Source organism: Panicum virgatum, chromosome 6K, assembly GCF_016808335.1.
Source record: "Panicum virgatum strain AP13 chromosome 6K, P.virgatum_v5, whole genome shotgun sequence".
NCBI classification, from domain to species: Eukaryota; Viridiplantae; Streptophyta; class Magnoliopsida; order Poales; family Poaceae; genus Panicum; species Panicum virgatum.
The window spans coordinates 4521043-4591687 of record NC_053141.1 but is presented as its reverse complement, the minus strand read 5'-3'; the positions used below and the strand labels follow the sequence as shown (position 1 = coordinate 4591687).

Below are 70645 nucleotides of genomic sequence, written 5' to 3'. Positions count from 1 at the left end.
CCCTCCCAGCGGCTGGACCCTCAAAGAAGAAGCATAAAACGGTCGAAAGAATATTAACCTACGAGAAAACCGCTGAGAAGTTGAAAGAGGAGACTGCTCGATATATAAAAGAACAATTGAAGCCTAAAGTCCCCCCGCCGAGGGAAAAGGTACCTCTAGAACTAGGGAAAAACCTTCTCGCAAACCTAGACAACCCACCAAAACCGAAAAGCTTATCCTCGGACTATGATCGTACTCTGACAAAAGCACACAAGGTGAGAAATCTGAAGAAAAAATGTGGCAATACCATTCCTCAGCTTGACACACAACAAAAAGGACTCGAGCCCCTCCGGGTGCCAGGGTTGCCACTCCTACACCCGACGGACGTACAACTCCAGGCGGCCGCGATATTTCTTTCTGAAACTAGATTAACGCTAGAGGAGGCATTGGGGCAAGTGGAGGCAGAAATCCCAGTCGCTCCCATTCTTACTCCATTCCAGCATGGAAAACCTTTTATCACTGAGGAAGATGAGAAAAGTCTAGGCACGCAGATGTTCAATTTGCATAGATGATACCTGCGAATGTCGAATGACGAAGGGAAAATATTTGGAGTCAAGTATCGTGACCATGATTTCTTCCGCGGGGAGGACGACTTCTGGGTGTACTTTGAAAATTTATATCACATTTACCATCGACAAGCCCTCGACGTCTCTATCATCACCATTTGAGTTTTGTAAGTATCACTTACCTCTACATTAATACTTTTGGTTAACAAGAACATAATTATATGTGTGCATTATAAAATTTCTATTGTATCATTTAGACAAGAGACCCAAAGAAGCTGAAAATATGGATGACACCATCAGATCGGCTTCATGTCTCCTTTGCTAGTCAACCAGAAAGTGCTCAACGAAAATTACAAGGAAACGTGCCAAAACATATATGATTCGTTGACTAGGCAAAATTACAAATCCTATATATTCATACCATACAACTTTGGGTAAGTCTTGGTCGACTCAATCCTCTGTTATATTACTAAATAAATACTAAGTCGTCTAATGCATGTATGTATATATCCTATCTATATCTGCAGTTATCATTGGATTTTACTCATACATTCCGTAGAGACCGGCAATCTTATAGTCTTTGACTCAATGAGAAATCCAAAGTCCGCAATCCAACATATCCTAGACCCCTTGAACAGGTAAGTTCAGTTTGCACAATCAAATCTTTTTTCTGTTAATAACAATTCCTGAATATCAAACTTAACTTTGAGCGCAGGGTTTAGAAAAAATTTGTGAAAAATAACAAAGGACGTGGTCAATGGAGGCCCGAACTGAACGTTAACATGGATTATCCGGTATGTTGATTCATAAAGATTTGTCTAGTTAAGTATATAATCCCAAATTGTTCTAAATTGAGTAATTTATTTATTTCTCCTTAAGTGTGCGAGACAACAATAAGGAACTGATTGGTGCGGATACTACGTATGCGACTACTTGCACATCATGACTCCATGCGGGAAGGCTACCGATGAAGACACGAGAGTACGTCCAAATCGTTCACTAGTACATTTTCATAATTGTACTAACGCACATGATGTTAATCCTTTTTTTCCTAAATGATAGATGTCTCAAATGGGGATGAATGTTACTCTACTGATCGGATCAACGCCGTGTTCGAGCAGCTCGCCGGATTCATTTTGAACGAGATCTTGGATCCTAGAGGCGAGTTCTACCACGACGGTCACATCCATAGAGGACTTCCATCGACCTCCTGAGGGGACCAGTAGTTGGACTGCAAACATGACTTGTACATTTGTAAATATTTTTAAACGTTATGCCTTGATGTTTGTAAATTTGTAAATATATTAGTTCATCTAATTAGCTTAATTATATGCTCGCATTTCACTTTTAGTTAGTTTCAAATATTCTCTGAAAACGAACACGAACGACCAATGAACGTATAGTACTGTAGAGCTTGAGTGCGTTTAGCAATTATAAAAGAATAAACAGTAATAAATATAACAACCAAAACTGAATTTGAGAAAAAAAAGGTCATTGGTACCGGTTGGAAAGACCAACCGGTACCAAAGGAGCTGCCACCTTGCGTCAGCGTAGCAGCCTCTTTGGTACCGGTTGGTGTTTCCAACCGGTACCAACAGAAGCCTAAGGCACCGGTTGAAAAATCCGGTGTCTTAAGGCGAGACCATTGGTCGCGGTTGCGGGGCACCGGTTGGGAAACCGGTTCCTTTGGCCCTTCTCAGCCGGTGCTGAAGGCCTGTTTTCTAGTAGTGATCATTATCACAGCATGGGTTCAGCGCGGCCCGTTCATTTTTCTTTTATTGGCAGCCTATTAGTGATTTTAGTATGTTATTTAGCCTAAACTTATTCTGCTAGCCCACATTACAACGTGCTACCGGCATGGTGCAGATCTGACACGTACATTAGGTTTTGTGCAAATAAAGATTTGAAGTAAAGACATCTGTATCTTCCAAACCATACCTAAATCAAATTCCGATTTTACCACTGGTATTCTTATATCAAGAGCTTTCAAACAAGACCGGACTTAACCATATTTGAATGAAATATTTTAGAACCTTTTTTTGAGATATAGAATAATTTTATTTTATACAACTGTAACAATTGTTCTAGACCCACAATTGAATTATTCTAACTAGAACAATTGTTCCACATCCCCAATTAATTAGTTTGTGAACTTTTCATTTTGTCCGGTTTTAGCTTTTAATATGGTGATGTAAGTGTTTGCTATGCGGTCTCAATCTATACTTTGTCAGCTGTAGCCTCTCTCAGCTGTGAGAGGTCAAAGCTGGATATTTCTTAATCTAAAAAAAGTTTTAAAAATAATGATAAATGGATACTGTGACTACCCTAATAAAAGACTGGGGGTGCCTGACTGCTTTCAGTATTAACGACACGGATGAACTCGCAAGGATTAGTGATTTTGTATTGGTGCTTGTGTATTAATTCTTTGTTTAAATGTAGATAATGCCAGAGAAATACTTAAAACTATGCTGCTTGACAAAAGATATTGTTTAGTAATCTTATTAAATTGGTAGCGAGCATTAACTTCGTATATACTATAGCAGATGGCCTACATTTATGGGTAGCTAGAAAAGAGATTTTATTTTAGGAATCATATCAACGCGAAATAAAAAACCTGGCTTATTTGTTGCATTCTAATAAATACTTGCTATATCTCCCCACATATTTTTACAATTCATCTACCAATCGGAGAAACACAAATATCCTATTTATAGGCCCCTCAACGCTAGTTTCAACAGTACATCACACAAGTCCCAAAAAAAGGAAAAAAAAAAGAAAAAACACCCACCATTTCGATTGAGAGCAGCCATGAACATGGTCGCTGCTGCAGTGGTAGTCGTCTCTCTCGCCGCGTTGCTCGCAGCCGGCGAAGCCTGCAACAATGTGCCGTCCATGACCTCGTACGACGCGTGCCTCACGCTGTCCAACAAGACGGAGCGGTGGCACGCGCTCTGCCGGGAGACGCTGTCGAACGCGCCGGCCACCGCCGAGCTCACCGTCTACGCGCTCGTCGCGGCGAGGCTGGCCAGGCAGAGGTACAGGAACTCCGTGGCGGAGATGGACCAGATGCTGGGGGCCGGGAAGCTCCCCGCCGGCGAGAAAGCGGCGGTCGACCACTGCAAGGCGAAGTACGGCGAGGCTGGCCCCCTGATGGGCGGCGTCGCGGACCAGCTGTTCGCCTGTGACTTCTCGCGCGTCAGGCAGGAGTACATCGACGCGCAGGTCGCCGTCGGGTCCTGCCAGGACGGGCTGTGGGCGTACCGCGGCTCGCCGGTGGTGGACATGGTCACGGCAGATTTTGATCTGACCATGGTCTCGTATTTGCTGGGGGCCTTGATTGTTGGCAGGTAGTAGATCGAGAGCAAATGATCAAGGGATTATGATTTTTGTTATTAATTCTGAGTGGTATTGTGGTCGTCGTTGCTCCTGATCAGTTTTGAAATCAAAAGATTTATGTGATATGGATATCTATACTTCATTTTAAATTTTGTTTAATATTTAATTTTGAATGATATGTGGACCTATTTAAATTATTGTTGGAGGACATATCTCTAACTTTTAGATGTAAGCTATCAACTATCTCTAATGTTTGGAGTATAGATGGCCCAATGGGCCATTCCTGATGGACCGCATAGGGCACGACACTAAAAACACGACACGAACACGGCCCGATACGGTAGCCATAGTGCCAGTAGAAATCCTATACATCTTCCAGAAGATGAGAAAGTCATTGAACTTTCAGTGTTTGAGATCCGTGCGGTACAATCGAGCGGATAAGATTCAAGCAATGGAGTGTAGCACTGTGCGCATGTCTGGCTTGGGAGTGTGCATGGCTGCATGTTGGTGGGTGGACGTGGAGATTCCATTTAGATTCAAAACTTTGATTATATTTTTCTTTCAAACCGTAAATACGTTTTGGATTCCGTTTGAACCATGATGTTATTTGGAATTTATGCAACAAAACAAGATCACATATGCATATATTTTAATTAATTTTTTTTCTAAAAAAATCAACATTCAAAGTATACTATTGCAACATCTGAGTATACATATTCAACATTTTGGACATACACTTTCAACATTTTCATATAAAATGTTTAACTAGTTTATAAGAAATGTTGTATTAAGTTTGAGTGAATGTTGAATATTGTATTTTAAAATATTGACTGCGGTAGTTTGGTGAAAGTGTTAATTATTGATGCAGCTTGAAGAGAGAAAAAAAAATGAAAGGACGCGCTAGCACCACCTGCACCGTCGAGTGACGACATGCAAGCTGCACATCGCTTGCACAATTCGACAACAGAGAGAAGCACCGGCGCGCGGCCCACTGCTGCTGGGGAGACAGGCAGCCGGGTGTGAGTCTCTGATGGGCCGGCCGCGTGACACCTTTGTAATTGGGCTTTATAGATATATTTGTTATCCATCTTCCGGAAGGGGGATAGGAAGCCCCTAGTGCCAGTGCTAGTACAGCACGACCGTAGCGTAGTGTGCGGGTTGCGTGCCGACACGGGCGCGACACGACTAACGAGCCGACATGGGTGCTGCCACGGGCCCAGCCCTCATCTATACTCTTCACATTTCTCAAACCCTAGATTTTCTCCCTTCATTCCTAGCCGCCAGCCCCCAAGTCCCGTCACCATCTCAGCCTCTCCTCCTCTCTCGCGTTGTCACGCATAGCCCCCCCCCCCCCCCCCCCGCGCACCTCCCCGTCCACTTTCTGGCCGGTTTCCTACTCTCCTCACGTTTTGCCGGCTCCCGCCTCCGGCCGCCATGGCCTTCTCCGCGCATCATTGTCTTGGCTGCCGCCGCTCCGTGACTTTCGCCGCCCCGTCGCCCCATCGTAGTCTTCCCCGCCCCTTGCCTCGGCTACCGAGGCTACGGCCTCCTCTACGCTCGCGACTGCGACGGCAATGGCGACAGCACGACGCGGCGGCGACTGCTGGGCGGCAGGCCGACACGGCATGCCGGGTTACTCGTGCCGGCTGGCCAGAACGGCACGACTAAACTCTAGTCGTGTCGTGCCTGGCTACAATTTAGTGCCAAGTCGTGTCCTGTCCGAGCATGTTAGTATTGTACCATGTCATGCGGTCCGTTTGGCCATCTATAATTTGGAGTAGGCCTATTGGTGCATTGGATGATTTTCAAGTGCCAACTCCGCGTGTTCCTAATAAAAAATTAAATTTTGAGGAACCTTGTATAAGTCCCATATGCATTATAAAAATTTGTCAGCAGTACTAAATAAATATATCCTCATAAGACTCTGAATTTTCTCTCGAAAACTATGTGTATGCACTTTGCACATGTTTTAGGGCAAAATCAAATGATAAGAAGACTAATAAAAGATTTCACTCATGTTCCCACAGGCTATTACTAAGGAGTAAGCACTATAAATTGGCCTAAATTGGCTGTAGACATTCACGAGTGAACGTTCAAGGCTGGAATTTTCTAATCTAAAAAAAACAGTTGCCTATGAATGTTGACACTCACCCATTTTTTTAGGGTGCAAATTATAAAAACTTCAATCTGAGTCATGCATGATCAACTGGTTGAGCACCCCGAGTTGGAGCTGCCTGATAAATTAGCCTTTTGGCCTTGTCAACCAGGTCGCGCATAGGTAAGCTCTCCGCGACCACTCCTTCACCATCGAGGAAGACCCTGTACTTTCCCAACCTGGATGGTCCTTTAACCATGTCTAGGGCGCCCTTCGCTCCCTTCTCCCTAAATATTTCTATGTACCCAGGCCAGCTTTGCTATAATATCAATCGCCGGCTCCCATAGCTCTGGTTGGCGGTCCTCCAAGTCCAAGATACGTTCGAGGCTGTTCAGGAACAAGGGGTTCTCTGACAACTCATGGCGAAACCTCATGCCAATTTTGCCACCTTTGACAGCAAGCCTCCTCACAAACTTCAAAGCAGAATCATACACCATCATTTTGTGCTGTATTTCGCTTTCACCACTGATTTTCTCGTCGGTGAGGTAGATGATAAGCCCTATGATCTTGGTGATGATGTTTGTACCATCTTTGGCGCGCAATTTCTGCGCAGTTATCAGGATCACAGGTAAGCTTCTCAAGCATGGACAAGCCCAGCAAGGAAAAGTGTATTCGCCTTCTGAAAATAAATTTTTCGATCAACTGACGTTCAATGTTGCTCCCTCCATTATCTTCAGATAAATTGTTCAGCATGGAGTCTTGTCTGTTCTCAGCATCAAGGAGCGAAGATACCATCTTCAGCATGCCAGCAGGAAACTCAGAAACTTTGAGGCTGCCACTGATCTCGTTGGTGATTGTAGCAGCTAGCAGCCTGATTGCAACTGTAGTGGAGCCAAGCATGTCAATCAAGCTGGGCACTGCTTTCTTGGAGCCGTAAATGATTTCTGTGTTGAGCTCCTTTTTAGACTCGGAGTCCCATCGTTCCAGGAAGTTGTGAAGAACGTGAAGCCCAACAAGTTGTTGCATTTCACTTGAGGTGTTGCCAAGGGACTCAATGGCGAAGCTGGTGAGGCTGGGCGTGTGTTTCTCCGAAGGAAAAAGACCCCTTTCCGTGCGTGCCTGGTAGGCTTGACGGTGGTACAGGTTGACAGCTTTTGGTCCCCACTCTTGTTTGAATTCTAAGTCACGGACAAGCGATCTGCGAAGGAGAAGGGAGATGAGCCCGCAGATGGTTGCCAGGATATAGGATGATCCTTGGCATAGCTCCATGATGAAGAAGATTACTATGGATGGAACCAAGTTTGGGCTAGCATCCGGTGGCAATGGGCGATAGTCATGGTGGTGGTGGTGGTGACCTAGCAGGCTGCGCGAAGGCGCAGAACCGATAGCAGAACCTGCAGGAATGCCACCGGGATCTGCAGGTTGGCAATCAGCACCGCTGCTATCACCGAGAACAACATGTAGAATGATATTTTGAGGGGGATGCCTGGCAATGGGAATATGACGCCTCCAAAAGAAGAGTATGGGCAGGACTGTTTCAAGGATCTGCAAGAGGAGGGCACAGGAGCTGCTATTGTTTTCTTCCGACGATGTCTCTGAAAAGATATCATCCTGTCCCCAATTCTCATGGTTGCTTAGTGCTAGTAGCACTGCAGCGACTGATATGCTGAAATACCTGTAGTAAGAAGCTAATTCTGCTTGGAAGAAGGGCAAACATGCCAACCCTGAGGCTATACTGACTTTGAAACAAAGTAGTGGTACGGGTTTCCTCATAAATGGTATACGGGACATGATCGAAGCGGCCACCAGTGCGAGGACGATTGTCCCGTATGTCCAAGCAAGAAACAAGCCCGTAAATTTTAGGTTGGAAACCGCATCCTTGGATCTCTTGGCAAATTTGTGTGGTGATATTTTGTAAAATCCATAAAAGCCTCCACAAACAGCAGCAGCCAGAAAAAAAAGAAGAGGGTAATGTAACCAAACCAGCCCTGACGTAGTCGCGCCAGCAACTTTTTTTTTTCGCGACCGTACCTGGGCACGTTTTTCATTAAGAAGAGAAGAGAAGTGTTACAAAAGAGTCGGTTATAGAACCACAACCGACTGCAGAAAAACCCACAAAGACGATTACACGACCCCTATTGAGCGACCCGGAAGCCTACCTAATTTACAAAGCACCGACTCGAGGCATCTGAACTTTGCTTGAAACCAATCAGTAATCTCATCGTACACCCTCGTAAGTACATCATCGACTGTACGCACTCGTCGATCGAAGGTCCTGTCATTCCTCTCTTTCCAAAGCATCCAAGAAGTGAGAATTACCAGGCTATCGAAACAACGGCGGTTGGCCTTAGACAATTGTTTCCTCGCTGTGGACCACCAGGAAACAAAGAAAGTGGACTGGGCGTTCGGCGCCAAAGACAGCCAATCCAATCTACGCAGCAAGCGAAACCAAACTTCTCTCGTAAATGGACAAGCAATTAGCAGGTGATCCACTGTCTCCGACATTTGTGCACACAACGCACAGGAATCGTCATCCTGTAACCCATGCTTTTTTCTTCGAGCTGCTGTCCAACAGCGGTCATGGATCACCAACCAGATGAAAAAATTGCATTTTCCTAGGTCGCGCCAGCAACTGGCTGATAATAACCAGTAATACCACCTTTAGGATGCTTGCAGCTATTTGCGGCCGAAACTCTAGTGGGGTGAATGATGCGCGGACTGTCCGCGGGTATGGTGACGTGGCAGTGAATTCGATGTGCCCGAGGTGAACCGTGGTCGGCCACGTGGCAAGGTCGTGGACCGTCCGCCGTATAGGGGCGGACTGTCCGCCACTACCAAAACAGTGGATTAGTCTAAGGTTTAATTCTCTTCTTAATTGCGAGCTAATTATGCTTAATGCTTTAAAATGCACATGATGACATGTTTAACTAGTTAATCAACATAGGGCTGTTACACATATGTAGCCAGAGTCAGCAGTGAGTCACTTGAAACACAAACAAAGTTATATATATAGAAATATATATCCATATATATGCTATTCTACATCTTAAGTGTAGCAGTTTATTGTACATCTATAGTTAAGCATAATTACTGAACAATTTTTCGGTAGTTTAGCAACCGCGAGCTATTACTTCAGTAATTTAATAAATTTATTATATATATGTATATATACAGAGAGAGATAGAGCTCTACGTAGGACGCACCTGGAGGCTTCCATGAAAATCATGACGGTAGAAAACCAGAAATCTGTGCGGCTTAATTAGTGAACTGAACCCGCCAAGCAAGACAACGGTAGCCCAAACGAAGGCCAGAGTGCCGACAGCGTTGCCCGCCAACTCCAGGAAGGCAACGCAAAACACGATCTGATTCAGCCTTCTCAGCTTCCTCCTCACCATGTCGGCGCTGCTCTCCCTTCTTCTTCTCTGCTGGACCTCCTCACTGCGGCTCTCCCTCAGCGGCACCTCGTCACCGGAAGCAGCGTCAGCCTGCGCGGTGGGCTCCACTACTGTGATGGAGAACTCTTCGCCACTGATGGCAGGTGTCGTCGCCATTGTTTGCCTTCTCGGCCTGCAGCGCGAGTAAAACCTAACTGTACAGCTATTATTTATTGTTAGTATTGATCTCCACCGGGCCAGTCCAACGACTGGGCCAACCTTGACTCGCGTCCTGATCGGGGACGCCCAGCCCAATATGAGGCTGGTGGGCCCCCGTCGCGCAGCCCTATAAAGTGGAGGTGAGATTAGAGGACCGAGAGACGAGGTTCGCCGCGGCTACGGTTCCCCACCGTCCTAACCCTAGTCTGATCGAGAGGGAGGGGCTGACCACGATGGGAAGGTGCCACCAGCGCCAGCCACTGCACTGCGACCACGTCGTCCACGACTCCGCCGCCGGAGCTTCAGGCTTGTCGTCGACCCTGGACGACCCCTCCTTCAAGAATCACCAAGTAATCCCCTCTGTTCTACTCCTAGAGGTCCTAAAGACTCCAACATTTATCAGCACCAGCTAGCTAGCATCTTCCGGGGCTAGCGACAACTAGAGCAGGTTCTTAATTCCAATCAAAGTAAGCATCACGAAAGCATTATAACCGCGTCCTACAAAAAAAAAAGTATAGCCATGCCTATGCCTTGTAACTGTACCAAACCATCGAAAAAGCGTTTAAAATGCATGCATGCTTGCTTTAGACATTTGGTGAACGACGGGGGAAATTAAAATCAAAGCAAAGCAAAATTAGTAGGAGGGTTTTTGCTCCAAATCAACTGTAACAATTTACAGGGGCCAAGTTAGAATGACTTTTAGTTTAGTTTGGGTTTATATAATATTTTCCCTCACTAGGGGTAAAAATATCTTCAGAGTAGTATTCTATGAATTTCCACAAAACTAAATGAGTAGCATTTCAAGGATTGATTACATACCTACCCGCAAAAAAAAAAAGGATTGATTACATACCACTCTTAGCTAGTTTAATTTAGGTGGTTTTCATTAATTTTATATTGCTCATTGGCGTCAGACTATTAACAAGGTACAACTTGAAAGACGCGGTACGCCTTCTAAAAACCCCATACATAAATCTTTGTCCAGGCTAGACAAGGATTCTCAGCCAACGAACGAAGCTACCTTGAAGAACGGCTGTTTGTTTGGACTTGCTTGGATGTGTGTGAATACTTGTATTGAGGACACACACACACACATATATTCGTGTGAAATGGGTAGTGGACAATTTGAAACAATTTTCAACGGTCAATTAAACTAAGAGGGGTGACTTTTTTTTGGGTGTGGAGGGGGGGAGGGAGTTGGGAACGTGGTTTTCCCTCACTGGACAAAATCGTATTGGAGTATTTATAAACGATAATGCCAGGGATAGGGCGTCCGATCCGTCGAACACCCCAATCCACTCATCCATTGCCTCACCCCCCCTCTCTATTGCATGCACCTGCTCCCTCCCTCATCCCGGCATCTTCCTCCTCTACCCCAGCAGCTTCTTCCCCCACCCGGTTGTCGGTGTTTTACCGGCGGATTCTCCGAGGTATACCCCGAGGAAAGTGGTTGAAGGCAGGAACTCGCCGAGATCAGAACGCGATGGTGCAAGGAACATAAAGATTTAGACAGGTTCGGGCCGCCGGAGCGTAATACCCTACGTCCTGTGTGGTGGTTTGTATTGCCTTAGGTATTGTTCGATGTTTTGGAGGGGTCCCTATCCGCCCTTATATAATCCGGGGGAGGCATGTTTACATGGAAAGTCCTAGCTGAGCATTAGCAGAGTTCTACTCTGAGTAGGTCGGGTAGTTTCTTGTACTCCAGCTAGTTCTACTGTTGTACGAGTAGTTACAATAGAGGTAAGACGTATCCGTGTGCTATTTCTTACTCTAGAATATTCCATGCCCGTGAACAGTCTTGCTGCCCCGGATCTGACACCGGTGGCGGTGCCTCACCCACCACAGCGTCCTCCTCCACTGCTCCTCCATCGGATCCGCCGCCATCGAGCTCCTCGTCCACTGTCCTCATGCTCCTTGAAAGAGGCTGAAGAGGTTGCGCGGGGGCGCGGCTGGAGGCAGAGCAGCCGTTGCGGCAGCGGCTCGCAGGCGCGCAAGCTGGAGCAGCACAGCTCGCAGCAGGAGGAGACAGCGCGTGAGCGGCGCCAGATGCGATGACGGCGCATGAGTGTATGAGGCGCAGGTGCTCGGGACCAGCTACCCGGCGGCGCAAACCAGGTGTAGGCGTGGCTTCGGCGGCGGCAGGCCAGTGAGGCGCATGGGGGCGCTCCCCTGGCAGCGAGCTCCCCGACTCGCCATCCTCCTCCTCCACCACCCGTGCAGCGCTCCTCTTTTGCTAGGGTTGTTACGTGTTGCAAGCGTATGCTTCAAGTGTTTCAAATGTGTTTCAGAGGAATTTAACAAATGTTTCATGTGATGTCGCAATAGGTACATCAATTATGTTGTTGCACTAGAGATTTTTTTAATGTTGCAAGTGCTATAGATGTGCTAGGTGTTGCAGATAAATGCATTTTTGTGTTGTTTGCGTGATTGGTTTTCTGAGATATTTTACTGATGGAACAATTGACTTTTGATGTTTCATCTGTTGATTTCTCATGTTGCACTTGGTTATGTTGCAAGCAACATCAGTCAATGTTACAGCAGGATTTTTTTTTTTTTTTTTTGCTCTGGTGGTACCATCCGATGCTAGCACCCTAGATTGGACGTCCGGACACTAGTAGCTCGGATTTATAAATTCTCACACTTAGTGGTGGCAGTGTCCTGAATTCTATATTATTGCTCATTAATTGGTCTAAGACTAGATAGTGAGCATATGTTTATTATTAGAGGATACAGAAAATGTTATAGAGAACGAAGAAAATATTGTTTCTTCATGGCCAGCCACAACTTAGACACCTTATAAGACAAAAACCACAGCTTGATTGAACTATAGATTTGTCCAAGCTGGGCAAGAACCCTCAGCCAACCAAGCTACCTGTAAGGATCACCGGGGTGTCCGACCCTAGAGGGGGAGGGGGTGAATAGGGTCGCTAATCGCTTTCTATCCTAGGGCTCAATCTATTTGCATAAGATAAACCTAATACGTCCTACACATGCTAGTTATAACTAAGGTTTATCTATGCTACTCTCTACTGACCCCTAAAAGACTTGCAACCTATAGCCAATCCTAATCAAACTAACTAGAAAAGTAGAGGCACGCAAGATAGAGAAAATGCGGAAACATAATACGGTAAGTAAAGAGGTAAGGGAGAGAATATGCAAACTCCCGTGAAGACACCAAGACACATGATTTAACATGGTTCGGTTAGGACACCAAGTCCCTCCCTACGTCCACGGCCACTTGTCCAACACGAACAAGTGTGATGCCGAGTCTCTTCGCTTGATCACCGTCTTGCGTTCGCCACCAAGGCTCCCGGCAAGCAAAGGCTAAGTGACCCCAAGTCACCAAGACAAGGCCACCGCCACCGTCTCTCTCGAAGCGTCACCAACGGCACCGTCTTCACTATTGGAGCTTCTCACCAAGAGGGGTCTCCTTCCCCGCACAAAGTGTCGTTGCCTCTCCACACCAAGTCGGAGGGTCACACGACGAGTACACAAGATGCTTGCCGCAGCAAGACTTTCACTCAAGCTAGTTCTCTCAAGAACTAAGCCTAATCAAGCACTAAGCACTTTCACAAGTGTGCTTAAGCCTATATGATGTACAATGAAGCTCTATGGTGGTTGGAGGTGTTCTTCAAGTGTAGTAAGCTTTCAGCAACTCCAGCAACTTCAAATGACCCGGCCTTGGGGGTATATATAGCCCACACACCCCAAAAGAGCCATTGGGAAAGGCTGACAAAATTCCTTAACGCCGGTTAAACCGACGCTCCAGTTTTGTCAACACCGGTTCAACCGGTGGATGCTATTTCCCAGCAACTAGCCGTTACTGCTCCAACGGCTACTTGATCAATTGCACCGACGCTCTTGAAATCTTCGTCGGTTTAACCGGTGAGTGCAAGTTCAGAAACCCCCCGAAAAATGGAGTCTCTGGACAACTGCACCGACGCTCACTTTTTCTTTATCGTCGGTTTAACCGGTGCCTCTGGGTCTGTCTTCACTTCAAGTCATTGCACCGACGCGTTGTCTTCAGGCATCGTCAGTTCATCCGACACAAAACCCTAGCCTCAGCTTCTGGGTTTATTGCACCGACGCCTTCACTCTGCTCCTCGTCGGTTCATTCGGTGTACTCTCCTGATTTGGCCTTTTCTGAGTCCATTGCACCGGTGAGTACAATTTGCCAGTCGTCGGTTCAACCGGTGATAGTAAATTGTCTCCGTTCTGATCTTTTTGACTTGGTTTCTTCAGGGTCTTTGATCTTTTCATCCCTTGGACCTATAAACCTGATAATGATCATCTTAACACATATATTAGTCCAAGTGTTGTGTGTGTCATCAATCGCCTAAACATTATATTGAAATATGGCATGAGAGGCCATTTTCGCTACACTACCTCGTCATTGTCAAAGCTGACTCTTTGTCTGAACTTACATGGATTGGATGCGAATACTTGCAGTTAGACGTTTATGCCTATGTGTCTGAACTGGTTAGCAGACGTGTGAAAACGCCAGGACATTCAATGATGATCCATTGGATTGCATGTTTGGGGCATATGAACCCTCCGTACCTAGAAGGAAGGTAAGATAGAGACCTAGTAGAGTAAATATAGTTGTAAGAGCATCTTACAACTAGATATGATGTTTGTAAGAGCATAAGTTTCTTATATTTTCTTCCTAAAATTTGAAGTTTGTTAACTCCCCAAATATATATGGAGAGAGAGAAAAGTGTCTATCTCCAACAGTTCCTCATTTTTCTCCCCAACAATCAAAAAGTGTGGATCCACAGTGCCACTGCTCCCCCGATCCCATCCCCTGTCGCCGAGGGAGCAGGAATAAGCAGCGGCCGCTGGAGCTGCCGCTCCCCGCGAGCCTAGTGCCGTCGTCCTGACCAAGCCCAGCTGCAGCCGGAGCCACCAGCTCCTCGTCCTCCTGCTAATAATGCTCTGCTCCTACTCCGGACGGCGCCCCACGCTAGCTGTCCCATTTGTGCACCAGTGATATATCATCAATGAAGAATGAGCACCCCTTGCTAGCTGTCCCGTTTGTGGAAGGCGCCACAGATCGAATATTGGTATCCCACCGGTGCTAGCCCGGGCAGGCTATTTCTTTGCCGTTTGATCCTTCATTCTCTATCAAGATTCTTGCGACTACCACCTCGTCCTTTTTTTAATATATCTTGTGCCCGGCAGCCGGCACTCTGCCTCAGGTTTTTGCCTCACCCAATCGCTCCAGGTAGTTTCTTCTAGCCGTCATTCCTGTTATCCTTTCTTCCTCATATCACCGCTCCCATCGTTCTTCCTCGGCTCCCCGCTCGACCGTCCCTTCCCGGCTCGGGTCCCCTGGCGGGAAAGAACGAGTCCGGTGGATCCTCTTCATCCTTGCCGGCGCCATGTGTTTGCGCGCAACCCCTCAATGTGGGATTTTAGTGGTGGGGCAGGATTTTCTTTGCCACCATGGCTTTCGTGCGCTTAAGCGGCCTGCCGGGACCCAAAGGAACACGGGGCACAATTTCTTCATCTGTGCAAATTCCGATTCCGGCCGGTCAGGACCCCGATTATTTTGCCACATACCTCAAGTGGTCACTGGTCATGGAACTTTCACCGGATAAAATCCAACGAAATCAAGAACAAAAGCAAAAAAAAGATCCCAAAGTATTTTTTTGTGAATAAATGAGAGGAGATAGCAAATATAAGCAAATCCAGCAATAAATGTAATTTTGAATTTTGATTCCCATTTTGTTGTATATTAAAAATTATATTGATTACATTAAATGCGCAGGAAGTTATTTAATCCATATCTAACCATTTATGGCATATATCAAGAAAAGATATTTGCTTGATGATAGTGTCTTTCTAAGGAAAATATTTTGCTCCTTATTTTCTTTATTCTTTTTATAGGCCCATTTTTTATTAGGACCCGACTAACTTACAGCCGGCTGTAAAAATATAGTTCCATACAGCCTTACTACTTTTGGAAAGAAACACAAAACTGCGTCCTTCCTATTTTGTCTCACCCGGCTGCCCCCCGCCATCCCTCAGCCCACTAGCCTTGGGCGGCCCATTTTACTCGTCCCTTGTTGCGTGCTCTACTAAATAACCCAGTAGCCGCCGTCGGTACATACAGATTAACAGATGCACAGAACTAAAAAATGCCTATCGCTAGAGGAAGGCGACGGCAATAAGAAACAAGATTGCTCGGCGCAAATTTGTAGCAAATACACGCAAGGACGCAATTCAGAAGTGAACTGAGAAAGGTACGTTATTGACAGATTGTAGCAGTCAAAGAAAAGGTCTGTTGAGGGCATTAGTCTGCACAACATAGATTGGGTTTTTGAGGGTTCTAGCCAAGATCTGAATTGCCTACTCTCTCTCCAGTTTGCTTAATGCACCAAAAGTTCCTGCAGATCCAAAATAGGGTGTAGATAATTGTCATGAACACTGGTAAAAAAAGATGGTTGCATCTCCAATAATCACCGACCATCCGTTTGCACTTCTCAGATACACCTTGTTGTATGCTGCAAAAAAAGGATGTTGAAAAAGGAAATTTTAGCTTTGTGATAGAAAATTGTTTGATAAAATTATCTACTATGCCTTTTTATAATCACATTTTTGCTTGCTGCTTGTCCATTTATCCATAAAAAATGTGTTTCCAGGTACCATGGATTTGAATGAGTTCCCCCCAGAATTGGATTATGATTTTCTAGATGAAAGCATTGCAAATCCTTCCTACTATACTCAGGCACCCTTATGTGATGCGAGTTTGCGGGGCAGTGAGCATAACAATGCTGGCAATGATCTTTACAACCAGAATGACAGTGACAATCAAAATGCTGATGCTTGTTCTCTTAACAACCCAGAAGATGCTGCTACTCCTGATCAACTTGTGTTGGGTGTTACAGAAGAAGTGGAAGAGGATATTTGGTTAACGCCACCAGTGCCTTATGGAGGGCAGACATTTTCCAGTAAGCAGGAAGCTAGGGAGTTTTACAATTCTTATGTAAAAAGGATTGGCTTTTCTATTCGTACTAGTTGTACACGCCTACCAGGTGTGACAAGAGAGCAGAACAAGGTGCAGTTTGTTTGCAACAGAGAAGGGCGTGGCAGAAAACCAAAAGAGGATCAGGCAGCTGCTGAGTCTGATGATAGCAATTTTGATGATGATTGAGAACCTGATGATGGCAATGATAATGCAGAAAAGAAGAAGAAGCTGGACGGTGGTACAAAGAGAAAGAGGGAGAAGATGTTACATACAGACTGCAAAGATAGGATGGTTGTCAAGTTAATTGCTGATAAGTGGCATGTAATTTTCTTTGCACCAGATCACAATCATGATCTTGTTCATAAGCCATCGCTCAAAAAGTTCCTAAGGTCTCACAAGGGGATACCTAAACCGGACAAAGATTTCATTGCATTGCTCCACGGATGCAACTTAAGTTCTGGTCGGATAATACAACTAATGAATGAGTTCTTCTATTCTGCGCAGCTAGTTCCACATGAGGGAAAAGACGTTAGCAACTTCCGTTCCAAGATTCGAAGAACAGAAAAATACAAAGATATGCAAGAAACCTTAGATTACTTTAAGGAACTGGAGTAGCAAGATGCTGAATTCTTCTACAAAATCAAGCTGGATGCTGCCCATAAGGTTGAGTGCCTTTTTTGGGTTGATGGTGCTGCAAGGCATGCCTACATTGAGTCATACAGCGATTTGGTTTCTTTTGATGCTACCTACATGATAAACATGTATGATATGCCCTTTGCTCCATTTATTGGGATAAATAGGCACGGGCAATCATTCATGTTGGGGTGTGCCTTCATAAGAGATGAGAAAATACCTAGCTATGTGTGGCTGTTTGACATTCTTAGAAGCAATGCAAGGGAAAGCCCATGTGGGCATTATAACAGATCAGGATGCAGCAATGAGGTGTGCGATCGCGCAGATATTCCCCAATATAAATCATAGAAATTGTCGGTGGCATATAATGGACAAATTTTCTGGTACAATAGGCCCTATCCTAGCTGTGGACGAGAAGCTAGAAGAAGACTTCAAGGAATGCTTGAACTACACAGTTACTCTAGATGAATTTGAATCTAAATGGTCAGCAATGGTGAGCAAGTATAGTTTACAAGACAATGAGCATTTCTAGCGCCTTTATGCAATACGTAGCAGTTTTGTACCAGCTTACTACATGCACTGCTTTTACCCATTCTTGTAATCAACTCAAAGAAGTGAAGGGTTCAATTCAGTGTTGAAGAAGTATGTAAATCCCAACATGTCAGTTATGCACTTTGTTAGATAGTACCAAAAGATTTAGGACAAGTGCTTGGTTGCGTAGGATGGGCAGGACTTCAGGACTGATGATAGGGAGAGGAGAAGGTGGTCTAAATACCCTATTGAGATACACGCATCTGCTGTGTACACTAAGAACCTGTTCTATAGATTTTCAAAAGAATTTGAGAAAACGGCTGAGTATGATGTCAGGCCTGAGGGTCAGTTTCTGTATTTGCTCGAGCCTAACAACAAATTTGTCTATGGCTATGGCAAGAGGACATATATCGTGACAGCTGTGGTGGAGGAAGAAAGCTACTACTGTGAGTGCAGCAAGTTTGATGGAGATGGGATGTTTTGTTGCCATATAATGAAGATTTTGACAAGATTAGATGTGAAGACTATACCTCAGCGGTACATATTGAAAAGGTGGACAAAAGAAGCGATTCCAGAAAATGAGAACGTTGATCCTAATGCACATGTGCCTGCTGATTTTATAGCCAGTGGGATGCCCCTGAACAACAAAAAGACTTTGTGGTTCACCAATCTGTCTACAGCTTTCACTGGTTTGGTGGTTGAGGGCTGTGCTTCAAAAGAGACCTACACTATTATGGACGGGCATATAAAGATGATGAGGGCTGAAATAGATGAAATCAAGCAGAGGAAGAAAAACAATGCCCAGAAGGTGCGGGGCAGCAAATGTGCACCATCTGTCTGTGTTTATGGGGATGATAATACAGCTAATATGACTATTATTGCTTCAGCTGATGCACAATCTGTACCTGGTCCTATAGTGCATAATGTTTTATCAGAACATGATACTAATGTAAATGAGAACACTGCTTCAACAGGTATCATTTTTCTGTGAGCAAAAAAAATAGAATTAGGGAACCTGTTGCTGAGTTAGCTAATGTGGGGTGTGATGAAAACTCTCTTTCTTGCAGGAGTTGATGATGCTGCCCTTGTTGGTATCACCAATGATGTGGATGGTGCTAGTGCATTGATGGCAGATGTTGGGAACCCTCCAAGATCGAAAGTCAAGGGCCGCAAGAAAGATAAAAGGTTCAAAAAGGGATGAATGCAGAATCAAAGAGAAAAAACAAGAGCAGTCTCTGCAAGAAGACAGATCATAATGCTGCAAGATGCCCGAAGAAAAAAGAAGATAGAAAAAAGAAGATGTGGGGTCAGGACCTATGGCTTTGGGGTAGACAATCTTTTTAGATGAGGTAGGAAAAAAATAGCTAGGTGGTGCTACATAGCATATTATAGTATGTCTTGAATGTACCCCACAAAAACTATATGAAGTCATGTTAGATAGGAAAAAAGGTTGAGAACATGTAGCTGGATTTTGTGTTGATTTGCCTTTTGCTTTGTAATAAAATGCCGCTGAGAATGGGAAAAACAACGTACCTAATGATAGAGAACATGCAGCTAGGTTTTTTGTATTAGTGGCCTTATGCTTTGTACTAAAATGCTTCCGAGAATGTGAAAAATCACGTACCTATGCCAAATTTAAGATGTCTTCCCAGTCTGTGTCATTTTCATCATAGCTGAGCCACTTGTGTGTTGGTATCTTCCTTATATTCACGATGTCTTTCTCTTGGAAATGGGAGATTGTATGCCCGTCCCAATACTCAGCATTCATGAGCATGTGGAAGCCGCAGTCGTGGCTATGTATAAAAAATGAGAAAACAGATATGTTATTAACATACATGTATGGCAGATTTACTTAAAAAAAAAGAGTGGGCGAGGCAGGGAGGTTGCTTACTTGTTTTTCTGTTGTGGGACTGGAATATCGACAAGTTCGTACTTCTCAATTGGGTTGTTTGTGCCATCATAATATATTCTCCACATAGATTTTATGCAATTGATGATCCTATTGCAGCAGTCAGCAAGCTTTGCATCTTCCAAATTTCTCATAGAATCTAGTACTTCAAATCTCTTATTGCGCAGATTCAGCACGATGAGGAAGTAGTGCCCTGAGTGTTCATCAGCCTCAACAAGCTTCTGTAGGACTGGGAATAGAATCTGAAAAAAAAATTATTTGCCATTATGTTTAGTTGACTGGTGTGGGGGGTGGGGGAGGGGAGAAAACACATATATCTTTACATGAGTCAGACACACTATTACATACCATTTGCCTGTGATGTAGATGATTTTTCTCCTTATTGAATACTTGTCCGATCGCTGCCATTCCACTTTGATTGTGTTGCAACAACGTCTGCATGCACATGTGATGGATCAGACTTTAAAAAAATGCATTACAAAGAAAACGCTAAAATGCCTTAGTAGAGATACTAAATTACATGGAGGGGACTCCCCCAAACATATAGTGGGAGTACACGTCTCGTGGCTGCCCTTGTCTTCTTGCCGTTAATGACATATATACCAATCTCCACAACTGTGTTCTTCATCTTCCCTCTGGGTTTTACCGACTCCACAAGATGCCCCAGTAGCGTACGTGGCATGGTAATTGATTATGATTACACTGAAAAAAAGAGATAGTCAAACATAAAGTGATGTGGTGTAAACCATGTATTGTTTTGATGAAAAATGGAAAAAGCGACTGTGTGAGTAAGTTATATAAGTTTACATACTTGCTGCTCCTAGACCTGGTGGCCATTCCTGTGAATTTACAGACAGCATCATATACTTTGCAGACCTCCTTTGAGCATTTGAATGACATTATTCTTGGTGCAATCTCAACATACGGGGATTGTAGAGCTGCAGCCATTTTGAATGCTCTTCTTGGGGCAAGTTTGTGCTCAGGTGTGATAGAAGAATCAGCCTCTAGTGATGCACCAATGGATATCCCTTTTGCCTGAGGAGTAGGCTCTGCATTGATGGTCACTATTTTTGACAAATGAAAGACTTGTGTCTTGCTACTTGATGCTTCATTATCATTCTTGCTTGCATGAAGACCTATAGTTGGTGTGGTTGATGTTGAACCAACTTGGAGCTTTGCCTTCGCTTGTTGATACTTCTGAATAGCTTCAGCTTCCCACCTTTCATACACCTCAGCGGGTAGGCCATCCAGAGACCATGCAGAACCTTGATTTGTGTGTGACAATTCTGTAATGTCAGATAAAAACTACATTAACTGTAAAAAAAATTCTATTGCATCATTGTTGCTTGGTGACATGAGTTAGTTTGTCTGATAATGTCAATTAGTTTGCCTATTGAATGCAACATTACTACCTAACATGACAAAAAAAGGGGTATGTAAACAAATGAAATGATAAGGTGAAATAGCACATACCAGGTGGGTCGAGGTGAATTGTGGGTGGTGTTATCTTTGCTGGTTGCTTTGGCAATGTTCTGCATGTTATTTGTACTGGTGGCGTGGGCTCTTCAATTGACTCCATTATATCAAACGTGGGGGGAGGAAAATCCCAAGAGGACACCTTGGCACCGCTTGCTGACTGTAGCTCAACATTTGTGTTTGCTGGAGCACTCTCCCTAATGCTGCAGTTTCTGTTGCCATTGGTCTTGTCAACTTCAGGTACCCTGATTGGGAGCTCTGGCAGCTTTAACCTTGCATGTCTATTTTCAGCATTGCCTAATTTCTTCATTGTTGGGGTTTGTTGTGCTGGTATGTGTGGGGCTACAACTTCTAATGGAGCAAAATCTTTATATTCACCTGATTGTATCTTTTTCAGCCTGCTGCTAAGTGGAACAAAATCTTCAATGTCATCCATGGATGGTTCCTGACCAGCGGTGTCTCTGTGGTTAGGGGCATCCTCGGGGGCATCCTCAGGGCCTGAGCTTAAGCTCTCATTGTCGCTACTCACATCTGGTTCATCCTCAAAGTCCATTCCAAGACTTCCATCGTCGCTGCTCGTATCTGGTTCTTCATCATCTCCATAGTCGAGCTCGTCTTCTTCATAATCAGGATCTTCCTCGGTATCTTCTTCATCTTCATGATGATGAACTGTCCTATTTCTCTTGGACCTTCTCAAACTTGGTCCAGCTGATTCTTCTTCATGATTCGCTGCCATATTTCGCTTAGATCTTCTCAAGCTTGTTGTGGCTGAATCATCTGCTGCAGCCATTTCTTGAATGAATGTGCCTAGTGCCTCTGTGACACTGCTGAAAACTTTGCTTACAGTTTCACAAATTTTCCTTTTATTCTGCAAAAAAAAAGTAAACAAGAAATATGGTAAAACTAGCTCGAAAAAATGCTTAATGCATATAGCTAAAATGGTTTTGCACATGCATTAATTTTCTTGGTGGAAAAACATTAGAATTGCTTTGGGGTGGGGGGGGGGGCGTGCTGCATATACCTCTAGGGGCAATTGACTTGGTGCTTTTGATGTTACAAATCTGCTAATATCATCCATCTGCAGCGCGAATCCTGCCCCCACTGAGTGACATGATTGTTTCAGCTAAAAATAAATAAAAAATAGTTATCGTGTGTTACATGAGTTAGTGGGGGGGGAAGGACAGAAAAAATAGATAGAAGTGAGAATCCATAAGAATGTTAGATTTTTTTTCATACCTTCAATCTGCCAAAACTTCCATTCCAATTTGTGTCCAACTTAATGATCTGGTCCAAGAGATTCCTGATCCATGCAGCGATCCTTGGTCCACAAGTGGGATTTGTAAATTCTAAACATCTAGTGAGTCTGCATACAAAATCTGCTAAAGGGAAAAGTGAACATGGAAAAAATTATCACTTATCAAACTGTGCAAAAAAATAAAAAATGGCTCTGATGAATTAAAAAACCCCTTCACAGAATTTTTCTTGTTGATTTTCATAGCTGCAACCTTTAGTTGGTCAACCACAAACTGACACCAGTTTAGCCCCTTCACAGCTGAAAGATCAACTAATGCTGGGTAGCATCTGGGGCTGATTCCCAAGCCGGTGGGTGGGCACAGGAACGTTGAAATTGCGATCATGAGGAAGCACCTTAAGAAATCCTCATCTGCGTTCTTGTTTTGTTTCACCATTTCTAGTACTTGTTCGATCTTGAGTGCTGACCCTTGGATGATGCTAAACTTGCTCTGCATAAAATTTATTGCGTCGACATCAAACTCATATCTCACTTTCCCACCCTTATTTGGCAACCTAAAAATGTTAGCCACTGAATCTGTTGTGACTGGAATTCTGCCACGTCATGGGAGAACTAGTTCTGAAGTTTTAGGATCAAAACAATGCACCAGCAGCCAATTGGTGAATCTTGCTGGGATTGTTGAGCACTAATCTGCAGCAGCCCATCAAAATTGATATCACGAATCATCTTGCGCTGAGGTCCAGTCAACTCTTCATATAACTTGACAAGTCTAGCAGGGGATGCCCTGTTTCTTCGAGACTGCACACATTTAACATGAAAAAACATTTGTAAAAAATGAGAAAAGTTGCCTAATCTGATGGGTGAATTTGGCTAAATCAGAAGTATTATTGCCTAGATCAGAAAAGTATTATTGCCTACATCTAAAAACATTAGTGTAGCAATATTTGAATGAAAAGTAACCTACTCTGATGAATAAAATTGCCTAATCAGAATAGTATTATTACCTATATCACAATAAATTATTTTGCCTATATCTGAAAACATTTAATATAGCAATATTTGAGTAAAATGTTGCCTAATCTAATGAATGAATTTGTCTAGATCAGAATAGTATTATTGCCTAAACAAAAATGTGAAGCATAACATATTAGTATGGAAAAATGATGAGTAGTGAAGCATATATGTGACATACATCTTTGGATGCTGCCCCCGGCCTTGCTGCTCCTTCTGTGCTCTAGGCATTGTAATTTATGGTTGCAAAATGTTCAGGACTGGTTGCTGGGGTGTAAAAAATATATTTCAAGGGGTCAGATTAGTGTCTTGGGTATGCTACTGATTTGCATACTGTGCAGAACTGAATAAGAAAATTGATTTGCATTATTCAGTTGATCTGGCAGAAAAAATAATTTAATGATTGTATGCTACTATCCATTTTTCATCTGCTAAAAAGCATGGCAGAAAAATAACATCCGATTGCATGTTTGTGCCATAGCAAAAACCTAAAAAATAACCTAATATCTCCTACCTCTCTACACATCCCCAACAGAACCACTACCAAAATTTAAGCCAAACACACTGACAAAAAGAACCCACTTAACCACCTAACATTTCGAGTGATCTCTGTACTGACATGCAGAACCTCTAGTATCCAAAAAAAATGTAGCAGTACTAGCATTAGAGGAGGGGCAGTTATACTCACTTTTGCTAGCTTAACAAAAACCTATAGCAGAGATCCTTCTACTGTATCCGAGGGGATGAGGGGAAACCTATAGCAGAGATCCTTCCAACTTAAAAAAAATGAGGAAAACCACATGAGCATGTGGTCGTGAGATGGGTGTGTGTGTGTGAATATGAGGGGATGATGCACAAAAACTAGCAGAATACCAAAACCAAAACCAAAACAGACCCGAACTTACCTGATTACTACTCCTACGCTTTTTGACGCACGCAGGCCTAAGCGTGAAGCAGAGCCTGGCAGAGATGTTTCCCTTGCAACCCAAAACCACGCGGGGGGGGGGGGGTCAGGGATGCGTAGAAAAAAGGAGGAGGGGGGATTTAGGTGAAACAGGATGTGGGGGCGCTAACCTGGTCCCCCAAAATCAACAAAAATCAGACGAGTTTTTGGAGATAGCTGCTGGTACTAGAGGAAATGCTTACCTAGAATCTGCGATTCCAATACACCTCCTCCAGATCCGGATTTCAGATGCTCAGTATGGTTAACTTCGAAGAACAAAGGGGGCAAAAAATGAAGAAAACTTGGTCAAAAACGTCGTGGGGATGTCCATCGAAATGATGCGAGCGCGCTGGATGAAACGCTCACCTGGGTGTGATCCCCCGCCGATTCAATCGCTGGACCTCCCCCGCCGATTCAATCGCTGGACCTCCCCCGCCGATGGTGCGATGAGGCCAAAATCCCCCGATGCGGTGCGAGAGCGGGTGAGATATATATATATATATATATATATATATATATATATATATATATATATATATATATATATATATATATATATATATATATATATATATATATATAGAGAGAGAGAGAGAGAGAGAGCGCGCGCTAACCCTAGAGAGAGAGAGTACGATAGATGAAATGAACAGGCGTGCGGCCCAATGTTTTGAATAAAAATGCCCTCTGAGTTCTGGAAGGTGGGACCAGTCTGACGGGGGCTCACGGCGCGCGACCGCGCGTTCGTTGGATGGCCAATGGGCGGTGGATCTAATCGCCCGTTCCGTTGGACAAAAAAAACAGCCGGCTGGTATAGAGTCTTTACATTTTTATTATATTCAAGCAATTGGAAGAATAGACGACTCTGTATAGTAATAGAGGACCTTAGTTTCTAGTTTCTACATCATCACAGAATCAAAAGATCAAAGGACAAAAAAAAAGAAAAGGACATCGGTCGGTCACCAAGGACAGACATGAAGAGGGCAGCCATGACAAACAGTTGTCGGCCTTGTTCATCGCCGGCTCGGCTGCGCAGCCGCCGAATACAATGCATCGCCCCAACCATGACATGGGCCGAGCGTGCCAAGGCGATGATGGTTTGATTGCAGCGTCTTTTTTATTTTTATATTTTTCAAAAAAAAATTATAGAAATATATTTTTTGGTTTTAGATTTTACAGTTCTTATACCCCTACCGCCCGGCAAGGGGGCGGTAGGGACCTATATATAAATAAAAATAAATTTTTTGCGCAGAGGTAAATGAGGGCGGTAGGGCTTCGCCGGTGGAATTACCTCCCTCACCCCTCCTCTCTCCCTCTCCCCTCTCTAGATCTCGTGGGCAGAAAATGAGGGCGCAGAGGGAAGGGGCGTAGTTTTATATTTGGGGCGGGAGCCTGCCGCCCGGCAGGGGGGCGGCAGGCACCCGCCAAGGACCTCTACGCAAATTTTTTTTATTTACATATAGGTCCCTACCGCCCCTGCCGGGCGGTAGGGGTATAGAACAGTAAAATCTAAAACCAAAAATATATTTCTGTAATTTTTTTTAAAAAAAATATAAAAATAAAAAAGACGCTTGATTGCATTGTTGGGCAAAACAGTTATGGGCCATGGTGCGCCGTCCATAGTGAGGAGGATGGCGGCCCGGTCCGGCGCGGGCAGTAGCGAGCTATTTTGTTCAGCCAACCAATTAGCAGTATTTTTTTTCACATCAAATCAGCATTAGTTATCAGCACCAGCCAATCAGAAGTATTGTTCTCTCACAACAAATCAACACCATCAAACATTGTTATTGTTGTGCGCGCACGCTAGGTGGGCGGACGGAGGAAGGAGCAAGGTGATTGATGAGAGTCCTCCTGGGTCCTTGTTTAACCAGGACACAACACGTCTCGCGGCGCGCCATGTGATACGCGCGCAAGCGTGGTTGGGTTGGGGGATCCGGACCAGGACAAGGGAAGGACCCACACATCACATGTGATCATGCTCGCGGGCCTTGTGATTATGCGTGCGCTCGTTCTAAACGTTGCTTCCTTTGCATTTTCATTCATTCTAAACGTTTGGTGCCGCTTCAACCTCCTCCTCCTCCTCCTCCTCGCTGTCCACGCGGCGGCACCGACGCCGCCGATGGAATATACTCCTACAGCTGACACCCTTCTTCTTGGGGCACAAGGAATGCACATACACACGACCACGTGCTCAGCTAATATAATTAAGGAGCCCGTAAAAAAACGAACCACCGTTTGAGACTCCTCTTTTGCTCGCTTCTCGCTTACAACCAACAACAGGCTAGAGGTTAAAAAAACAAAAGGAAAAACGCTTTGGAAATACGACTAGAGGTAAAAAAAAATATAACGTCGGGTCTCTGGCCGTCTTTAAAATATTGACATGCTAAAATATAGGCAAGTCTACAAATTTTGGTGCACATTTTTTTTTCTTGAAGACAAAAAAAAACATCCCACCCAGCCAAAATGATATTCTAAACTTGCCAAAAATTTAATAAAATAAATTAGTAGGCCCATGGGGTAGTAAGTATACCTATCTCTAATAGATGAAAGTTGACCCTACACTTTCCCAAAATCAAGCGCACATAGCGCCACGTCTACGACAAATATGGTCCATTCGATTCTGATCAAACGGCTAGACAAAAACTAGCACATGGGTTAGTTTTCTGAAGCTTCTTGAACTCACGCAGTGCTACTCTAGCAAGGTAGCTAGGGATGCTTACCCTTCTGCATCTCTACGAACTTGACCATGTGATCAGGCCAAAATAGAGCACAAGACGAGCCACATCGCTGCCGGCTGGAACACGAGCTAAATATCTTCCGTTGGTCAGGGATTAAATCTCTAAACTTTTCCAGATTCCATCCCAAATGGATCCATCATGCAATTCCATAAATCTCACGAACTCTTTGCCTTCTGCAAGATTGCAACTCTATCACATTCACAGCTTCCCATCGTCTTCAACTCACATAGAAATTCCTTCCCCATTAGAAAGCTTGATCTAATCCGCAACAAAAGTGAAATAGTACTACGATGCTTACTCCCTTCATCCCAAAAAGAATGTAAATCTCGCTTCCCGAGAAGTCAAACACTTTTAATTTTGACTAAATTTATACAAAAAATTACAAACATTTGTGTCTTCGAATTGATGTAGTATAGAAATATATTACATGATTAATCTAAAGATACTTATATTGTAATATATATATATATTAGTACTATTTTGTAAAAATTTGGTCAAAGTTGAAATTATTTGACTCCTCAGGAAAAGAGATTTACATATTTTTTTGGACGGAGAGAGTAATATTTTCCCACTTATAACACTAGCTCACCTCACTTTCTAGTATATTTTGAAATGCCAATATTCTACGCCGTCCAGCAGGGGCGGTAGCGAAAAGCGCCGAACCGGCCGGGCCCCACGCACATGACGTGACACCCGGCCCCTACAGCTCTAGAAGGCGGGTGGCTGGTTCGCTTTAGCATGCGCACCACGTGTCCCCCGCTCAACAAGTGAGTCCTGGGCCCACCGGCCAGTCACCAACCGCTCTCGCGACAGCGGAGCTCGGCGGCCCCGGCCCGTCCGTCCCGGTCGCCGCCAGCCACGAGCCCACGAGCACAAGCAAAGAAAAGAAAAGAAAAGAAAATGGGGCGGCGGGCGGGCTGGCGAGGTTGGACTGGGAGATCGGTTGGGGCGGATCGGTGGGAGAAGCTGCGATGCGAGTCCTCCCGGTATAAAGGAGAAGCCGGCCTCCCTTTTCTTTGCTTGCGCCGCCGGCCGTTCTCCTCCGATCCTCCTCCGTCCCTCCCCCACCTCCGCCCGCCAAACCGCTCCTTCTGCTCGGCTGTTGCTTGCTTCCAGCATCACCGGAGCGGAGCACGCAAAGCAACCGACGCGGCCCAGCAGGAGCAGCGGAGGAGCGGTGACCATGAGGTGGGCCGCGTTCCTGTGGGACAGCGCGTCCGGCTCCGGCGCCCGCCGCCGCCCCGGCGTCTCCAACCTCCTCCTCGTCGTCGCCGCCGCGAGGTAATAGCAATACCCTGCTGCAGCCGCTCCTCCCAGTCCTCGTCCTTGCTTGCTCCTCGACCACCCCCCTTCCGGCAGTTCGCCGTCCTGTTCGATCGCCCTGCTCCGGAACCCATGCACCTGGCTCTACCTGCCGTAAATTTCGGTCCTTTGTTCCGCTCGCCCCGTAATCTCTGCTCATTTCGGTCCCCGCAGATCTTGGAGGGGCATAAATTTGCCGCCTTTGTTTTTTTTTACCTCCGCCCAAAGTGAAATCTCGACGGCAGCCTTGTTCGATTTTGCTTTCAGATGCGTTGGCTACAATCCCTTTCCAGGGATGTTAGATCAGCCACAAATTTTTTTTTTCAAAAAAATCGGCTTCCCCAACCTACCTGGAGTAATTTGCAAATCTGAGGCAGGCGTCCCCACGTCGGTCGCTGTGGACTCTTCATATGAACATTCCACGGTGCTCCATGTGGCCTAGAAGAAAGGGACCTCCTCTTTGATTTCTCCACTCCATGGAGAACCAGCAGCCAGCGTGTCCCTACATCGTAGGGAGACAGGACCCCAATGTTCAACGCTGGCCCATTTGACCAGCAAGAAAAAAAAAACTGCCTTTGATTTCTCCGTTCCGTGGCACCACTAGGCATGTTTCATCATTTCCTTATTCCATACTTGCCTGTGCTTTTCTAATATTTAATTACAGGCGTGATCGCTATGGCGCGGCCAAAAACCGGAATTAAAAACATAAACTATACTAGTTCGGTGTCCTAGCTGGGAGTGCACATGTGCCAACTAACATGGAACATGTTGCTGTCTGTTGTAAAGTACAATGCCTTCTCTTTTTCTTCAGAGTCCTGAGTAAAACAAAAGGTATCTCCTTGTAATAATTCGCTTGTTTGGCAAAATGAAACATCAAAAAGTGTATAGCAGTTGTTTCTCTTTGTATAGCGCAAAACCACAGAACAGGAACTTTTTATGTTTTTGTCAAGGTCTTCTACATGCTTTCCCCTTATCTTCGAATAGTAGGCAGATAATAATGAGGTGACTTCAATTTGTAACATAAAGATTAGGTCCTCTAAGATGACTAACAATGCTGCAACCCGACTCATTTTCAAGTCGATTGGACGGTTGCTCACAACGTTGCTGAATTTGCAGTAGTGGAGGCCTCGTCGCGTATGCGGACTCTGGATCAGATGCTGCTGTTGAGAAGTCCCAGCTTCCTCAGAGGAAAAAAGTTGTGGTGCTTGGGACTGGTTGGGGCGGCACCACATTCCTGAGGAATCTCGACAGCAGATTGTATGATGTGCAGGTCATATCTCCTCGGAACTACTTTGCTTTTACGCCGTTGCTCCCAAGTGTCACATCTGGAACAGTTGAGCCAAGGAGCATTGTTGAGCCAATTCGTAGGATTTTGGAGAAGGTATGCTGTTTTGCAGAATTTCTGGGGGTCATTTACTGTTATGCTAGCACTTCCATTGTGTCTACTATCATCTATATTTCAATAGAGCCATTAGTCAATTCAGGGTTCAGTTCTGCCTTAATATAGGATTGATTACTGTTGGTTTTCAGATAAGAGCAATATAACACATTACATAAAGGGCGTACCCAGTGCCGTAGGCTTCCCACACTGTGCGGGGTCTGGGGAAGCCTACGGCACTGGGTACGCCCTTTATGTATAACACATTACATAACTAGAATTTCTGCTTTCGCGCCAGATTGAATTGTTTTTCTGAGTTTTAGTGGCAGCATGGATTATTTTCCCATTGAACAATATTTACTGGAAGCACTAGGATGCTTTATTTTTCAACCATGTACCAATTAAGTTTCCCATCTTCCTGACATAAGCGTCTTGCATCTCACCAATTGAGTCCCACTCGTACAAGAAGTTGCAAGTTTTGACTCATTTGGGGCCAGCCATATTTCTTTTTCATGTTCTTCTTGTATCAAGGGACCAACAAATTCATGTTTGAATTATTACAAATACTGAGCACTATTTCGGTTAGATGTCTGCATCTGTTTCCAGTAGACTAAAATTCGTGCTTTTGTCTGCTATGCATAACAGAAAGGTGGAGAAATCAAATTTTGGGAAGCAGAGTGCTTCAAGATTGATCCGCAGAACAAGAAAATCCATTGCCGCTCGAATATTGGGACAAATCTTGATGGGAATGGCGAGTTCTTGGCTGACTACGACTATCTTGTGGTAGCTGTCGGAGCTAGGACGAATACATTCAATACTCCTGGTGTGGTCGAGAATTGTCACTTCTTGAAGGTAACCTTCCACTAGGAGTTTATGACATGATTTCTGAATATATGTGAGATGTTAGGCACCTAGGTCTGTAGCGTCATATTGCTTTGCTCATTTTATCCTCCTTTACTCACAGGAAGTTGAGGATGCTCAAAAGATCCGGCGGAGTGTGATGGACTGCTTCGAGAGGGCAAGCCTCCCCTTCCTGGATGAAGAAGAGAGGAAGAAGAACCTTCATTTTGTTGTTGTCGGTGGTGGACCTACTGGAGTGGAATTTGCAGCATCTTTGCATGATTTTGTTACTGAAGATTTATCCAAGCTTTATCCCTCAATTCAGCACCTTGTCAAGATATCATTGATCGAAGCTGCTGATCACATATTGACCATGTAAGACTATATCCCCGTAATGATTTTTTCTAAACAATCTATGTTTGAGTAACATCACTTCCTGTACTAATGATTGCCTGAATTTCCTAAAGGTTTGACAAGAGGATAACTAACTTTGCTGAGGATAAGTTTGGAAGGGATGGCATTGATGTAAAAACTGGATACAAAGTTGTGAAGGTCTCTAAGGATACGATTACCATGCAAAATCCTGCAACTGGGAACATCTCAGTTCCTTATGGAATGGCTGTCTGGTCGACTGGTATTGGAACTCGTCCATTCATTGTGGAATTCATGAAACAAATTGGCCAGGTAGACATAAACTCGGAGTTGATTCAGCTTTGTGCTGCAATTAAGTTAGCTGACTAATAATATCCCTGCATATACAGGGGAATAGGCGTGTCTTAGCCACTGATGAGTGGCTAAGGGTCCGTGAATGTGATGGTGTCTATGCAATTGGTGATTGTGCTACAATAAACCAGAGGAGAGTAATGGTATGTAATGGAAGCTCATTACTTGTTCTGTTGTTTGTTAACAGTCTGCCTGATTTCCTGTTGATCTCCATCAGAGAAAGGTTCTATCGAACAAGAGAAGAGTGATTTATGTAGCTCTTCTCTCGTATGATTATATTGCAATCTTGTTTAATCGCAAACCCATATGAATTTTGTTACGTCCTTTTTTTTAAAAAAAAACAAGACTTTTTACTAGCACTCCTTAGATTTTGTCTATTGACTCATAAGGAGCAAAATCTTCTGAAAAGTATATTCCCTAAGTAGAAGCTCATGTCTCAGTAGGAGTACCCACGAATGACATTTTTTTAAAACACCCATGAATGACGTTAGTTCACTTGATCCTTATCATCACATATGGACATGTGGTCAGTACTTCTTAGGTAATTTAACTCAGCATATTGATTTTACAGTTGGCCAGCATTGAGTATCTGTAATACAGCCTTTAAGCCAACTAACCACAAATATTTTGCTTGACTGTTATTTGAATTTAGATACTTATTTATCATTATGTGTAATAATGCTTGCAGGAAGATATTGCAGCAATATTCAAAGTTGCAGATAAAGATAAGTCTGGAACCTTGACTGTCAAAGAGATTCAAGATGTGTTGGATGATATTTACGTTAGATACCCACAAGTGCAGCTCTACCTTAAGAGCAAGCAAATGAATGGTATTGCCGATTTAGTGAGGAGTGCCAAAGGAGATGCTGAGAAGGAATCTGTGGAGCTGAATATCGAAGAATTCAAGAAGGCTCTTTCACTGGTGGACTCGCAAGTCAAATTCCTACCTGCAACTGCTCAGGTTGTTATTTTCTTCTTCAGAGTTAACCGATTCTACAGTTTTAGCCAATTTGATTTAGCACACTCCTTGTGTCCAAAATTTTTAACTATCTTGTTTTTTTCCTGTCAGGTGGCTTCGCAGCAAGGACAATATCTTGCTACGTGTTTTAACAAGATGAAGGATGCTGAAGAACATCCTGAAGGCCCTATCCGCATCAGGGGAGAAGGCCGCCATCGCTTCCGTCCTTTCAGGTTCCTATTCCATCACCTGTTTGCTCGATGTTTCCATAGTTGGCCGAATCCATTTCATGGTCTTCGTTCTGATGCAATTGCTGTGTACCATGCTTTGCCACAACATAGCTCCAACAATGTTCACCTTTTCATCTCAGAATCTGATTCAATCACTTCGTTAATCCTCCAGGTACCGGCATCTGGGCCAATTTGCTCCACTAGGAGGTGAGCAAACTGCCGCACAGCTCCCCGGAGACTGGATCTCCATTGGCCACAGCACTCAGTGGCTCTGGTACTCCGTGTATGCAACGTAAGTGTTTCCCTTTCCATGACAGCAAAGTAGATCATGCTACCACACTTGTGCCCCATATTTCTGATTCATCAGCAACATGTTTAATGCTCTTGTTGCTTCAATGAATTCAGCAAACAAATCAGCTGGCGCACGAGGATGCTGGTGGTATCTGACTGGACACGCCGATTCATCTTTGGAAGAGACTCGAGCTGCATATAGTCAAGAAGGAAACTGAATTTTTTTGCTGTGACATAATCAGATGATCAGGGCCAATAGAGCTCATCCCACTATGAGTTTTGAATCACATAAAAGTTCTTTTTGTTTTTGGTTGAGGGAAGAATGAAAGTTCCCTTGCACTTGTATAGTGCACCACGAAATTCCTTTGTTACTACCTTTTGGAGAGAGTTGTACTCACTTTGCGGCCTAAGCATGCTCAGATTCTTTAATAGCCTTTTTTCTACCACTAAGAAATTATATGCAAAAGGAGTCAGTTTGTACGAGATTTTGTTCTGTGAAACTATCCATGTTAGTGGTCCTGGTCCAGTTGATTGCATGAATTACCTAACATCTGGTAAAATGTTGGTAGTTTGTACCAAACAGTTGGTTCATTGGTACTCAATACCAAACTCTGGAATTTACCAAGCAACTATGAGCTGATAGTGTGGTGGTTTAATTGCCACATTAGTGCAAAACTGCTCCCTCAAAACCCTTGAGAAACGAGAGTACTCTATCCTGCCGGTGATGAGTGAATTGTCAACCGTGCGGTGTGATCGTGTGCTTGGTCTTTGGATTGTAGGTACACGGGCGTCGAGTGTCGACGGTGAGCTGCCGTGGAGGAGCTCGGACCGGGCGGCAGCTGTGGCGTCCACTCCTGGATCGAGGGCGCAAGCGGCGACGGAAGGCGGGTTTGTTGGTTTGCGCTACAAAACCAAGGAGGAGGACGGCGGTTGAAGACGCCAAGTAGTGGAGGCACGGGCGTCGGTCTCGGGACTGACGGGCGTCGACGGCGTCTAGGGCCTCGCTGCGGGCGAGGAGGTGACGGGCGTCGGGCGGCGTCTAGGGCCGTCAGAAGGCCGAGGCGGGAACGGCGTCTAGGGCCACGGCGTGGAGGCGAGAATCTTCCCGCGCGTGAGGTTTTGGCAGTTTTCTCAAAACCGGCCACCTACCCGGGTTTCGCGGACCCTCCAAAATCGCGGACCGGTTCTTCGTCAACGTGGAGGCATCACAGGGAAGACTTCGGGTGGAAGAAAGAAATTCCACCGTTGATTGAGGACATGTACACGCCCGACCGGTCTGACCGGTCTGGCCGCAGCAGCTGGGTATAAAAACCCCCACCAGCCCGTGGCTGGTTGAGTCTCTTGAGTCTTTTGTTTTCTCTTGGTTTTTCCTTCTCCCTGCCCCTGCTCTAGGTTAGGGCCAAGAACTCCAACGCAAAAGAGGGTTAGGTATAGTTAATCTCTCAAATCTAGAGGGTGGATGATGGGTGGATGGCTCTAGCTTTGTATAGGTGAATTCCTCCGAAATTTATGAATGAAATCTTGTTGAGATTCACCTTTGTGTGCTGAGTACTCATCCTTTCTCTTCTCCTTTGCATTTTGGTCTTGATTTCTCCTCTTTTGAGATGTTTCATGTTTAGAGGAATCAAGCTCGTGGATTCGTATTTTGCCGAACTTGTTGTGACGATTCTGATCTATCTAGCCTAGTGGCAAAACCCCTAGAATCGCGAGTTCTCACGAATTGGAGATTTTGAGTTTTTGAGAAAACCCCAATCCTATTTGATCTTCTCTCGAATTCTCACAATCTGTTAATCTTTTGGGAAAGATCTCTTAGGGATATGTTCATGGGGTAGATGCTAAGCTATCCTCCAAGTTTCATCGAATTTGGACTTCGTTTACTCAAGATTTGACTTTTGGAGCTTTGTTGGCGGGCTGTCTGGGAGCGACCGGTCTGACCGGTCTGGAATTTGAATTCCCAGCCCGACCGGTCTAACCGGTCTGTGCAACCGGTCTAACCGGTCTCTGCAGTCCAGTTCTGCGTTTCGACTCGCTTTGCTTCCGCGCTGCGACCTGGGTCTTCTGCTTCGTGATAGCTTGTCCATAGCTATTCTCGCTGACCTAGGTTCGAGGGTTTGTGGTGATTTTGGGACATAGGCCGACATTTCAAATTTCAAAGAAATTTTGATCGGCTCCCATTCACCCCCCCTCTGGTCGCTAGTTTCGGTCCCTCAACCCTAGCTATTTCATGTCGATCAGTTTGTGTGTTTGTATCTATTAATCGTCGAATTTGTTGGGACCACCGAACACAACTACTATTCTTAAGTGGAGCAGCATTCAAACAGAGGGCGAGATGTACAATCAAGGATAAAGATGCAGCAATACTATATAGTCCCTTTTCTTAGAATTGGGCACGAAAACCTTCACTTAGTGCTTCTTTTATCGTTTCAATTAGTGCTTTAGTTTAGAGTGTGCATGCACGGGGCAAGAAGGTAGTTAATTATATAATTAAGAAGGATGAAACTACCTTTCAAGAAAAAAGAAGAATAAAACTAGAAATTAAGATTGTAAAATAAGGAGTACTTTGAAGATAGCAAAAGAGGCTAAAACAAACAAGTATTTTAGTCTGGAAGGAGAATTTATTACCCATGACTAGGAACTGTGTAGTAGAACAGATATTGATCCCAAATTTGAGAAAAATGTCCAGAAAAATATGTGCATCACCGGTAGAGTTCCCGGATGAGCCAAAAGTTTTGGTCATGTCCTTTTGTTCTATTTCCGTCCCTATCTTACTTTTATTCACTTTACTTAACTGGAAACCAGTTTTGCAGGGATCCAACAGGGGAAAATCGTGATCTGAATTTACAAATCGTTCTAGAACATATCCAACTGCATCACCACATGGCGGCAAAATACCGGTTTTAAGGGTGATATCGCAGCAAAAATTATACTTATTCTTTCTTGTCTCTATGAAAGTGAAAGAATACTAAAGACAAACAGCAAGTTGTATTTTTTCAATCTTATAAAAGTCAAGGATGTATGATCACATCTATCTGGCTAAGAAACTGAAGTATGTACTTAAAAATCACCCAATATGAATGAATTCCAAGAAAGCAACAGCTTGTCCAGACCACAAAAAGGACTAAAACTAATGTTCCATTATCATGCACCTCTTTTTTTTTGAAGTAAATCATGCACCTCTTTGGTTGGTGGGTTAGGTATACTTGTACCTAATTCTTCCAGCTCAACAGTTGCATTAGTACAGATCAGCACAAAGGAACAAGAGGCAATTATTTCAGAACAGATCACACCAACAAAATAAAGGAACATGGGGGAAGAACCAGATGCTGAGCCTAGACCAGAATGTTTCATGGGACCAAGCACTTGACAACTCAATATGACATAAATCTCAGGGTAGCATTAAAGTTTTTAATAGCAGCTCTACAGAGAAGATTCCCTGGATGATTAGAACTAAGCTGACTTCTTAACATTATTTTCCAGTTGCCTTATGAGTTGTATAAGCAAGTGGATGCTAGAATTAATGTAACATGATAGGAGAACTTTCATTAAACACCTTGGAGAGTGCCTGAGATTACATTACAATTCCAATGTTGATAGGCCAGCAGCTAAGGGAATGCATCGCATTCACATGTCCACGTTCCACAATTCCAAATACATGGCTTAGCATAGAAGGTATTATCATCAAGCAGTGACTGGTTATCTACACACATGCAGACCCAAGGGACAAGTACAGCATGAAGCTCAAATCCTAATTACACAAAGCCTCATTCATGTTTGATTGCTACAATACGGACCTTCACAAATTAAGCTCCAAAACCATTTGAAAATTCGAAAGGACAGTATGTTGGCGCCGATAAAAAGGTATGTTCAATTGGCAGAATTTACAGCGCTGCGTCGTGTCTACACTGAATCAACACCTTCGATCTGCTGGCGAGCAAGGTATCTCTCTCTTCGTTCCTTCTGGAATAACATAATCAAGAAATTAACATACTAGCACATGAGGCAGAGGTGCATCTCATACACTATTGAACACTATTAAAAGACAAGGCACTGTCATTAAAAACTACAAAGTCACTGATCTTACCCATTCGTCAATCACAAGGCCTTCGCCAACAATGCGGGGACCATTGTCCTCTGGAGGTTTCTTGCGTGCCTCAAGTGCTGCTTCTGCTTCAGCAAGCTGGCGCTTTAGCTTGTCCATTTGCTTAAAAAAATGTAGCCAGAATGTGTAAGCCAAACCTGATGTTCTTGAAAAGTTGCATTGCATTGCATTAAAAAAACGAAAAGAAAGAAGAGGCTTTGTTGAGACTTACTGGGCTCGGACGCTCAGCATCCAAGAATACTACCCGCAAGATTTGCTCGACGGCAACCTGGTCCTTTTGCTCATCAAACTGCAACATAATGTTAAAACTTCAACTCACACATCGTTACGATGATCTGAAGGAGACAAGAGGAGGATTTGAATATACACTGAGGCTATCAGGGCTGTTGGAGGGAAAGGATTTACCAATTCAGGGACATACTCCATTGGTCCTTTGACTTTCAAGCTGACAATCTTGAACTTAACCTTGCACTTCTGGTCTAGCGGCTTCTCATTGTTCTCCGGATGCTCCACAAATTTGAACACTGACATTCAAATAAGAGAATGCAGTCACGGGTCAGGTCATCATAATTGGTGAACAATGAGAACATCACAATTGTCATTGGTCTCGAATCGAATTACCTGTTGCTATGATGCTTTCCCCTGGAGCAAGTATGCCGCCGGGAGGCCTCATGAAGCAACTCTTTGGCGCTGTTGTTTGGAACTGGAACAGAAACATGCCCAAAATTATTGTTTTGCTGAGGGGTACAGCGCAGCTGCTGATGTACTAGTCAGAGTAATGGCTAACAACCTTCCTAGGAACAAATTGATTATCCCGTTATGTGAAAATGACGCAACAAATTGAATGGAAAATTCACTAAACTATATTAGAATAACATAACTTGCGGAGCAGAACTGATATTAAAGAGACGATTGTTGGTTACCTTGAAGGCCACATGGGACTTGCTGATGTTCTTGATCCTGACAGCGCTCCGGACTTGCTTCCCGGGTTCATCTTTACAAGTCAAATCAGAGGCCAAAATTAGGCGAAAAGGCCAGATGCATGGAAAATTCCTTCCTACTAAACGAAAAAGCATAAGAGACATGCCCTTTACCACCCATCGAATTAATCAGTCTCTATCTGAACAGTCGTACAGATAATCCGTCAACAAAAATCCCATCTTTGACGAATTAAAAATCCTCTTTTTTATAGACCGGACGGAAGCTGGAATAGAGGCTTCCCGCAGAACAATCAAGAAGGAATTTGTGGAAGCAGACAAACACGAAAGAAGAGGCCGTGACGAGAACAGAGCAATCGAAACGAAGCCCGAACAACAAAGGGGGAGGCAGCTTCAATCGAAAGCATAATCACGCGCTAACAGATTAATCAGGTACCGAAACCAGCTGACCACCCGGCAAGACGGAGGTGGAGCAAGGAGCAGAGCTCCGGGAGCGTACATGGGAAGTAGAGCTTGGCGGGCGGGTCGAGCCGGAGGCGGCGCCGGGTGGGGAGCAGCGACCGGATCACCTTGACGCCGCCGCCGCCACTGGACCTGGGCGGCGCGCCGGCGGCCTCGCCGTCGGCGGCCGGCGGCCCGGACGCGGTCCCCCAGAGCGGCATGTGGCACAGCCCCAGGCGCCCGGGCCACTCAGCGGCGTCCTTCTCCTCCTCCTCCCGCCGGTCCCAGCAGCGGCCACCCTCCTCCGGCAAGACCAGCAGCGGCTCGCCGTCCGCGTGGGGCGCCGGAGAACGTATGGTCGGGGGCGGGCGCTTCGCTTCTTGGGAGGAGAGGGAGACGAAGGAGTATGATTGGGATGGAGACGCAGAGAGTAGAAGTGGAAGCGTGGAAATGAATTGTGTCAATCGGCGGAGTTTAATGGGAAGGGGGCTGGTGATTGGCGGTGGGGCCGACCTCGCCAACAGCTCTCTTCTCTTGAGGTGTCCAGTTGTCACAGAAAATGTCACTGAATCGGTGTCCGTTGCCGGCAATACAGCATTTATCAGTGACCTCCGGTAACGATAATCGGTTGAAAATCGATGAAAAATTATCAAAACCGATCGGTAAAAGAATCCAAATTCAAAAAAACGAAAATCGACAATTTATCGTCGATAATCGATGCAAACCGAACGCTTTATCGCTTCGCCTACTGAAAATATGTTTTGGCAGTGGGAAAAATATAAAGGTTTGATAGAATTTAATTTTTTAGGTTATGTATTGTATTATATTAGATAAATTACACATATATGCATAATTTTGCATATGGAATTGTCTAAGAAATAAACATGTTTACATATTTTGCCCATAAAATTACATAAAGCACATGAATTTGCACATGTATACAAACCACGAAGTGCATAGTCCATATAAACAAACGAGTGCATAGTCCATACAAACTTCATAGTTCACATAAACAAAAGAGTGCATAGTTCATACAAACATCATAGTGCATAGAAAACAAGAGTACATAGTGTATACAAGCCATATACAAACTAGCAAGCACATAGTCCATATATGAAGTCATTCGGCATATCAATTTAATCATTCTTCGGTCTCTTCTTGCTGGTACGTGTGATATCCATAATAATATTCCTAAATATTGAAATGAACTCAAATAAGAGGGAAACACATAATGATAAAATTGTAACATAGGTACATACATACCTGTAATTCATCAATCTGACTATATTTTTAGGTCTCCATGAAAGCTGCCCTAAAGTAAGGGTCATCCGATACAAAAGAAGCTGACCTGAACTGAAAATCATCCGATACAAATTGATAATCAACGATTTACCTCGATTATCGACGCAACGATCACAACTCCCTCGCTCCTAACTGCAGCATCATCGATTTTTTTAAATTGTTGCTTTCAAAAAGTGTTGCTTTCAACATGTGACAATACTCTGGAATCAAGAGAAGGTCTAGTTTTTTATAAAAATAAGTTCTCTACTTTTTATGAATTTTTTTAAATTTTTGAATTTTCCATTGAAATCCACCGAAAATCCAGTTGGTTTACGTTTTCAGCTAGCATCGGTAACGATAAATTTCACCGATAATCGCGATTATGGAGCGGTTTTGCATTCCATGGTCCGGTGTGCTCGTGTTTGCTGGGATGCTTACTGATGATGGGTGATGACTATGATTCTTATTACCGGTAGGGCTAGTTAGGCCCTGTTTGATTCTTAGAAGTCTCTAACTAATTTAAGCTTCTGGGTTAAAAGTAAAAGTCCCTTCCTGTTTGGTTTGTTTGGTTTGAGAGACTAAAAGAACTAAAAATCATTAATTGCAATGTTAAAAGGACCCAAATACCCCCTGCACCCAAATACCCCTGCATGCATGCATCTTCTTGCATGGGCCTTTCTGCATGCGCAGCAGCCTCCATGCACGCCATGCACAGCAGCCTCCATACACGCCATGCACGGCAGCCTACATGAACTCTATGCACAACAGCCTCCATGCATGCTGGCTCAATTGTTACAAATCACAAATGATGCTCAGTATTATTACAAAACACAAATAAAGTAAACCAAAATGCAATGGTTCTCATTATTACAAATATTACATCTATTTCAAACTCCACAGGCCATCAGCTACCCAATCTCGAAATTGATTCATCACGGCACTATCCCTTTCATCTGTAGCGTTGGCATTAGAACTTCGTGCATGTAATGGATCATAGTTTTCATCCTGGTCGCACAAGTCAAAATCTATATCTGATATCTTGCTTTCTCTAATGAAATTATGTGCTGCCATGCACGCCACAATAATCTTGCTTTGCTTGCGCTGTGGATAACTTGGTAGGTGCATCAAAATCCCCCACTTGTTTTTCAAGACTCCAAATGACCTCTCTATCACATTTCTAAGTGAAGAATGACAGTAATTGAAGTGCTCCCTTTTTCCTCTAGGCATTATGCCATCACAGTATTCTTGGAAATGATATGTTATACCCTTTATTGGTGCAAGATAACCAGGTCTGTTTGGGTATCCCGAGTCCACAAGATAAAACTTTTCTGGTGGTGGATGTGGAAACTTGTGACCAAGTCTACTCTGAGCATCATTGAACACTCTCATATCATGAACCGATCCTGGCCAACCGACAAGGACGAAAGTGAACCTCATATCAAAGTCACATACGCACATCACATTCTGATTCTTCTCCTTGTGTCTATTTCTATGTTGCACAGCAGTAGCATTTGGCACCACAACTTCAATATGTGTGCCATCTATTGCTCCTATGCAATTATCCATGAATGGCGTAAACTTTCTATTTTTCAATCTTGGGTGCACATTTGTGAACTGAGGATCTTTTGGCCTAATGATATCTTTTGCTAGATTGATTAAACATGCCAACACTTTCTAAAACTTTCTATTACATGTCTCCAGAGACCTGACAAATCTATTTCTTTGCTGCCTAACTGATTGAGGGGCACCAACTGTCCACAAAAATAGTACCAGAGACTCCATTGAAGACATTCTTCTAGTGGATTGCAAACCATAAGACTCAACTAGCACATTATGTAACTTCTCAAACATTGGCCTACTCATTCTAAACATATCATAGCAATCAGTTGGGTTCCCTAGTGTCCTCATAACCCACTCAATTCCAGTTTCTTTTGGTACCCTTATGAAGCATCGCCTCATAAGAGAAGACTTAAATGTGATACAAACATCAGTCCCAGGAGGCTGATGACACATTTATTACATCAGATGGTTCATCACTGTACAACTGTACGCGGTAGTGAGCAGAGAAACGCCACTATCGCGAGGATTACAACCCACACCCACACAACGATATTAAATATAAAAAGGGGGTCATCAGAGTCTTGCGACATGCGGTATCTCCTGCGGGTGACCCTAATCCACAGGCAAGGCTGGGTGCAGGACGGTACCCTACTCGGCGTCGTCCGGAACGAAGTCTGGATCTTCTTCTGTAAAAATTAAGAATGGGGTGAGTACAAACGTACTCAGCAAGTCCAACAACACCCACGGAGGGGGGAAATAATAAATTATAATGCACAGGGTAATTCAAGGATAAGGTTAAGGCTTACTTTTGCGGAAAGCTAGATTTTATGCAAGGGTTCGTTTTGAAAGAAAGTATTTCCAAAACCAGTTTTCTTGTACCGAGTAACACGAAGGGTTGATCCACACAGGATCCAAGTTTTAAACTACTACCGGACTCCTCATCCGCCGTAGCACACGGCACAACTGCCGGACACATTCCTGAAACAACTCACGCCAACCCATCCCAGAATAAACACTAGTTATGTGACCACACCATAACTCGCCCAGTACCGTGGGCACGGCTATTCGAATAGATTCTTAACTCTGCAGAGGTGTGCAACTTTACCCACAAGTGGGGTACCGCAACTCAGTCACCTTAGTGTCGGTGCAGATCCCAACAAAGCCCTTACCCACCTTAGCTAGACCTGACTAGCCATCACGGGATGCACCAAGGGGTCATTGACCTATCACAAAGGTTTTAACCGGGGCATAAGTCACACAGAGCTAATCCCTTCTCCTTGATCACCCGTTGCTCTCAGCTCTCCTGATGGCTATCAGATTAACTAGTGGGGTTTATGCTAAGCCGTTGCCCATTCAACGGTCGAGTGGTTTGCACGATAGTGGAGTTAGGTGAGATGACACACTAACTCGGTCCTTAATGGTGACAAGATGGATATCTCCCTTCCTTGCTCTGCCACACAGGCACGAGCACACCAAATGACAAATCACACAGAAATGCCATCCATCCCGTCTAAACACATCTTTCGAAATTTCACATTTTTCCCTCCCCACACACTCACACATTTTTCCTTTATAAAACAAATTGTATTGAGTTTAAGGTCCTAAGCTTCTAATAACGATTAACGTCCAAACGCATTCAGACATTAACCCAGGTGGTAAAGGAATGATCATAACAAATCAAGGGGTGGCTATCCAACCGTGTTTTCAGCAAGCAAAACATATGCAGTTTTGTAAAACAGGCCATTGGGTTGTGGTTATAAAAACTAGGACAAAAGCATGCATCAAAGGATGGGATTGAACTTGCCGTCTTCGAAGCCTTCGGGGAGGTCCTGATCGAAGCACTGTCCTTCGGGCTCGGGGTCATGGAACTGGTCCTCGTTCGCTGGCTCGCAGTACTGCTCGTCAACGGGCTCTCCTTCGTTCACACCGTGGTCTACGACGCATACAAACAAACACACAATCAAGATATGGAGATAGAAGTGATGTTTTCGGGTGGTTTCTTAATGGAACGGCCAAAACTTTATTAGGAATGGCGTGGTAAAGTTTCGGGTCGATCGGAGATGTTTTGGTGCATGAAATGATAGGTTTTATAAAGGCTTAGGGGTTAAATAATGATCCAGGGGCTCATTTAGAAATTGTCTGGGATAGAAAGGACTTAGTTGTAATTTCTAGAAATGTTTGGGTCATACAAAAAGGTGTGGGGGTCTAATTGGAATTAAGTTCATATGGTGGGAGGGTCTATTTTGGAATATGATAAAGAGGGGGGGTTTATCTTGCAAAAATGCCAAAAGGTGGAGGGGCTCTTAAGCAATTAGGAGGGAAGGGGAGGGCCTAGGGGCAAATGTGCCCCTTCTTCCTCCGCCCGTTACTGGAAACAGAGGAGGGAGGGGAATGGGACGCCGGCGGCCCTATGGCCGGCGTCCTGGGCCTCTGCGGTGGTCGAGGAAGGGGGAAAAGGGGTAGGGCGGCGCCGGGAACCGATTCCCCTCCTCAATTTCAGAGGAGGGGACCCGTGGCGGCGGCATCATGGCAGCCGGCGGCGGCCTGTGGCCGGCGTGCGCGGCGGCGGTGTTGCGGGGGCTCAGTGGCGGCCGGGGCTGGGGGAAAACGGAGAGGAGAGCGACGGGAATCCCACCCCTACCTCGGTTCGGGCTGGGGCGCAGCGAGGAGAGGAGCTCTGCGGTGGCTGGCGTTCGGGGGCGGCGGTGATGGTGGGTGGTGGCGCTAGGAGGTCAGGGCGGCGGCGGGCGGTGGTGGCCGGGGATGTGGGGTTCGAGGGTGACGCCGAGGCCCCTTTTACAGCGCAAGCATGGCGGTGGAGCGGTGCGGGGTAGGTGGCCGCCTAGCGAGCATCGCGGGGCGCCATTAATGGCGCTCCGGCGTCGTGACGCGGCGTGCGGGCAATGGCGTGGACGGCGAGGTAGGCACAGTTGATACGACGTCTCGGGCAGACGCGCAAGCACGTGAAGCGGCCGGCGTCGAGCGGGGTGGCGCGAGCGGTGAGGCGGTGGCTCTGCGGTGGCGCGAGCAGCGGGGTGCCGCACGTGGGGTCAGCGGCGGGGCAGGGCGCCAGCGGCGTGCGGCGCGGTGTGCAGTGGGCTGGTGTCGCGGCGTGGCGAGCTCGGGCGCGCGCGGGCGTGCGCACGTGTGGGGCAGGGTGTGTGTGCGGGCGCCGCGTCATGAGCGGCAAGCCCGTGTGCGCGTGCGCGTGCGCGTGGCGACATCGTGGCTATGCGAGCGTGAGTGTGTGCCGCGGCGGTTCGCGCGACGCGTGCAGCGGCGGTGTACGTGCGCGGGGCCGGGAGCGGGGCTCAGGTGCACGGTGAGGTGGCAGGCGTCCTGGCCGGGCGGGGCGTCGAGCGGCCCGTGCGCGACAGGGGAGGATGGCGGCCGGTGGCGGGCGGAGCGGCGCTCGGGGAGATGCGCGGCAGAGAGGCGCACACGCGGGGGAGGCAGCAGAGGGGAAAGGAAGGAGAGAGGGGAGAGAAAAAGAAAAAGAAAAGGAAAAATGGAAAAAAGAAAATAAATAAAAGGAAAAAAGAAAAAGAAAAAGAAAAAGAAAAAGGGGAAAAAGGGAGAGAAAATGAGCGCATGCTGGCGGGATTCGCGGCGACCGCTGTGACCTGGTCGGCCACGCGCAACGTCGCGTGCGCGCGCGGACGAGGCCACAGGGAAAAGGTCGGGGGTTGGAAATCGGACGCTTGGAACAGAGAGAGATTCCGAAAAAAAAGGGGTTCAGGGTTTAGGAGGATTCTGAGCTCAACGATGAAAAGTTTTGCAAATAATTATTTTAGCGCGTTATTTAATTTTGATGGATTTTGGGATGTTACAAACCTACCCCACTTAGAATGAATCTCGTCCTCGAGATTCGGATGGCTCCTAAATTGATGGGGAAATTCTTTCTTCAAGGCATCTCACGTTCCCATGTAGCTTCTTCTACTCTGTGTCTGCTCCACTGGACTCTGCAAATCTGTTGAGCGGGGTGGCGCGAGCGGCGAGGCGGCGGCTCTGCGGCGGCGCGAGCAGTAGGGTGCCGCACGAGGGTTCAGCGGCGGGGCAGGGTGCCAGCGGCGTGCGGTGCGGGGTGCAGCGGGCTGGTGTCGCGGCGTGGCGAGCTCTGGAGCACGCGGGCGTGCACACGCGTGGGGCAGGACGTGTGTGCGGGCGCCGCGGCGCGAGCGGCAAGCCCGTGGGCACGCGCGAGTGCGCATGCGCGTGACGACGTCGCGGCTCGGCGAGCGTGAGCGTGTGCCGCGGCGGTTCGCGTGCCGCGGGCAGCGGTGGTGTACATGCGCGGGGCCGGGAGCGGGGCTCAGGTGCGCGGTGCGGCGGCAAGCGGCCTGGCCGGGCGGGGCGTCGAGCGGCCCGTGCGCTACAGGGGAGGAAGGCGGCCGGTGGCGGGCGGAGCGGCGCTCGGGGAGGTGCGCGGCAGAGAGGCGCGCGCGCGGGGGAAGCGGCGGAGGGGAAAGGAAGGAGAGAGGGGAGAGAAAAAGAAAAAGAAAAGGAAAATGGAAAAAAGAAAAGGAGAAAAGAAAAAGAAAAAGGGGAAAAAGGGAGAGAAAACGAGCTCATGCTGGCGGGATTCGCGGCGGCCGCTGTGACCTGGTCGGCCACGCGCAACGTCGCGCGCGCGCGGACGAGGCCATAGGGAAAAGGTCGGGGGTTGGAAATTGGACGCTTGGAACAGAGAGAGATTCCGGAAAAAAAAGGGTTCAGGGTTTAGGAGGATTCTGAGCTCAACGATGAAAAGTTTTGCAAATAATTATTTTAGCGCGTTATTTAATTTTGATGGATTTTGGGATGTTACACCTTATAGGCCCTTTATTGGAGTAAGAGTCCAAGTAACACATACCAATCATGCTGGCTAACATAACAACTCTTGGCTTCTTCTGTTGTTGGAGTATCATCTGGGCAACAAGGTCATCATCATCACTGTCATCATCAGCACTGGCCTCATCACTATCATCCTACACCCAAAATAAATCATCAAAGTGGAATTAGCAAACATGGCTTTACATGACATCTATGAAACTGATTCAGCAAACAACACACAACTTTAAAGGGTGAAGTACATGACAGATCAAATTAAATAAGTTCAGCACATAATCCTGCAAAGGTACATTACATGACACATCAAACAAACGAAGTCCAAATACATAGATAAGGCAAACACCAAGGAAATGACATCATCTTCTTGTAATTCTAAGCTACATCAGATTCTTTTGTTGGCACCACCTCTTCAACCACACTAGCCTGGCCTCTTTAGATTTCATGTTCATAAACATGATCCTATTGTGGGGCTTAGCAAATAATTGTGTTGCGCAAAAGTACTCAACAGACTCTTCTGGTGCCCCACACTCTATTGCCAACTGCTGGCACCGAGTCAACTCCTCAACAAAGATGTTTTGACTCTTCTCTCTTGACTTGCCTTTTCTGTTTACTAATTCAGTTATGAGTTGAGTAGACTTTTCACTATCAGACTGGAAAGAAGTCAGTAGACCCCTCATGAGCTTGACCACTGGGCTCTTGCTTTTCTTGCCAGGGCTAGTGGCGGTTAAATTGTCACAAGAACTAGACCCCTTTTTGCGGCTGCTAGTGCTCATGGGGCTGTTCTCAAATCCATCATCACCAGAAAAGCGTCCACCAGGTGGCTGCACAAATCCCTCACCGGCCGCATCCTCATCACCAGCTGGCTGCACAAGTCCCTCATCTTCTTCATCTCCAGGGAAGTATGCAGTGGATCCATCTACTGCCACACCTTGGTACAACTCTATAAGCATATCCAAGTACTCAGGATTGCCAAACTGAAATTTCTTGGCATTTTTGTTTTCCTGCATAGAAAATGAACAATTAGATCGGTGTCTTCCCTCATATTACAATGGAAATTGCAGTATTTTCTGCATACCTTAATTTTCTTTGCCCACCACGAAGCTGGTGCAACATAATCACCATTTTCTGCTATCCCTTTTCCAGTCTTGGTGCCCAGCCACGCCCAAGCAACATACCATTTCTTCAATTGATTCATTTTGTTTTTAATTTGTTTGGATGAGTGTCTCAGTCGCGCCCTCTGAAAAAATTTGGTCTTCACATTCTGATATCGTCTAGTTGTCCAAACTCCATTGGGACAATTTCCATCCCTAGCTTCTTCACAAGCTATGTCACATAATGTAAAAATATTTTCTTCTGTCCAATTAGCCTTGTCAAATGTACTCTAGTAAAGAAAATGTGAGTTAATACATATCCTAATTATAGGCAGAAACAGAAAAGGAACAGAAACACACAAGAATGCTTAGCAACCATCACTAAATATAGGCAGGTTTTCACTTGGACCATGCATCTTTATCATTATGTAGCTCTGGTTAATCCATATGGTTTTACTTTCAGTAGTACCGAGAGTTTGGACTCACATGCCGGAGATAAGTTTTGTTCGGTGGATCATGAGAAGAGTGCTAGTGAGGAACAGAACTTAAGTAGGGCAGAAAAAATGAAAGAGAAATTTGATGATAAATATGACAGAGATCCTAGAGAAAAATTGGATCGAGCTGAAAGGCGCCGTGGGGAAGATGCCATTGATAGAGCAACAGATAGATTGTCAGATCGGAGAGAACGTTCTATTGAAAGGATGCAAGAGAGAGTTACAGATAAAGCTCCTGAAAAAGGGCAGTGCAAGCCATTAGGTTGCAGTGCAACGTTCATTTAAATCATAATTTAAATGAATAAATTCTTTAATAGTTCAAGATGAAGTAATTATTCCTTTTGATTTATGATCTGACAGAAGAAAATACAAAGGGCAGTGCAAGCCATCAGGTCGCATGGCAGTGTGCTTAAATATGCTGTTCAACAACACATCAGCACTCCCAAACCAGCAATGCTTCCTGCTGCCTTTTCTCGCTTCATGTCAGCTTCATCTGCTCACCTAGAGGATAGTGGATTTGAAACTGCCACTGTAGCTGATATCTTGATGTCTAAAGGGAAGAGTGCTGATGGATCTTGGCTCTGGTGCACCACAGAGGACAGTGTCTATGATGCTGTGAAATCGGTATGTGTTCACTTCCTAATGGTCCTATTAGCTCTTTATAGGCAATGGTTATCCTTTGATGATCATTATTGCAGCCTTGTTGCACATAAAAATAGCAGTAAAAGGCATGAATGATTTACCTTTCCATCAGGCGCATTCTCATCTTCGTCTTCGATGTCGTCATCATCGTCAACGTCCTCTACAGGGGCTGCAGATGACGAAGCTCGGCCGCGGCCACCTCCTCCGAAGCTCGAAGCGCCCGGTGGCATGGAGAAGCCACGGCCAGCGCCGTACGCCATGGGGCCCCCAATGCCACCGCCATAAGCCATGGGGTCCCCAATGCCACCTCGTCCGGAGCTTGGAGCGCCAGGTGGCATGGAGAAGCCACGGCCGCCACCACCGAACACATGAGCGTTGTACGCCATGGGGTCCCCAATGCCACCTCCTCCGGCGCGCCCACGGCCTGCACCGCCGAGAGCAGAGCCCGGGGGGACGAAACCCCGCATCGGACGGCTGGATCCCGCGCCAGAGCCCGCAGACTTGCTGCGGCTTGCTCCTCTGCTTCCTCCTTGTGGTAATCTTCCGCGAAGACCACTGGATCTGCTGCCTGGGCGAATAGGGGGTAGCCCGTGGCCGAAATCTTCTTCAGGTTGGAGGATTCGTTGGTACCTCTCCAAATCGGGGTAGCTCTCGACCTGCGAGTTCAGATCAAGGCCGCGTAGAACCCTCCCTGGATCTTGCACGCCGGCGTATGCTGACGAAGCCTAGCCGAAGTCGTCCATGGCGGATGGGCGGTGATGGATGCCCGACTGGGAGAAGAGATCCCTCATGTCGTCGTCGTTGCCGGCCATGGCGGACGCCCGACTGCGGGCGGTGGCGCCGGGATCCCTCGTGGCGGCGGGGAGATGCGCGGCCGGTCCGGCGATGCGCAGGGGCGTCGAGATGCGCAGGCGGCGGCGAGATGCGCGGGCGCCGGCTGGATCTGCACCTTGTGTTTGTGACGAGCTGCCCACGTGCAGGACGCGACGTCGAGGCTGGGCGCGGACAAGGAGGTGGAGCGGGAGGACGCGGCGCGGGTGGTGGGCGTCGAGGTGCTGAGCGGCGGCCCCGACGCAGCGGCGCGGCTGGCGGCGCGGACGGGGAGAGGGTCGCGGGAGGGGGGTTCACGGGGGAGCGAAGCAGGAGGTCTTGCGGGCCTCGCGGGAAGGGGGTTCCAGGGGTCACGGCCTCACGGGCCTTGCTGGGCCAAGGGGCATGTGGTGGAATAAGTCCCAAAAAGCACCTCTTGAGAGACTTTTTCAATTTTAGCTCCCAACATACTTTAAGCCCCAAATAATCCCCCATGTTGGATTGTTTAGTCCCAAAAGTCCTAGAAACTTCTGCAAAAGTCCCTCAAACCAAACAGGGTCTTAGTGTGGTAGGGGTTTTAGTTGGGTGGCATAGTGGTTGGGTGCTTCCATTTTAGCCCTCGGTTTGGTTACCTTCTACAAGACCCTTTACAACAAGTATGGTGTTCCTAGCCGTAGTAATGGGTCATGACTCTAGTGGTTTTCTCACAGTCTAACAAGTCCTTTAAATTTTTTAGCTCAAAATTGTATAACATTAGAGTCCAGCCCTTTTAGAGTCCAGCTCTTATATTTTCTAGATCAAAATCTAGAGCCCTTTACCACTCTAGGCGTTCCTCCCCTCCTCCGGTGAGCATTAAACCTTTATTTCAAGAAGGGGGGAAATCTATATGGATATTGTACAAATTTTTCAAGCTAGTATGGGGCATTTAGCTATTTCACATTATTAACTTATAAGACTTGATTTAATCGAGCATACGCATTGGAATTCCATGTGGTGGAGAGTTAAACGAGGAAAGAGAGCGTACTCAACTATCCCTCCGTGAGGGACACATGAAGATGTGTAAGAGCATGAAGATCGGCAATGGGTCAGTCACAGCCCTATGTTCTGCTGCCAACCAGCAACAGTACACACCAAATCAGCATCAGCCATCAGTCACCAGTTAGCCAGCAGTATTTTTTTCTTATAGCAAATCAGCACCAGCCACCAGCCATAGTCAGCCGAACAACACAGTCAATGTAATAAGGAACAGTGAAAATGTGTCATCAGCATGCCTAGCTCTGACCCTAGTTCCACTTTGAGGATGATATGATCTAGTACCATGATAACAAAGGCTATGCCTAATCATATTGCCATATCGCCATGGGCCTACCAAGGCCTTTCAAAATTCCAAATTTTTGTTACGGCACCTACATGGAGCACTAAATTTAGACGAAATAAAAAACTAATTGCGCAGTTTGCTTGTAAATTGCGAGATGGATCTAATGAACCTAATCAGACATGATTAGACACTAATTTGCTACAATAATGCTACAGGAACATGCTCTAATAACAGATTAATTAGTCTCATTAGATTCGTCTCGTAGTTTACAGAAGAGTTATGTAATTAATTTTGTGATTAGTCTATGTTTACTATTTCAAATATAAAAAAAATTCTCTTTTAAAATTTTTACAGGCCGCATCTAAACAAGGCCCAAGTCCGGGATGGATCGACTTGGGCACGCGCTTTGGCTCTGCTTTTCTCTGCATTTTTCTCCAGGGGTCAATTGACTCACTCCATTGACTTGCAAAAGCAGCCAGGAGATAAGTTTTTTAGCATATTTGGCGCCTTTGAGGAGCAGCTTTAGGCTGGGTGGATGTTGGGCTCAATTGACTGGATCACCGAAGATAGTGCGCAATACTGAAAATAAAAAGATTTTCGGTCATGTGGGCCATGGCTCTTGTGCCCGTCGTCCTTATCTCCTGCTTACCTTTGCATAAGAAAAAAAAATGTTTCCATGTAGTACTGGGAGCAGTATTTTAAAAGAGAAAAGTGTTTGAAAAGTAGTGTTAGTATAGTATTAAGAAAAAAAAAGCCTAGGCAGGGATGAGAACAGAAGAGGCTGCAACTGGGAGGGGCCCGGCCAGGGCAAGCGCTGGAGAAGTCAATGGAGGGTGCAGGCTTGCTGTGGCGCACGTCGGGCGACAGCGGCGTGGCTCTTGGAACCTTGCGGTTTTGCCCGGAGCAGCACGAGTCACGCGGGCCTGCATTCCCATGGAGGCACGGAGCCAGCCACCAAGCTAGAGACAACAGGAGCCATGCCCCTACTCTTTTGCTGAGGCAAGGAAAAGAGAAAAGAGAGGCCATTGGGTTGTTAGAAACTTAGAATATCTGAGGAAGAAATGGGTTATCTAGGAGTATATTTGCAGCTCTGAAATTGATTGCACAAAGTGTTGCCTTTGTTGTTCTTGTACAATCTTTTTCTTTAAAAAAAGGTCGTAAAGTCATTTTCAGTTCCAATAATACATTGTCATTCATTCATTCATGTCATGTCATGTCATGGGCATTGTTAAAAGGAGATCCCTGGTCAGGTCTCCGTGTTTTGGCTTGAGCGCACGGAAAAGTAGCTGGCCTGTCCCGGTCTACGATGAACAGCGCATGGTCCCGTCCAAGTCCAACCAGGGACCGGTTCCAGAGGCACAGAACGAGGCAACTGTAAGAAAGGATCGGAGCAGGCTACGATCGAGACAAACAACTGACGCTGCAGATGAGAGCTGGGCTGGACGGACCCTGCACCAAGTCAATGGACGACAGTGGCCACACCTTTCTGGCTTTCCCTTCCCTTTGGATGCACGCTGAACAAGAGAACACTGATCAGCTCCTGCACTAAACCATTCTGCATTCACCACACCAGCTGCTCTGACTTCATAGCGAGTAAATAAAGATTCGGATTTACTCGTCTAATAACCTTGCACCGATTTATGATATCACACCATTTTTTTTTTTGCGGGTAGAGATATCACACCATTACTAGTACCAAAAACTTGCAAGAGATTAAAAAAAGTGTTTTCAGGTAGTTTCATAGGTTCATATAGGGAGGCTTGGAGAAACTCCAGGAAAATTTTTACAATGTTGAAAACATCAGACCAACATGGATCTTTTTTCTGCAAAGCAGGAGAAATACAAAGCATTTTGATAATATTAGTAGATAGATACGTTTTCTTCTGTTTGTCCATGGTGTGGCTTTGTCAATTTCGGAAAAGGGGAGCATCATATCGTAACAAAGCTTGGACTAGCAAAATGCATGAACTTTAATTTATACCATTTGTTTTGGTGTACTTCTGAAGACCTACAAAGGGCATATTTAATTATAGATCTTTTGCTCATTTCTTTTCTTTTATTTATTCAAACAAAGCGTGTAACTTTTTGTGCCTTTTCTCCAAAGTAAAGGAAGCAGAAAAAAATAGGAAAAACGTTCTCGTATTGCACTCTTTTCACGTCAGAGAACATGATGAGGTGCTTACTGCATGCCTAAAAATTTTATGTACAGTAGTTGGGCTTCTAGTCTATGATTGTGACAAGCCACGATGGGCTTCGGCCTACTTCTAGCCCGGGTTCTTATGGAATGACAAGTTGGGCCGTCTTGTTCTAGTTAAGCGGGCGTGGGTCTACTAAAGAGATAGATCTTGCCCAAACGGCCTCCTAACAACCCCACTTAACTAATGTCTCTGTGTGCTGCAATATTCCTCATGTTATTGCAGCACATGAACAACTCGTTTCAAAGTCCGTTGTCCACACACTGTTTTATTGAAAGGTATATAGCTGAACTTGACCTCATCAAACCGGTTCAAGCAGCAGCTAGAGGACTAAAACAGCAACAGCCTAGGTGGATCCCTCCACCAGAAGGTGTGACGAAGATAAATGTGGACGCAGCTATATAAATGTGGACGCAGCTATGTCTAAAAACACTGGTAGAGTAGCCGCTGCGGCAATAGCGAGGGATGGAGCAGGAAATTTTCAAGGAGCATCAGTGCTGATTATCCAGGGCATTACAGACCCGGAATCAATGGAGGCAATAGCCTGCAGGGAGGGACTTGCTCTTGCCAGCGACCTTGCAGTCAGAAGGTTCATGTTATCTTGTGATAACTTCAGTGTGGTGAGGAACATCAAGGGCGGGAGCATGGGAGCCTATGGACACATTGTCCAAGAGATCAATGCCAGGGTCGGAGCTTTTGTTTCTTCAGAATTTATTCATGAAGGTCGAGCTTCTAATGTAGACGCTCATGTTTTAGCTAGAAGTTTAGTTTATTGTGAGATAGGTAGAAAGGTGTGGTTGCTGTCACCACTTGAAGGCGTTTGTAATTCTGTCTCTAGAGTCATCAATCAATAAAGTTTGGTGATTCCCCTAAAAAAATAATTTGTGGCATATACGTATTTTAGACCCAAAACATTGGATTTTGTTCATGTGCTGCAATATTCCTCAAGTTGAGGGCATAAGAATCCTTGTTACCTGTTGGGCTATATGGCATGCCAGGAGGAAGGCTATTCATGAGGGTGTTTTCCAAAGCCCTCTCTCCATAATGGTAAAAGTCAATCAGTTAATACAAGAAGTGGAGACTATCAATGGGATTAAACCAAAAGGAATGAAGAAGTATCAAACAAAGCAAAAATCTCAGAGGTGGATAGCACCTGAACAAGGTCTATGCAAGATAAATACAGATGCAGCTGTTGATCGGAGAAGTATCAAACAAAGCAAAAATCTCAGAGGTGGATAGCACCTGAACAAGGTCTATGCAAGATAAATACAGATGCAGCTGTTGATCGGGTGGGATCCAAAGGTGCAATTGCTACTGTTTGCCGAGGGGATCAAGGAGAATTCATTGCAGCAAGTACTATGGTTATACCCAACATAACTGAACCTGAGACATTGGAAGCAATGGGTTGCTTGGAGGCACTTGCTCTTGCTCAGGACTGTGCCATCCGAAGAATAAAAGTGGCATCAAATTGTTTAGGTGTTGTCAAAAATATTATGGAGATGACTCTATGTGCTTATATGATGATCCTTCAGGATATTCATCAGAGATCAAAGACTTTGATTGTGTGAGATTCGCACATGAAGGTAGGGATTTCAATAGAAAGGCTCCTTATCTTACTAAGCATGCTTGTCAATTTGGAGCAGGCGGACATGTGCGGCTTGGCTTCCCTCCTGTATTCATGGAAGTAAACGTTGTTACATTAAAGAAATAAAATCCCTATCTTCCTCTCAAAAAAATAATTTGTGGCTTTTGTTTTTTTTGGAGAAAAATATTTTGTGGCTTCTTGGTCTTTTTTTCTTCGATTTATCCAATATTATTTTGTCTGTGCGCTGTTTTGTGTTTAAACTGCAAGCCTGGGCTGGCTCGTGTGGTTTTGTTTTGTTCACCTTCGAGAAATTGATGGTCAATATATATATACATAATAGAAATATTTGACTTAATATAAAGCTAGAATAATTATAGCTGTTTTTTGAATTAGAAGCAGTATTAGATTCTTACTAGGTAAATATGTCTGTAGCAACGAAGACTGTTTGAAGTATCGAATACGTATGTCTGTCCGTGCGTTAATTTGTAGAGGTCTACGTAATCGAGTCGTAGATGAAGACCTAATCCAACTCACATACAAGACGGACCAAGACATAGGGGCGGATCTAAAGGAGGGCTAGGGGGATCAAGCCCCCTACTTCTCTAAGATCAATGGATACCCCTCTAAGCCCCCCTTCATTTTTGGGATGAAAGAATAAAGAGGAAGAGGGGAAGAAGAAGAAGAGGAGAGGAAGAAGAAAAGAGAGGAGATGAGCCCCCTCTACATGTTTGAGCTAGATTCGCCACTGCCAAGACATACATGTCGATAACACAAGTTGGACCACAGGGGTTTAGAAATAGGTAAAGATCTTCTTCTCTATCAATGGAATAGACACAATCTCGTGCCCGTTTGTTCAAAAAAAAAGAAATAGGTAAAGATTAGTACCAGCGCAATTACATGGATCTATCACCCCGCTAGCTAATTAACCAAGAATTTTCCATCTACCAAATTGCATTGTGACCTGTCCAGCAACAAACTGTGACCAACTTACGGTGCATAAGCCCATCTGAACGGGAGCATGCAATTTTCCCGGTCATATTAATTATGCCTATACAAGCATCAACCTCGGTCACGTCTAGTCCAACTTAACGATCGACTTGGCTCGAACAACACATGCTCACATCGTCCATGATATCTTGTTGCTGTAGGCTTGGCTAATGTTGACTTGTCCTCCTGTCATGCATCGTATCCTACCAACCTTGCCGGCCTTCCAGTTGCAGCCAGGACCAGGAGACTGTGTGTGGTAAAAAAAGTGATTTTTTGTCGGTAAAAAAAGTTTCGCTGGCGGTTGAATATGATGAACGTTGTAATATTGCAAAAAGGACGGATCTGCTGATCGACGACGGTGTCCATCGTAGCCGACGGCTAGCTGCTGCTCGATGACTGCATGCAACACAAGTAATTAAGCCACGACATACACTAGCTTTTGACTTGAATTAGGCCTTATTTGGTTCTAAATAAGTCACCTATTTATAAGTCAGGTGACTTAAAACCAGTGACTTATAAGTCAGGGGTATTTGATTGTTAAGTGACTTAAAAAATGTGGGCCCCACGCGAAAAAGAGGGACTTATAAGTTTTAAGTTGAGCTACTTAAAACTTATAGGTTGAGGTGATTTATAAGTTAGGGTTGTTTGGCAAATTAAGTCATTTTTTTATTTTTTTAGCTTATAAGTAGATAACTTATTTGTAACCAAACATGACCTTAGCCAGTAGGACTGGTAAAGTGTTGAGAGCAAAAGTAAAGTTGGAAACGCAAAAAAACTAAAGGTTGGAAATGGCAAACGGGCGGACACAAACGTTGGTGAGCACGGAAAATGACAGATGGACTCACGTATAGCTGGCTAGAAAAGTTGACCGTATGTACCTGAATTTGCAAGTGTTTTCGATCTCGCGAGGTAGGGATCGCCTCCTGGCCAGCGGAGGATTGCAGGCGTTGAACGCGACGTACGTTTACTTTTGCCGGCATGCATGACACAGCTGCATGCATGCATGCACAGGAGCTAGCAGTAGTACAGACGACGGTGGGTCAACTCAGCAGCTTAGCTGAGCTTGTTGCGTCTCTCCGGCGGGTTTATATAGGGAACATATCATGTAAATTAACATTTATGTACAAACTATGAAAATTTCAATCTGCGCCATCAGATCAACATCCAAGGGGAGGGGTGTAGAGAGGTGGGAGGTGGATTTGCAAAAGTGTGATTAACTCAATAGCTTGCACGGAGAGGTTGTTTTGCACCGGATACGTAATTACGTGGGGGGGGGGGGCAGTGGCGGATCCACGGGGAGCTGGGGGTTCCAGCCCCCTCTACGGGCTGCAACCTCCATTGGAACAAGGGGAGCAAGAGGAGGAGAAAGTGAAGGGAGAAAAAGAGGAAGGAGAAGGCTTCAGCCCCCCATGGCTGTGACCTGGATCCGCTACTGGTGGGGGTGATTCTTCTAAGGCTTTGTTTGGAATGTTGGAATTGAATTTCATTCTAATAATCATAATTTAGACACAAATCTATTAAACTAATACTCCATGCACCCTAAAAACAAACAATGAACACGAATTGTTATCGACGAGACACATGCATGATATATATTTTCGCATGCATCTGGAGATCCGAGCCATGACCGAGACACCGGCCGCTTGACTTCCGTCGCGATGACAAGTCGTCGTCGTTACCTATCCACCCCCATGCAACGTTGTACCATGATCGAGATGACCCGTGCAACGCCCGGGTCGCCACGCCACTTCGATCACTCTCCTACCTGTACAAACCAAACCTTAACACCAGAGCAGCAAGCGAAAAGCTTCTTAATTACAAGCCATCAAGAAATTAAAACAAAGCTAGCTATAGCAAGCTTTCGCAGTTTCTCGCTGGAGAGCTGAATTTCTCTAATTTTGATCAAATTTCACTAGAGGAATCACGAAAACTTACAGAACTTTGTGAATCGAAGTGAACTACAATTAGAAACAGAGGGTGTATCTGTTTGTGTACAAATTAAAAAGAATTGGCGCGTCTGGATGTTTGGCTGTGCATGAGACTTGTAATGACCATAGGGGTAAAAAATCCCCCTCGCTGGTGGGCCAGGGTTCGGGGGGTTTCTCGGTCAGGTTGAGAGCCGAGGCTGTCGCTTCCTCTGTAACACCCAAAAATTCGAATCAGGAACCCAAATAAATTTAATTAGTTTTGTTATAGGCCGTTAAGGTTTTATTTGCTTTATCTTGCATTTTAGAGCATTTATCGGGAATTAAATAATTAATTAGCCATAAAATAAATATAAGGAAAATAGGTTGTGAGCATTCATGCCGCTTTGCATCTTTTTATTGTCTGTTGTTCAGTTTGAGTTTGAGTTCTTTGAATTCAAATTTAATTTGAATTTGTTTGAATCGGTTTTAAAGAAAAAGGAAAACCTTTTCTTCTCTCTTTCAGCCCAACCCTCTTTCCAGCCCGTTTTTCCTTTTCTTTCCCCGCGGCCCAAAACCTTGCTCCCGGCCCATTTCCTTTTTCCCTCTCCCGGCCCAGCCCGGCTCCCGCGCCCAGCCCGGCTCCCGCGCCCCTTGTAGCGAAAATGACCTCTCATGCCATATTTCAATATAATGTTTTGGCGATTGATGACACACACAACACTTGGACTAATATGATTGTTAAGATGAACATTCTCAGGCTTTTAGGTTCAAGTGATGACAAAGAGAAGATATGCGTAGCTAGGCCCGAAGGGCCGCACCTACGGTGGTTCCACTAACCGATGATGAGCAAATTGCACTCATCGGTGCAATAAACACAGAAGCTGCGAGTTAGGGTTTGGCACCGGATTAACCGGCGTTGGGTGTTTTACACTCACCGGTGTAATGGACTTGGAGGCCGAAGAAGCAGCAGGAGTTTTACAGGCACCGGTTAAACCGGCGATCAAGGCAAAGTGAACGTCGGTGTAGTTGTCCAGAGAGTTGGTTTTCGGGAACTCCGGGATCGTTACATGCACCGGTTAAACCGGCGATGAAGATGCATTCACCGGTTGATTATGTCGGTTGATTAAGGTAGCCGTTGAAGTATAACGGCTAGTTGGAAAAAGGTGCTCACCGGTTAAACCGGTGATGACACAAAGTGGATCATCAGTTTAACCGGTGATATCGCTTTTTGTCAGCCACTTTTCCAACGGCTCTTTTAGGGTGTGTGGGCTATATATACCCCCCAAGGCCGGTTGCTGCATATGGTTGGACGCCAGAAAAGTTGAAGGAAGTGTTGCCCAAGCAAACTAACATCTCCAACCATCCTAGCAAAGCTTAGTGTCATATCTAGCTTGTGAGAAGCTTTGAGAGAGTGCTTTGTGCACTTGTATAGGGATTAGTTCTTGCGAGAGCTCCCTTGAGCAAAGTCTTGCTGCGGCAAGCAACCGTGTACGCGTCATGTGACCCTCTGACTTGGTGTGGAGCGGCAACGACACTTTGTGCGGGGAAGGAGACCCCTTTTGGTGAGAAGCTCCAATAGTGAAGACGGTGCCGTTGGTGACGCTTTGAGAGAGACGGTGGCGGTGGCCTTGTCTTGGTGACTTGGCGCCACTTAGCCTTTGCTTGCCAGAAGCCTTGGTGGCGAACGCAAGACGGTGATCAAGCGAAGAGACTTGGCATCACACTTGTTCTTGTTGGACAAGTGGCCGTGGACGTAGGGAAGGACTTGGTGTCCTAACCGAACCACGTTAAATCGTGTGTCTTGGTGTCTTCATGGGAGTTTGTATATTCTCTCCCTTACCTCTTTACTTACCGTATTACGTTTCCGCTTTTACTCTATCTTGCGTGCCTTTACTTTCGTAGTTAGTTTGATTAGGATTGGCTATAGGTTGCAAGTCTTTTAGGGGTAAGTAGATAGTAGCATAAATAAACCTTAGTCATAACTAGCATGTGTAGGACGTGTTAGGTTTATCTCATGCAAATAGATTGAGCCCTATGATAGAAAGCAATTAGCGACCCTATTCACCCCCTCCCCCTCTAGGGTCGGACGCCACGGTGATCCTTACACCCCTCCACCCTCTCACTGCCGCGCGGGACCTGCCCGTCGGGGCGTCCCCTACCTCGGGTCCGAACCGGACTCGCGGAGGAGCCCGAGTCCGACTGGGGTTCGCGCCTCCTCCTGGGCCCGCACGCCAAGGCAGCCTACCCCGCCCTATAAATAGCGCCGCCCCTGCGCCCCCTGAACCCACCAAAAACCGCAGCCGCCGCCTTTTGCCTCGCTAACCCTAGCTCGCGCCGCCGCCATTGTTGGAGCTCGGAGCTCGGAGCCGCGCCGCCGTTCCGCCGCTTCATCGACGACTTCGAGCCACTCAGAAGCTTCGCCGGGTGGTGAGAAGACTTGAAGACCGTTTTCCTCTCTCTCTCTCTCTTGTTCTCGCGCTCACGGTTTTGCTCACCGGAGCTCCGCCGAGCCGCCTCGCCGCCGCGCGAGCACTCCGCCGTCCTAGCGCCTTCCCTAAACCCCTAAACGAGTTGCGGCCTCGTGCTCTCGCTCCCTGACTCGATCCCGAACCAAACCCTCGTTCGGATGGCCAATTTGGCCAACGCCGGCGAGCCGCCGCCGCTCTGCTTGCCGCCGGCGCTTTGCGCGGCCGCCCGGACCGCCCCAACCCTTCCCAGCCGTTAGATCTAGATCCGACAGCCGAGATTAGATCCAATCCTAGGTCAAAACCCAAAGTACCGGTCAACCCCTGGCTTTTTGCCAAAGAGACCCTATGTTTTCTCAAAAATTAACCCGCAGTCCTAGCCAGTTTAAGAATCTTTCCAAAGCAGTCCTTTTCTTTACATTTAGGCCCCTATTGTTTTAAAACCTTTACAAATAAGCCCTTATAGTCTTGTTTTAGTCATAACTTCACCGTTTTAAATCCGTTTTCGACGATACTTGCGCTCATGCAATCCTTGCAACGTGTAGAATAGTTTTATACCCTCGTTTGTATTGTACTTATTGTTTGGTGTACTGTTTCTTATTTGTTGTATGTGTTTGCTTGTATGTGCTCGTGTGATGTGTAGACGACGCGCCGTTCGAGGGTCAACAAGAGCAAGACTTTGAAGACGCCGATCAGCAACAGCGTTTTGAGGAAGGCAAGTGACCACTTGATCATGTTTTTGTCCCCAAATAAATCACAAGATATTCACATTTACTTTATTGCATGCATGTGTCTATAATATGATGGGAACCCAATTAAGAATTTTACCTAGATTGTTTATCCATGCCTTGATCAACCCGGGTACTTTAATTAAGATGTGTAGTATTGCTAGTTGCTTATACATAGATCATGGTTAGAGATACTTGATACAAATGTTACACATGTTACTTCATGTTCTATGGTTAATGTTGTTAAGAAAGATCATATGATTTAATTGGAACATGGAGAACCACCCAGGAAAACCGTACAACCACAATACTACATGGCTCTGGTCTTGGCTGATTAATTAGAAACTCTAGCTTGTGCCAGTCTTACCGAAAGATCAAGAGGGGATGCATCGATGGGGTATAGCCCGGTCCTCTTGGGGTAGCCGCCTTTGCTAAGGAGCTGACTATTAGGGAGGGTTATGCTCTGCTTTGTCTTGAAACCTTAGCGGACTGTCATTTGTTAGCGAATCTTTATAAAGGCCTCGTAGCGTCCCTATGCAACCATACCTTGGAAGTGTGGTATTGTGTCTGATCAACACATGTGTGGTTGGGTTCAAAGTTCTTCGGGACTTACGCGAATTGTGGTGAAAGTGTACAACCTCTACCGAGTTAAAACTAACCGGTTAGCTGTGCTCACGGTCAAGAACGGCTTGGACCCTCACATGATAATTGAACTTGAAGATGATCTAAATCGATGCTTTATTTATGTTGGAGATGGTTACTTATGATATTGTTGGATACTCTATATGCTTATTCTTGGGATTAATGGTATAAACTTACATGTAGTTAATGCTTGCTTAATAAAACTTGATCAATTAAAAGTGCTTATCACAGTTGAACCATGTCAGTTAATCCTTGTTTCAGCCTTGCATGTAATATATAGTTGTTTTCTTGCCACTTGTTGAGTACCAATCATAAGTGTACTCACTCTTGTATAATGCTGTTCAGACCAACATAACGATTGCCCGGAGTATCCAGAAGACTTTGAAGATTACTAGGCGTATGTCTCCCAGTCGACTGCCTGTGCTTGAAGATTCCGCTGTTACTCTGAGACGCTTTCTTTTCGCTTAAGATTAAGACATTCGGTTATGTAATAAAGTCTTTAATACTCTCTTTCGTCTTGATATTGTTATGATATTCATTTTATTGTCTATCGTATGCGTGTAAACTGATCCTGACGCACATATGAGAATGCATTCAGTTTTCTTTATAAACCGGGTGTGACATCCTCTTAATGAAACACGGGTGGGGACCGTTTCAAACTCCGATCGAGTTTTTAATGACCATAGGGGTGAAGGATGGGTCAATTCAGCACCTTGCGTCTTGGTTTATCCAATATACGAGCTTAAATATAAACATGGGGGTTGGGGGCCACGTGCTATTTTTTTGCCAAGTGTTTTTTTGCTGGTTTGCCGAGTGTTATATATTCTGCACTCGGCAAAGTTAGTGTTGTTTGCTGAGTGTTATTTTTTTGCCAAGTGTTTTATTTTCACACTCGGAAAATGGGTTGTTTGCCGAGTGTGGGTTTCCCCTAGTGGTTTCTATTTGCATTTTGCATAATATTGTAGGTCAGTTAGAAACACAGAAAGAAAACTTGCATTCTATAATTTTGTAGATCAGTTCGAAACAGTACAAATAAAGAAAACTTGTAAACGTTTTAGACAAAATAAAATTATGTTGGTTTTCATATAATCAAACGTTGAACGAGTCACACATGGGTTAAAGGCACCGTATCCTATGGAAACTAGGGTATTTGTGCAAACTTTGGAAACTCCAACGGAGACCACTGGATTCCCATCCGAGGGCGCTGGACAGATCTAGGAACAATTTGCATTTAGGCGCCCGCCCTCACCCCACCTGGCCTGCGAATTTTGCAAAAAACATCCCTCCATCAGCTACCCCCATGGCGCCGTCAGCCCCTTCGTTCTGTCCGTCATCCCCTCCATTCGTCACGTCCGTTTGCTTCTCGCCCCGTTGCCCCCCATCGATGCCCAGGAGGTCCTCCCCCCCATACTCTTATGACAATTGAACAACGTACTGTTAGCCCTCTCACTGACTCTCCGGTTGGATCTTAGCAAATGCCTTTTATCTGGCGACACAAACCCATGGCTGTGCTCCTCAACCGTTGAAATAATTCTATACTTCTTGTCACTGCCAAGCTTGACAACAATATGTGCCTGACATCCACATCTGGTTTCCATCACATTGTGTGTCTTCCTTTTTTCCCAGATTCATCACTTGCATTTGGTACGTTCTCCTTTCTATACCCTACCCTTGAACAATAATACCTCTTGATTAATATTTCCTCATTTCCCTTCTTGTGCTGACCAACACGAACTGAGAAACCAACTTCATGTGCATACGACTTGTAGAATTCCTCCACATCTTTGAGTGTATCAAAGATCATTCCAAGTTTTGGCTTCAAATGTTCTTTGGGATTTGTGTTGCTTCTGTCACTTGTACAAGAGACCTACGGAAGTGATAAATTGTATGAACTCATAATAAAATCACTCGATGCCATGAAGAGAACAGTAGAGGAACTTACTGCTGTACTCAAGTGTTGTGGTGTGCTTGGACGGTCAGCGTGGGCTTCAACTCCGGCGTCGACGTTGATGCCATCATGATCATCCACTGTAGGCATGCATGCACGTTAGCAATTATCAGATTAATTTTGAACAAAAAAGTAATGCCGGCATGAATGGCTGCCACTACCAACGCAGAAGTTCACGTGGCTGCCGGCCGCCAGCTCCATGGCGGACGACCGCTCCATGGCGGCGAGGAGCTCCATGGCGGACGGGCGGCTTTGAATGATGGGAGCGTCGAGAGCAGCGCTGTTAGGTGGATGGCTCCATGTCTGTTGGGCGGCGACGAGGCTGTCGGAGTTGGCACCTTCTCCCTAAGACGCAGCTCCCAACTCCATCGCGTTGCCGGCGGACGGCGGTTCCATGGCCGACGGCAAGACCACGGGCCGTGCGAGAATGGACGTGGGCGGCGGCGATCCATTCCGGTGCCCTTCAGCCACGGGCGGCGACCCGTGCGTACCTAGGGCTCGCGCGGACGTACGTGCCCAGGAACCGAGCTTCGATCGTTTTCGATCGGGACCAAACGGAGGGCGACGGACGGCACGGCACCAAACGGAGGGCGACGGAGGGAGGCGACGCCCGGCGCCGGCGGCGGCGGCTCGACGCTGGCGGTGGCGGTGGCCCGAGGCAGGCGGCGGCGGACTGAGGGAGGCGGGGACCCGAGGGAGGCCGCGAGCCGAGGGAGGCGTTGGAGGCCGGAGATGCTGTCGAGTCCGCCGGCGGAAGACCTAGGCCGGGCAGATGCGCTCGCCCAGTCGCGTGGAGGAAACGGAGACGGAAACGGCAGGTACTCGCCCAGACGGAACGGAACGGAGGGGGCACGTGCAAAAGAATCAGGCACCGGTGGGGTGAGGGCGGGCGCCTGGATGTAAATTTTCCCCACCTCTATCCGGCGCCCTCGGATGTTGATCATGTGGCCTATGTTGGAGTTTCTAAAGTTTGCATAAGGACTCTGGTTTCCATAGGATACGGTCCCTGGGTTAAAAAAAACAAAATTTTCCTGGACGTTGGAAACGCGTAGAGTGGTTCATTCCGCCACGTGCGAAAACGGATCCACCGACGATACAGTACGACCCGTCCAACGCCCGCTTCGCCACGCCGCTTCCCTCTGCTGTCTGCTCCCTCCCCATATAAGCCAACCCTACCAGCTTCTCCTCACCAAGCACACCACACCAGCTAGCTCGAGCTCGCCTTGATCGATCAGCTCCTTGATCTCGAGCTGCTAAGTCTGCTACCGCGCTAGCCAGCCGACCTCCTAGGACGCCATGGGCAGCTTGGACACCACCCCGGCCGCCTTCTCCGCCTTCGGCGACGACGCCGGATCATCGTTCCAGCCGCTCAACCCCGAGGACGTCCGCGCCTACCTCCACAAGGCCGTCGACTTCATCTCCGACTACTACAAGTCCGTCGAGTCCCTGCCCGTGCTCCCCGACGTCAAGCCGGGCTACCTGCAGCGCGAGCTGCAGGCCGCGCCGCCGGCCTCCTCCGCCCCCTTCGACGTCGCCATGAAGGAGCTCAGGGCCGCCGTCGTCCCGGGCATGACCCACTGGGCCAGCCCCAACTTCTTCGCATTCTTCCCCTCCACCAACAGCGCCGCCGCCATCGCCGGCGACCTCATCGCCTCCGCCATGAACACGGTCGGATTCACGTGGCAGGCCAACCCTGCCGCCACCGAGATGGAGGTGCTCGCGCTCGACTGGCTCGCGCAGCTCCTGCGCCTGCCGGCCAGCTTCATGAGCCGCGGCACCGGCGGCGGCGTCATCCTCGGCACCACCAGCGAGGCCATGCTCGTCACCCTCGTCTCGGCGCGCGACGCCGCCCTGCGCCGGATCGGCTCCGAGGGCGTCTCCGGGCTGCCGCGCCTCGCCGTGTACGCCGCCGACCAGACCCACTCCACCTTCTTCAAGGCCTGCCGCCTCGCCGGCTTCGACCCGGCCAACATCCGGTCCATCCCCACCGGGGCAGACACCGACTACGCCCTCGATCCGGCGAAACTGCTCGAGATCATGCAGGCCGACGTCGCCGCTGGCCTCGTGCCGACCTACATCTGCGCCACGGTCGGCACCACCTCTTCCAACGCCGTCGACCCTGTGGGCGCCATCGCCGATGTCGCCGCCGTGTTCAACGCGTGGGTGCATGTGGACGCCGCTTACGCCGGCAGCGCGTGCATCTGCCCGGAGTTCCGGCACCACCTCGCCGGCGTCGAGCGCGTGGACTCCATCAGCATGAGCCCGCACAAGTGGCTCATGACATGCCTCGACTGCACCTGCCTGTGGGTGCGCGACACGCACCGGCTCACCGGCTCGCTGGAGACCAACCCGGAGTACCTCAAGAACGACGCCAGCGAGTCCGGCGCCGTCACCGACCTCAAGGACATGCAAGTCGGCGTCGGCCGCCGCTTCCGCGGGCTCAAGCTCTGGATGGTCATGCGCACCTACGGCGCCGCCAAGCTCCAGGAGCACATCCGGAGCGACGTTGCCATGGCCAAGATGTTCGAGGACAATGTCAGGTCCGATGACAGGTTCGAGGTGGTCGTGCCGAGGAACTTCGCGCTCGTCTGTTTCAGGATCAAGCCCAGTCGCGGCATGACGGAGGAGGACGCCGACGAGGCCAACCGTGAGCTCATGGAGCGCCTGAACAGGACCGGGAAGGCGTACCTGGCGCACACGGTGGTCGGCGGCAAGTTCGTGCTGCGATTCGCGGTGGGGTCGTCGCTGCAGGAGGAGAGGCACGTCCGGAGCGCGTGGGAGCTCATCAAGAAGACGACCGCCGAGATCATGCAGGAGACATATGCAAGTATATAAAAACGAATATAGTATATGTTAGTTGATTGCATTGAGATGTTCGATTCTTTGTTGTTTTGCTGAAATAATGCTTGATGCCGAATGAAGGCAAATATCTTTGTTGAAGAGATATATGATTTTCTAAGGAGGGATCGGAGAATGTAATTCTTGGTTAATAATGTTTCCAATGCGCATATATTTAAATTTGCCCGCTTCCTTGTGAAATGGAATGATTTTCTGTCAAATTCTTTCAGATATTCACAACACAAGACAGTAACTGGTATTACGCATCCAAATGCTTGCACGCATTGTTGGAAGGGCAATGCAGTTTACCTTCTAAACGCCAATATGCTTGTCTGATTCCTGCATAAATTATAATGTGTTCTACAAAATTTCTTTAACATTTCCTATATTTAAATCAATGTGCTGATTATTATTGCACTGGACCATTGGGTCAGTAGTTCTAAATCATGGTATCATAACATTCAGATGATGCGCTTCCATATAAAAGAATAATATAAACAATACAAAATATCAAATGCCACCCATGGAACAAGCAGCGGCTAAGCCAACCAACCATATTTCCCAGAAGTTCAGGAAAAGGATCATGCATATAATGAGATGGTGTGAACGGGCTCCCCATGACCTAGTACTTGCTGTGTCATCCTCATCAACATTGTGCCACGCATTAAAAAAACCCTAAAACTTGGTCTTGAAACCGTCACAACTGAACAACAAATTAGGATATTGTAATACTGTCAACAATTTACATATTCGCTGGCCTAGTCTCCTTCAGAGTTCAGACTGCTGCCATCTTTCCTTTTTCTTATCTATGTTGAGTTAAAGTTGAACCCCCCTAAACCCCCACAATTGGAAATTCCATTGAAATACAGTGACTATAATTATAACAAATGGTTTTTACATCTATTTGGTATAATGCACGAGATTGTTTTTTCTAATGCTCCATTATCACAAAATGAATTATTATAAAAATGGTTTGGCAACCGATTATTATGGAAACGGCTCCACTATTGTTTTTTCTTTGGGTAGTGAAACAATGGGAAGGTACCTACGTACCAAGCTTAAAAAGATTTCGTGGTCCAAAGATTGGACCCAAGGAAATACCAATTTCTGGGGGTGTGTGATCCCCTAAAAATTTAGTGAAAGCACATCATGCCGCCTTAATCAACCAATAAACTGAGACAAAGTGGTATTTATTAATTCAATGTTCCTTTCTTCACGAACAAAACTTTTTTCATAAAATATATTGAATAAAATATTCTTTGACATATATTGGTTCATTTTTATATGGCCCTTTAATTTGTATAAATTTATCCTCCTGCCATCGTGTTGACATCATCGGAAAGCAATCACGCGTATTACAAAATAATTAATGCTCCAACAGTGCAGATATAGGTACTGTCATATTACAGCTCGCACGCTTGACTTGGCAATCTGATTCTGAACAAATTAAAGCTACCTAGCTTATGGCTCAAGTATGTGTAGCGCCTTTTGTGAACAGGACCTAGCACATAGCTTCCAGTCTGCTTACATATGACCATCAAAATTACCACGGGTTATTAATAGAGAATGTAATTAATCTGGCACCTTTTGGATCACATATAGGCGTGCGTCATCCATCGATATATATTTACCGAGCACACGGCTAGTGGAATTCTCCCACCTACCGAGCAGGCCTTCTGTTTTTACCTGCTAGGAGGGAACTAGCAGTAATTAACAATCAGGTAAGTGATTTCTGTCGGTAAGAAATTTTCGCTGGCGACCGAATAGTGTAGTCAGCGCTTGCATCTAACAACGCTGACCAGCCGACTAATGAAGAAATGTTTACACTGATTAAATAAAGTAGTAATAAGAAAGAGTGTGATGAAGCAGAGAGGTCTTTTGAGGTTCTAGCTAGAGCTTTAACGTACACTTTTATCTTCAAAAAAATCCGTACACTTTTGACTTGAATTAGCTATTGGCGGGTTTCACTCTGTGGCAGAAGTAAGATTTTTCTTTAGATGGATGCTGGTGAAAAGTGAAACACACATTGGCATGGGTTCTGAAACTGTCACCCTGTGAACATCCATTTTTTGATGGAGTCAACAATTAACTTACATATGTACTGCTCCCTGTATATTACCACAAATATAAGCCGTTGGATTATAAGGTGAAATTTTGACTACTGATGAACTTTGTAAAAGCATAGAAGTTGTAAATTACAAAGTATTTTGATAATAAATTTAGCAACATCAATCTTATGTTGCATAGCTAGCTATTTGGACATTTATTTGTTGGTCAAAGTCACAACGTTTGGATTATGACAATCCTAAAACGGCTTATATTTGTGGGTAATGGAGCACCACCAAATCACGTGAAATCCTGCATCGATAACAGCCATATGCAAGCAATTTTAAATTTTGAAAAGTTGTAATTTTTAAACCATGCATTAAATTCAAATTCAGATTGCACACTTGTATCTCTTGCGAAGATACATTCAAAACAAGGCCCCACTTGCATATATTTGACACTATTTTTTAATGACACACAAATTTCTTTAGATATAATGGAAAATATCAAAATAAATTAGTTAAAATCCTCAACTGATCTACTAAAATTGCCAATTATTGATCATGCAATAAACATTCACATACTCCAACAAGTTTTTATCCTCATCCACTAATCACGCCAAGCAATCTATCTTCTCAATATCAACACAAATATCCAGTTAACTAGACTCAAACGTGTAAAGCAACATTTTGTAAAGCCATAAGCAACTTTTGTGAAAATCATAAGTAAATTAGAATGCAATAAAAAGTATTTTCTCTCATAAAAAATATATCATTGAAACATAGTGGTGTGAGGTCTTTTTTTGAAACTCTTATTGAAACAGACAACTGTGTAACCGCATTTTTATTTCGATGCTCGATTTTAAAACTATGCTCTTTTTGTTTTGAAATTGTGTGCATGTGCATGGCTATCCAATCTTTTTCTCCCCTCACATATGCATGCATGCGCTTATATCATTTCTCCTTTTTACTTCTCTCCTTGGCCCTTTTTTTTCGCGACCGTGCCCGAGCACGTTTTTCATTAAGAAGAAAGCACTTACAGACATAATCTTGTTGCGGCCAAACATAACTTGGCCAATACAAGAACACAAAGGACTAAAGAAAAAGAAACATTGAAGAAAAAGTAGAAACAAACTCACAAACGCCCGCAGCCGCGGACAACAGAAGAAGCACGAAGGGGGAGGACCCTCAAAACAAGCCGCCCGAACAATGGCCACCCGAAGAGCAAGACTTGCACAAAGTACTGTCGCAATCTCCTTGGCCCCTCACATGCATGCAAGTGTTTTAAGAGGAGGCCATGTGGATGATCTATAATACGGCCGGCCATAAATTAGCCTGTCCATATCTGTGATCGCATCGGAGTACAAGCAGTGTCCTAACTTTTGGGGTTTTGTGCTCCAAGCCATTTTTTTGATGTAATCGTCCAAGCCATTTCCACCGCCTTACTGTCTGGGCACCAGTTGCGTAAAAACACGGTTCAATCGTCATCTTTTTTTTAGATTAAGAAAATTATCCGGTCTTGAACATTCACAAACGAATATTATGGCCGAATTTGTTCAATCGTCATCTAAAAACTTTTTAAGTTGTGATAGAGAAACAAAGCTAGCAAGTTCTTGCGTGTGCATGGCCCAAAGTAACACAGCAGGGAATAACTGATCGTGCATGGATATAAACGTACGCTCTTGTGAACAGGATGGAGAGCACGCATTATACTTTTCTCCGGTCTTGTATGTAACCGTCAAAAATTACCATGGTTAATACTATCTGACAATGCAATTTTGGCTCACATATATGCTTGCATCATCCATAGACCGTCTTTGCCAAGAACGGCTACATACTGAAATTATCCCACCTACTAGTCCTACTACCGAGCCGGTCTATCTGATGATGAACTTTCGATTAGTTGATTTTTTGTTGGTAGTAAGAACTTTCTTTTTGAGGCGAAGGTAGTAAGAGCTTTCGCTGCTGGCCACCGAGTAGTCAGCATTTGCATCTATCTGATGACGAAGTTACTGCATCCTGGCTTGAAATTACTGTCGTCCGTCCCCCGCGTGCAGCTAATTAGCAACGCGCGCTGACCAGCCGGCTAATGAAGAAATGTCGTTTTATTTACGTACCCTGATCGATTAACTAAGTAAATCAAAGTAGTAGCAACTAACAGATGGTCGTCGACAACGGCGTAGGGCTGCAGCTACCTTCTCCGGTCAGAGATTCTATAGCTAGCTTCAACTCTTTTGACTTGAACTATTAGGGCATGCATGCTAGAAAGTGAAGTCGTTGACAACGACAAACTAACTCTTTTGCTGTATAGCGATATAAGTACAAGCTCTTCCTGTGTGAGTGTGACACAAATTAAAGAATGCAAATTGTTTGTAGCATTCAGAATATGTCACGTGAAGAATGCGATTATATGGCTAGCTTATTTAATTTTAAACCAGTTTGGTAGGGTAGGGCCCATCTTGTTCCCCGCTAAACCACACACTAGCTCTATTAACTGAAGCGAGAACCAAACACATCAGTGTTTGTGCTCTCGTAGCAACTAGCTGCTAGTCGTGTGATAATTGAATCATTTGTCTTCCACTGCACACTTATTTGTTTGAAAACAAAAAATCTTAGACTTGTATTTTTTTTATGAGACGGAGGAAATACATGCTAGTAGTTCAAGCGCAGTGCTTGATCCAACTCACGTGTGCACGAAAGGGCATTTCTAAAAGAGTCCTGCATACATGCTAATAAACACGATCTGTCGCTCTCATCCGATGACCAAATCCAGCACTGTTTCGTGGAGTCCGAGAGCATGTGCTTGCTCGATCAGAGAAATTTAAGATGCATGTGAAGAGACCACTAAGGCCATGGCCCATTACCACCTTAGTCGCTCTCATCCGATGACCAAATCCAGCACTGTTTCGTGGAGTCCGAGTGCATGTGCTTGCTCGATCAGAGAAAGATGTCCAAGTCGCGTGGCTGATGCCCAACGCAAACCAACGTGTAGCTCGACCGTTTTACTTACCGAGAGCAGCCGGCACCGATCGTCAGAGGGTCAAGCCAAA

General features: G+C 45.7%; 5 protein-coding genes across 5 annotated transcripts; 3 read left to right on the top strand and 2 right to left on the bottom strand.

Moving 5' to 3' along the window:
- The first annotated feature begins 16218 nt into the window (after window positions 1-16218).
- Window positions 16219-18904, top strand: LOC120639332 (protein FAR-RED IMPAIRED RESPONSE 1-like). Its single transcript, XM_039915297.1, has 4 exons — window positions 16219-16522; window positions 16754-16860; window positions 17894-18677; window positions 18771-18904. The coding sequence occupies exons 1-4, from the start codon at window positions 16219-16221 to the stop codon at window positions 18902-18904; spliced, it is 1329 nt and encodes a 442-aa protein (XP_039771231.1).
- A 9053-nt stretch (window positions 18905-27957) lies between these two features.
- On the top strand, window positions 27958-33277 carry LOC120711364 (external alternative NAD(P)H-ubiquinone oxidoreductase B2, mitochondrial-like). The gene is made up of 10 exons (XM_039996855.1): window positions 27958-28310; window positions 29448-29712; window positions 30355-30561; window positions 30674-30924; window positions 31017-31233; window positions 31311-31415; window positions 31961-32233; window positions 32342-32463; window positions 32633-32752; window positions 32866-33277. The coding sequence occupies exons 1-10, from the start codon at window positions 28213-28215 to the stop codon at window positions 32951-32953; spliced, it is 1746 nt and encodes a 581-aa protein (XP_039852789.1). The 5' UTR covers window positions 27958-28212; the 3' UTR covers window positions 32954-33277.
- A 2988-nt stretch (window positions 33278-36265) lies between these two features.
- Window positions 36266-38684, bottom strand: LOC120711363 (vesicle-associated protein 4-2-like). Its single transcript, XM_039996854.1, has 7 exons — window positions 38288-38684; window positions 37774-37844; window positions 37472-37553; window positions 37256-37374; window positions 37062-37139; window positions 36833-36952; window positions 36266-36708 (listed from the first exon to the last, which is right to left on the bottom strand). The coding sequence occupies exons 1-7, from the start codon at window positions 38448-38450 to the stop codon at window positions 36649-36651; spliced, it is 693 nt and encodes a 230-aa protein (XP_039852788.1). The 5' UTR covers window positions 38451-38684; the 3' UTR covers window positions 36266-36648.
- Window positions 38685-46277: 7593 nt separating this feature from the next.
- On the bottom strand, window positions 46278-48513 carry LOC120639331. Its single transcript, XM_039915296.1, has 3 exons — window positions 48229-48513; window positions 46976-47281; window positions 46278-46901 (listed from the first exon to the last, which is right to left on the bottom strand). The coding sequence occupies exons 1-3, from the start codon at window positions 48511-48513 to the stop codon at window positions 46278-46280; spliced, it is 1215 nt and encodes a 404-aa protein (XP_039771230.1).
- A 15411-nt stretch (window positions 48514-63924) lies between these two features.
- On the top strand, window positions 63925-65707 carry LOC120713868 (tryptophan decarboxylase 1-like). Its single transcript, XM_039999841.1, has one exon. The coding sequence runs from the start codon at window positions 64009-64011 to the stop codon at window positions 65545-65547; it is 1539 nt and encodes a 512-aa protein (XP_039855775.1). The 5' UTR covers window positions 63925-64008; the 3' UTR covers window positions 65548-65707.
- Window positions 65708-70645: the final 4938 nt, after the last annotated feature.

Excerpts from the sequence above, each read along its gene's own strand:
- LOC120639332 (XM_039915297.1), top strand. The coding sequence starts at position 16,219 with ATGGATTTGAATGAGTTCCCCCCAGAATTGGATTATGATTTTCTAGAT. Across the intron at positions 16,861-17,893 it reads TAATTGCTGATAAGTGGCAT|GATGGGCAGGACTTCAGGAC; the intron begins GTAATTTTCTTT and ends TTGGTTGCGTAG. Across the intron at positions 18,678-18,770 it reads TGAGAACACTGCTTCAACAG|GAGTTGATGATGCTGCCCTT; the intron begins GTATCATTTTTC and ends TCTTTCTTGCAG.
- LOC120711364 (XM_039996855.1), top strand. The coding sequence starts at position 28,213 with ATGAGGTGGGCCGCGTTCCTGTGGGACAGCGCGTCCGGCTCCGGCGCC. Across the intron at positions 28,311-29,447 it reads CTCGTCGTCGCCGCCGCGAG|TAGTGGAGGCCTCGTCGCGT; the intron begins GTAATAGCAATA and ends CTGAATTTGCAG. Across the intron at positions 30,562-30,673 it reads AGAATTGTCACTTCTTGAAG|GAAGTTGAGGATGCTCAAAA; the intron begins GTAACCTTCCAC and ends CTTTACTCACAG.
- LOC120711363 (XM_039996854.1), bottom strand. The coding sequence starts at position 38,450 with ATGCCGCTCTGGGGGACCGCGTCCGGGCCGCCGGCCGCCGACGGCGAG. Across the intron at positions 37,375-37,471 it reads GGAAAGCATCATAGCAACAG|TGTTCAAATTTGTGGAGCAT; the intron begins GTAATTCGATTC and ends TTTGAATGTCAG. Across the intron at positions 36,953-37,061 it reads ATGCTGAGCGTCCGAGCCCA|CAAATGGACAAGCTAAAGCG; the intron begins GTAAGTCTCAAC and ends CATTTTTTTAAG.
- LOC120639331 (XM_039915296.1), bottom strand. The coding sequence starts at position 48,513 with ATGGCGTACAACGCTCATGTGTTCGGTGGTGGCGGCCGTGGCTTCTCC. Across the intron at positions 47,282-48,228 it reads AGAATGCGCCTGATGGAAAG|AGTACATTTGACAAGGCTAA; the intron begins GTAAATCATTCA and ends TTTCTTTACTAG. Across the intron at positions 46,902-46,975 it reads GGTGGGCAAAGAAAATTAAG|GAAAACAAAAATGCCAAGAA; the intron begins GTATGCAGAAAA and ends TTTTCTATGCAG.
- LOC120713868 (XM_039999841.1), top strand. The coding sequence starts at position 64,009 with ATGGGCAGCTTGGACACCACCCCGGCCGCCTTCTCCGCCTTCGGCGAC.